The sequence below is a fragment of the Hordeum vulgare genome, chromosome 3H (genome assembly GCF_904849725.1).
Source record: "Hordeum vulgare subsp. vulgare chromosome 3H, MorexV3_pseudomolecules_assembly, whole genome shotgun sequence".
Lineage (NCBI taxonomy): Eukaryota > Viridiplantae > Streptophyta > Magnoliopsida > Poales > Poaceae > Hordeum > Hordeum vulgare.
This window is the reverse complement of record NC_058520.1, coordinates 534,964,124-535,034,070: the sequence shown is the minus strand read 5'-3', so window position 1 is coordinate 535,034,070 and position 69,947 is coordinate 534,964,124. Positions and strand designations below refer to the sequence as shown.

The 69,947-nt window shown below is 44.6% G+C and overlaps 7 protein-coding genes across 10 annotated transcripts; 3 read left to right on the top strand and 4 right to left on the bottom strand.

The window, feature by feature from the left end:
• Positions 1-18,526: 18,526 nt before the first annotated feature.
• LOC123444771 (protein NRT1/ PTR FAMILY 5.10-like) lies at positions 18,527-23,759 on the top strand. Its single transcript, XM_045121609.1, has 4 exons — positions 18,527-18,677; positions 18,760-18,980; positions 21,822-22,312; positions 22,428-23,759. The coding sequence occupies exons 1-4, from the start codon at positions 18,563-18,565 to the stop codon at positions 23,248-23,250; spliced, it is 1,650 nt and encodes a 549-aa protein (XP_044977544.1). The 5' UTR covers positions 18,527-18,562; the 3' UTR covers positions 23,251-23,759.
• Positions 23,760-24,994: 1,235 nt separating this feature from the next.
• LOC123444772 lies at positions 24,995-26,572 on the bottom strand. Its single transcript, XM_045121610.1, has 4 exons — positions 26,209-26,572; positions 25,891-26,086; positions 25,575-25,781; positions 24,995-25,330 (listed from the first exon to the last, which is right to left on the bottom strand). The coding sequence occupies exons 1-4, from the start codon at positions 26,511-26,513 to the stop codon at positions 25,094-25,096; spliced, it is 945 nt and encodes a 314-aa protein (XP_044977545.1). The 5' UTR covers positions 26,514-26,572; the 3' UTR covers positions 24,995-25,093.
• A 6,284-nt stretch (positions 26,573-32,856) lies between these two features.
• LOC123444773 (protein NRT1/ PTR FAMILY 5.10-like) lies at positions 32,857-36,392 on the top strand. The gene is made up of 4 exons (XM_045121611.1): positions 32,857-33,050; positions 33,129-33,346; positions 34,492-34,982; positions 35,091-36,392. Exons 1-4 carry the CDS (start codon positions 32,936-32,938, stop codon positions 35,911-35,913), a joined length of 1,647 nt encoding a protein of 548 aa, XP_044977546.1. The 5' UTR covers positions 32,857-32,935; the 3' UTR covers positions 35,914-36,392.
• Positions 36,393-38,608: 2,216 nt separating this feature from the next.
• Positions 38,609-40,770, top strand: LOC123440461 (protein NRT1/ PTR FAMILY 5.15-like). 2 transcript variants are annotated; one of them, XM_045117024.1, is made up of 4 exons: positions 38,609-39,016; positions 39,111-39,328; positions 39,417-39,844; positions 39,947-40,770. In XM_045117024.1, the coding sequence occupies exons 1-4, from the start codon at positions 38,884-38,886 to the stop codon at positions 40,734-40,736; spliced, it is 1,569 nt and encodes a 522-aa protein (XP_044972959.1). In that variant the 5' UTR covers positions 38,609-38,883; the 3' UTR covers positions 40,737-40,770. The 2 variants fall into 2 exon arrangements, with proteins under 2 accessions (XP_044972959.1, XP_044972960.1); XM_045117025.1 differs by having other exon boundaries at positions 38,610-38,986.
• A 2,765-nt stretch (positions 40,771-43,535) lies between these two features.
• On the bottom strand, positions 43,536-44,579 carry LOC123440460. The gene is made up of 3 exons (XM_045117023.1): positions 44,163-44,579; positions 43,908-44,070; positions 43,536-43,704 (listed from the first exon to the last, which is right to left on the bottom strand). The coding sequence occupies exons 1-3, from the start codon at positions 44,520-44,522 to the stop codon at positions 43,688-43,690; spliced, it is 540 nt and encodes a 179-aa protein (XP_044972958.1). The 5' UTR covers positions 44,523-44,579; the 3' UTR covers positions 43,536-43,687.
• A 1,103-nt stretch (positions 44,580-45,682) lies between these two features.
• On the bottom strand, positions 45,683-48,078 carry LOC123440457. Its single transcript, XM_045117022.1, has 2 exons — positions 46,798-48,078; positions 45,683-46,193 (listed from the first exon to the last, which is right to left on the bottom strand). The coding sequence occupies exons 1-2, from the start codon at positions 47,954-47,956 to the stop codon at positions 45,907-45,909; spliced, it is 1,446 nt and encodes a 481-aa protein (XP_044972957.1). The 5' UTR covers positions 47,957-48,078; the 3' UTR covers positions 45,683-45,906.
• A 14,456-nt stretch (positions 48,079-62,534) lies between these two features.
• Positions 62,535-66,425, bottom strand: LOC123440456 (wiskott-Aldrich syndrome protein homolog 1-like). 3 transcript variants are annotated; one of them, XR_006630318.1, is made up of 3 exons: positions 65,971-66,425; positions 65,189-65,881; positions 62,535-62,801 (listed from the first exon to the last, which is right to left on the bottom strand). XR_006630318.1 is itself a non-coding variant. In XM_045117020.1 (3 exons), the coding sequence occupies exons 1-3, from the start codon at positions 66,146-66,148 to the stop codon at positions 65,397-65,399; spliced, it is 552 nt and encodes a 183-aa protein (XP_044972955.1). In that variant the 5' UTR covers positions 66,149-66,174; the 3' UTR covers positions 64,856-65,396. The 3 variants fall into 3 exon arrangements, 2 of the variants coding, with proteins under 2 accessions (XP_044972955.1, XP_044972956.1); XM_045117020.1 differs by lacking the exon at positions 62,535-62,801 and having other exon boundaries at positions 64,856-65,519; positions 65,606-65,881; positions 65,996-66,174; XM_045117021.1 differs by lacking the exon at positions 62,535-62,801 and having other exon boundaries at positions 65,383-65,530; positions 65,606-65,881; positions 65,996-66,174.
• Positions 66,426-69,947: the final 3,522 nt, after the last annotated feature.

The window sequence follows — 69,947 nt, the reverse complement described above, 5'->3', positions numbered from 1 at the left end:
TAGTTTTGTAGCAAGATAATTCGTAACAAGTGATAAGTAAAAATAGTAACAAGTATGAAGCAAGATAACCCAATCCTTTTTGTAGCAAAGGACGGGCCAAAAGTACTCTTATATGATAGAAACGCTCACGAGGACACGTGAGAATTTGTATCTAGTCACGTTCACCATGTTGAGTTGATTCACGTTCGTTACTTTGATAATTTGATATGTGGGTGTACCAGTGCTAAGGCGTTGTTCTTACTTGAACAAGCAACCCACTTATGATTACGCCCTCTCAGAAGCATCCGCAACTATGAAAGAAGAATTAATATAAATCTAACCATAGCATGAAACATGTGGATCTAAATCGGCACCTCATGACACAACGCATAAACTGGAGTTTAAGCTTCTGTCACTCTCGCAACCCATCATCTACTTGTTACTACACAATGCCTTCCCTTAGGCCCATAACATGGTGAAGTGTCGTGTAGTCAATGTTCACACGACACCACTAAGAGAAGCAACACCATACACATCATCAAAATATCGAACGAATACCAACTTCACATGATTACTTATAACAAGACTTCTCCCATGCACCCAGGAACACTAGTAACTACTCACACCTCATCAACATGTTCACGACCAGAGGTATAATAATAGTAATTAAGGATTTGAACATAATATCTTCCACCAAGTAAACCAACAAGCATCAACTACGAGATGTAATCAACACTACTAGTAACCCACAGGTACCAATCTAAGGTTTTGAGACAAAGATTGAATACAAGAGATGAACTAGGGTTTGAGATGAGATGGTTCTGGTGAATATGTTGATGAAGATTGCTCCCCCCCAAAGGAGGAAGCATTGGTGATGACGATTGTTTTGATTTCCCCCTCCCAGAGGGAAGTTTCCCCGTCAGAATCTCTTTGTCACAGAGCAAAAGGGCCTCGACACAGTTTTCCGTCTTGAGACGGCGGCGCTTCGTCCTGAAAGTATCCTTATAAATTTTTCTATGTCAAAACACACCATATAGGAGAAGAGGGGGGTCGAGAGACCTGCTGGGCCCCACAAGGCAACATGGAGCATCGAGGGGGTGGGCGCGCCATGTTGACTTGTGGCGAGTAGGTGACCCCTCCCTGGTATATTTTTGGCCCAGTAATTCTTAAATAATCCATAAAAAATCTACGTGAAGTTCAGGTCATTTGGAGTCGAGTGATTTTTCAGCCTTTTTCTTGGTTTTCACATCCAGGATTCCAGTTTCTAGTAATTTCCCTTTTTATGATGTCCCTTGCATATTTAGAGAGAAAATACATAAGAATTGCATCATAATGAGGAATAATGGATAAAAATATCATAAAACTCAATAAGATTTCATGATGCAAAATGGACGTATCACTCACTCTTTCCAAAGCTTCATGGGTCCCAATAGATCCAGAAAAAATCACCAAAATTTTCATCGTGTTTGGATTCCGTTTGGCATTGATTTTCTGAAAAAGTCAAAAACACGCAAAAAACATGAACTAGTACTAGGCACTGGGTTAATAGTTTAGTCCCAAAATTGATATCAAATAACATATTATTGCATATAAAGTATCCAAGATTGATAATATAATAGCATGAAACAATAAAAAATTATAGATACGTTGGAGACGTATCAATTAGCAATATAATGGTTGAAAGGTCATGTATGTGCCTTCTTTGTTGCTTCTTTTTTAATGCAATGATAGACATGGTTGTGTGTACTCTAAAAAAACACTATCCCATCCATGTCGTATCCAGTCTCTAGTGTAAAATTGTGCGCAACGTTTGATGCAGAGATCTAGAATAATCCTTATTTAAAAAATATAGTCTGCAGTGAGCTAAAAAACCTTCTGATGGTGCATTGTGAGTATTTAACAAAAGACTACCACAATTAGGGTTCGCGTTCCACAGAATTACCACTTTTTTAAAAGGGCCAATAACTATCTTTTTCCTAATTTTATGGCAAAAAACTACCAAGTGAAATTGATGATTTTTTCTATGTTTTTACACCTGTTTATAACAGACGTGTCCTACATGTCAGTTGGATGTGCCGGCCAAAGGCGCTGTGAAAGCACATATGCTCCCTTGGTGGTTTGATAATTCATGACAACATACATTGTCTATTGGACTAACACTTCTACCTAGTATATTTCAGGTATAGTCCACACAAGGGTTTGGCTATATGATTGTGTGGAGATGCCCCTTGATGCAAGGAAGGAATAGGATTGGCTCAAGATTCAAGCAAGAAGACTCTACATTTTACATTTGTGAGAAATCACGTTGAGTCCATAGGAAAGCCAATACTATTAAAAGGGGATGAGGTACTATGATGAATTGGTTGCTCAAATGCTTAGAGATAGCCATCGAAAATACTCATTCATTCTCCCACAAAATATATCTGTCCCAAGCCAAATAAGAAAAATCAGTGCCACCAACATTTCCTACTCGGCCATACCGATTTTACACTTAGACAAATCCTATGCCAAACCCACCATCTCGGTACAACCAACATTCCTATTGGTGCAACCGAGATTGGGTGACCAACATTCTTTTGACATAATTTCAAGTTTCAGAATTTCCAAGTTTGAGATTGGTCTCATCGAGTTTTAAAAACCAGTGTAGGTCACCGTATCGGTACCATCGAGATTCCTATATCGGTCTCACAAAGATTCAAAAGTTGCCACATTTAGTGCAACTTGGTACCACCGAGATTCAGATGGGCAATAATGTTGTAACGGTTGGATTTTTGGATATGCCTATATATACCCCTCCACCTACCTCTCATTCATAGACGAAGCACTCAAAACACACATACACTTGCCAGATCCATTTTTCTAAGAGAGAGCGACCTACTCATGTGTTGAGATTGAGTCTCCAATCCAACCATTTGAAACTTGATATCTAGCCTGCCCAAGTTGCTTTCCACAAAATCAATCTCTCCTACCCATGCCAAATCCGTGAGAGACTGATTGAGTGTCGAGGAGACTATCTTTCGAAGCACAAGAATAAGGAGTTCATCGTTCTACCACATCTATTACCTTTTGGAGGGTGGTGCCTCCTAGATTGGTTAGGTGTCGCTTGGAAGCCTCCTACTTTGTGTTGTGGATTTGAACCAAGATGTTTGTAAGGGCAAGGAGATCGCCTACTTCGTGAAGATCTACCGTGAGCGAGGCTAGTCCTGTGTGGACGGAAGCCGTGGTGGAATAGACAAGGCCGCTTCTTCGTGGACCCCTTGTGGGTGGAGCCCTCCATGGACTCTCACACGTGTTACCCTGAGTGGGTTGAAGTATCCACTAACATGGACGTACAATAGCGCCACCTATCGGAACCATGCCAAAAATTGTCGTGTCAACTTCTTTGCGTTTGATCTTCCTAAACTTTACTCCTTACTACATGTGCAAAGTCTTTACTTTCTGCTGCCATACTTGTTGACTATCATGTGTAGGGTGTACTAGACTTGTTAGAATCGCTAAAATCTGCCAACCATTAAATTGGGAAAAGGCTAGGATTTTAATTTATGCAAATAGTCTATTCACCCCCCCCCCCCCTCTAGACACCTCTTCTGTCGACCTCACAATTGGTATCAGAGCAAGGTCTACAAAACCTTGGTTTAATCACCTTTGGAGGAAGATGGATATGCCTAGTTTGGGGAATATTAGTTGTAGAGTGCCTATTCTTGATGGGGGATGTTTTAGACAATGGAAAGATGAAATGCTTGATATATCTGGTAAATTCCATTTGCACAAATATGTTGAATATCCCTATGAGACTCCCATTGATCCTTTTCGTCCTTCTCATGATGAACAACGTGATATGCTTGGTAATCTTAAAACTGCAAATCTAGTCATTAGAGGACTGCCAAGAAATTTGCTTAATCAATTACAGAATTTTGAGTGTGCTCACACTTTTTGGAAAGACTTCGAGAAAATATATTCCGACTATTCACTGAAAAATCTTGAGATCATTTTCCATAAATGCACCGCCTTTCACAAAACGAAGCCAACCGATCCCAATTTAGATGTATGCCTTTTTGAGCTTTCATGATCTCATGCGTGCTAAAGGAGATGTCATTACCATTAACATTGTAATTGTTGAAGCCATCGAGTATGAACATTGTCATAGTCAAAATTCTGATGAAATTCTTGTTTCCTATGACGAGGATATTTCTTTCAACGACCACAATGTGGAGCATGGCTACTACAATGAATATGAAGAGTTTGACATCGAGTATGAGAAGACCATGAGGAACCTTAGTCTTATGGCGAACCTTAGAGACTACATGGCCAGAGGAAGGGAGTGGGTTCTTCACGCTGGATGCACCGATCACATGACCGGAGATAAAGAAAAGTTCCATGATATCATACCAAACCGTGGACCTCAAAGGTATGTGACTTTTGGAGACAACTCCAAGGGCAAGGTACTTGGTCTTGGTAACATGGCCATATCTCATGATAGTTTCATTCAAAATGTCATGCTTGTTGAATCCCTTAGCTACAATCTTCTTTCCGTATCTAGACGAGCAGATTTTGTTTTCAATGTGCTATTTATGAAAGATGACTTCCAATTGTTTCGTAGCGACAATTATAACATGCTCTTTACTGGTTTCCGTAGATGTGATCTATACATTGTCGATTTCACTAAAAAATCCAAACCCCGTACATGTATTATTTTAAAATCTTCTAAAGGTTGGTTGTAGCATAGAAGGTTAGGACATGTAGGTATGTGTAACCTTGCCAGGCTTATCAAAGGTGATCATATTATTGGTGTTAGAGATGTTATCTTTGACAAAGATAGACTTTGTAATGCTTGTCAAGCAGGAAAGCAAGTTGGTGGAAGTCACCCCGTGAAGAACATCATGACTACAAGAAGGCCAGTCGAGCTACTTCACATGGATCTTTTTAGTCCCAATGCTTACAAGAGCCTCGGTGGAAATTCTTATGGTTTAGTCATTGTAGATGATTTTCCAGATTTACGTGGGTATTCTTTCTTGATGATAAGTCGCGGGTACAAAATATCTTCAAGAACTTCGCTGAGAAAGCTCAAAATCAGTTTGAAATGAAGATCAGCAAAGTTCGAAGCGACAACCAAACGGAGTTCAAGAACACAAATGTGGATACTTTTCTTGACAAAGAAGGCATCTCACACGAGTTCTCGGCGACGTATACACCTCAAAGAAATGGAGTTGTTGAGAGGAAGAACCAGACTCTCATAGAGATAGCCAGAATGATGCTTGATGAATACAAGACGCCAAGACACTTTTGGGCAGAAGTCGTGGAAACAACTTGTCACGCCATAAACCGACGCTACTTACACAAGCTTCTCGGTAAAAAAGGCATACGAGATACTCACCGGTAACAAACCCCAAGTTGGATACTTTTGAGTATTCGGCTCTAAGTGCTACATTCTTGATAAGCATCGTCGCACTAAATTTGCTCCTAAATCTCATGAATGTTTCCTACTCGCTTACGGATCGAACTCTCACACTTACATGTCTACAACACCTTCACTCGAAAAGTTGAAGAGACGGTAGATGTGAAGTTTGATGAATCTAATGGTTCGCAAGTCGAACAATTGCCAAATGATGTAGGAGATAAGGAACCTTCAGAAGCTATCCAAGATCGACCTATCAGCAAGATTCGTCCCATGGAGGTGAAGGAAAGTACTTCATCAATTCAAGTGTAATCCCCTACTTCGCATCAAGGCAAACCACAAAATGATATGGGGGCATCCACAAGTAGTACATGGCACGATGAAGAAGAGGAAGAAGTACATCATGAGGATCCACCTCAACCTTCCTCACCACCACCTCAAGGAGATGACACCGTCAACGACAACGTGCAAGATTATGATGATGAAGAAGCTCCACCATCCAAAAAGAAGAAGTTGTCACGAGTACGAGCAAGAGTGGACAAAGATCATTCGCTGAATCAAACCTTCGGTGACATACAAACTAGGAGAATCACTCGCTCTAAATCTTGTTTAGCTAACTTTTGCGAGCATTATTCTTTCATCTCTATCATTGATCCTTTGAAGATAGAAGAAGACCTTCAATACCCGGATTGGGTGAATACCATGCACAAAGAGCTACACAACTTCGCGAGGAATAAAGAGTGGACACTTGTTGAAAAGCCTAAAGGCGAGCAAAACATCATCGGTGCAAGATGGGTGTTTTAGAACAAGCAAGATGAAGATGGACAAGTTGTACGCAACAAGGCGTGTCTCGTAGCCCAAGGATACACGCAAGTCGAGAGTATGGACTATGGTGAGACTTATGCCCCCATTGCTAGACTTGAAGCCATTCATATTCTTCTCGCGTATGCCAATCACCATGGCATTACTCTTTACCAAATGGATATCAAAAGTTCTTTTCTAAATTGTGAAATTGAGGAGGTGGTTTATGTCATACAACCTCCCGGCTGTGGGAACCCCGAGAAACATAATCATGTTAATAAACTTCGTAAAGCTTTATATGGTCTTAAACAAGCCCCTGGAGCTTGGTAAACATGTCTAATGAAGTTTCTCATTGAAAACGGTTTTGAGATTGGTAAAATTGATGCAACCTTATTCGCTAAAAGAGTTAATGGAGAACTATTTGTGTGCCAAATATATATAGATGATATTATCTTTGGTTCTACTAACCCACATTTTGGTGAAAAGTTTGGAAATTTGATGTCAGAGAAATATGAGATGTTAATGATGTGCGAGTTGAAATTCTTCCTTGGATTGCAAATCAAACAATCGAGATAAGGTACATTTATCTCTCAAACCAAGTACACCAAAGACTTAATCAGGAAGTTCAATATGCAAGAGTGCAAAGGTATGAGAACCCCCATGCCTACTAGTGGACATATTGACCTCACTAAGGAGGACAAACCAGTTGATCAAAGAGTTTATCAATCAATGATTGGTTCATTGCTATATCTATGTGCCTCCCGTCTTGACATCATGTTGAGTGTTTGCATGTGTGCCCGATACCAAGCATCACCTAAAGAGTATCATCTATTGGTTGTTAAAAGAATTGTGAGATACCTAATACATACACCAAACTTTGGCATATTTTGTCCCAAGGGATCTTCTTTTAATCTTGTTGGTTATTCCGACTCGTACTATGCCGGAGATAAGGTTGATAAAAAATCCACCTAGGGTACATGTCAATTTCTTGGGAGATATCTTGTGTCTTGATCATCCAAGAAACAAAACTCGGTATCTTTATCTACTTTCGAAGCTGAATATATAGCCATCGGATCATGTTGTGCGCAGTTACTATGAATGACTCAAACTCTTAAGGAGTATGGCATTCATGCTAGAAATGTTCCATTATTGTGTGACAATGAAAGTGTTATTAAAATTGCCTATAATATTTTGCAACATTCTCGAACAAAACATATTCAAGTGCGACATCATTTCATTCGTTATCATGTTGGTAAAGGAGATATAGATCTTAAGCATGTTCATACTGACAAACAATTAGCTGATATCTTTACCAAACCACATGATGAGAAAGTGTTTTTTCATTTGAGAAGTGAGTTGAACATCATTGATGCTTCAAACTTTATCTAGACTCACTCGGATGCATGCAAGGGAATAGGCTTGATTGACTATTACATGCTGTTATTGATATGACACTATCTTATATCTTGGAAAACTATGCTCCCTTGTGTTGCATCTAATCTTTTGTAGGTACTTGGAAGAAATACACTCCACAAGATTGTCATCAACTCTCATAAAAAGTAATCTTGTCATGGCCAAGTATCAACAACCCCTTCTTCGGAGATGAAGGAAGAAGACAACAAAATCATATCCTTGACAATTATATGATAATGAAATTCACTCACGTCATTTGGATATATTATATTCTTCCTTGCATGACTAACCATTGTAGGTGAAAAGTGAACCAAAGCAACAATGATAGCTCCCATCTCAAGATGATCTTCATCAACTTGGAGCATCCACGACAAGTTCACCTACATGCCACGTCATCAACATCATTCGAAGGTATGTACTCATATTCTTGATAAAGCTTTGCACCAAATCATGAGGTAAAGCAACTCAAGTGATATGAAGACATTAAAAAAGATTAATCGAAAAATGGTAACCCATTTTTCTCTTAACGATGATATGACCTATGATCAAGCAATCTTGCTTGACTCCTCAAGTCAAATACTCTAATATGGTGACCTAGTCACCGCCCCACATCTAGATGGATATTCTTGTATGGTTCACATTTGTCATTTCATACATTCTTGGAACCATTCAACTCTCATCTATATGTATGTATATTTCAAAAAAAACTTATTATTTGGTGATATTTTATGTTTTCTTTCACAATTGGTATCTTATAACAATCTTTAGATCATTATCTCCCTACTTTCAGTTTAGGAGTTGATTTTCACTGCAACTCGGTTTCACCGATCTGGGAAACTCGGTCCAACCGATTTCTCCCAGAGGCCTGCTGTCATTCTCGGTTCTACTGAACCATATTGCCTCGGTGACTCCAAAAATTATCATTGCTTTTGATTTTCTGATACTTTTTGGATTTTTTCCTTAGGGGAGAAAGATTATAAATGATTCTAAGTTTCATTACCTTCTAAGATCTTATTGAACATTTTGGGAAATAAAAACTTGTTTCAGCGAAAATTTCCAGGGGGGACTTCTCTAGGGGGAGAAAACCCAGTGATTCCATACAATATAAGAGGGAGAATCATCTAGGATCCCTAACATAGGGGGATATAGTTCAAGGAACTCTTATCTACTCTTAAGGGGGAGAAAAGCCAAATTCAAGGAACCCTTATCAAGAGAGGAGAATCCAGGATCCCTTTCTCTCAATGAGCCCTTACCCTCTGGCCTTTTTGGAAATTAATGCCAAAGGGGGAGAAATATCAAAGCTACCAATAGACCTATATAAATGGGGAGAAATATCACCAATAAGCTTACACAAATGGGGGAGAAATATCAATAGGGGGAGATATATGTTCCTAAAGGAAGATCTACCTAAGGGGGTGTATCAAACCTTACGTATTAAGGGGGAGAGAGATAAAATTGTTTCAGATATCATTGCTATTGGATTGAACTTGTCTTGCCCTACCTACTCCCAATATCTACATGCTATGATTCAGGGGGAGAGGAAATTCTTTCATATTCATTATTAGGGGAGAAAGTTCTAAATTCTCTTGGAGATATATTTATCATCAAATCCTTTTTCAATATGTTCTGCATATCTTGGTACTTTTGAAGCTCTTTGCATCTTTACAATAGAGTACTCTTGTATTATCTAACATTTGTTTTCCCCAGTGTACTTCTACTGCTAAGACGCTCAAGAACCTCGAGGTAAGTATATGCATCATGTCCTTATTCATGATGATCTCTTGTCTCTTGCACATATTGTTTGCAAGAGCGAGTCATGAACATGGAAGTTTTTCATTCACATATGTTTGATGCATATAGCCAAGATTTATATGACTTGTATTGTCCTTTCTACCATGTGTGTGCCCATGCAGTCCAAAGCAACTATCCTTTAAAAGGGATTGCACACATTTAGGGGGAGCATGTACTAGTCATGTTTCTTTAAGAGCTGTCATATTCTAATGCCTATCTTTATTTGAAGCTTTCATTGTATGTTTTCATCAATTACCAAAAAGGGGGAGATTGAAAGCACATATGCTCCCCTGATGGTTTTGATAATTCATGAAAACATACATTGTCCCCAGAGAGAGCTTTGGCTATAGGATTGTGTGGAGATGCCCCTTGATGCAAGGAGGGAATAGGACTGGCTCAAGCTTCAACCAAGAAGACTCTACATTTTTACATTTGTGAGAAATCACTTTGAGTCCATAGGAAAGCCAATACTATTAAAAGGGGGTGAGGTACTATGATGAATTGGTTGCTCAAGTGTTGAGAGATAGCCACCAAAAATACTCAGCCATTCACCCACAAAATATATCTATCCCAAGCCACATAAGGAAAATTGGTGCCACCAACATTTCCTACTCGGCCATACCGATTTTATACTTAGACATATCCTATGCCAAATCCACCATCTCGGTACAACCAGCATTCCTATCGGTGCCGCCGAGATTGGGTGACCAACATTATGTTGAGATAATTTCAAGTTTCGGAATTTTCAAGTTTGAAATCGGTCTCACCGAGTTTTGGAAACCAGTCTAGGTCATCGTATCGGTACCACCGAGATTCCTATATCGGTCTCACCGAGAATTTAAAAGTTGCCACATTTAGTGCAACTCGGTACCATCGAGATTCTTTTTGGTGTCATCGAGTTGGGCAATAATGTTGTAATGGTTGGATTTTGGGAGATGCCTATATATACCCCTCCACCTACCTCTCATTCGTAGAGGAAGCACTCAGAACACACATACACTTGCCAGGTCCATTTTTCTGAGAGAGAGCCACCTACTCATGTGTTGAGATCACGAGATTCCAATCCAACCATTTGAAACTTGATCTCTAGCCTCCCCAAGTTGCTTTCCACAAGATCAATCTCTCCTACCCATGTCGAATCTATGAAAGAGTGATTGCGTGTCGAGGAGACTATCTTTTGAAGCAGAAGAGCAAGGAGTTCATCGTTCTACCACATCGATTACCTTTTGGAGGGTGGTGCCTCCTAGATTGGTTAGGTGTCGCTTGACAGCCTCCTAATTCGTGTTGTGAACTTGAACCAAGACGTTTGTAAGGGCAAGGAGATCACCTACTTTATGAAGATCTACCATGAGAGAAGCTAGTCCTGTGTGAACGGAAGCCGTGGTGGAAAAAACAATGCCGCTTCTTCGTGGACCCTTGTGGGTGGAGCCCTCCATGGACTCTCACAACTGTTACCCTCCGTGGGTTGAAGTCTCCACTAACATGGACGTACAATAATGCCACCTATCGGAACCATGTCAAAAATCGTCGTGTCAACTTCTTCTCGTTTGATCTTCCTAAACTTTACTCCTCACTACATGTGCAAAGTCGTTACTTTCTGCTGCCATACTTGTTGACTAGCATGTGTAGGGTGCATTAGACTTGTTAGAAATGCTAAAATCTGTCAACCATTAAATTGGGAAAATGCTAGGACTTTAATTTATGCAATTAGTCTATTCACCTCCCCTCTAGACACATCTTCTATCGATCTCACACGCTCACCTCGCAGCCATTAATGGCGTTGCTGGGCCATTCCTGGTTTGATTAGGTCAAACGCGCTTGACCGACTCGTCTCTTGCCCTCCATCTCCCACTCTCCGCCCAGGTCACTCTCTTCTCTCCTCCCTAGCCTTAGCCGATGGCGTTCATGGTGGAGGTAGATCCAAACTCTGATGGAGAATCGTTTGGCGACATACCTCTTAACGTGGTCGACGGTGATGTCCTGCATGTGCACATGGTTTAATTGTACCCTTTTAGAACTAAGAGTATCGATCTCACAGGGAACACATGAATCAACCTTTTCTCTCTTGAATGATTTAAATAGCAATGGTGTTCTATCAATATAAACATAACATATTATTTGAAAATATCATTTATACAATATGGATTGAAATCGATCAATATTGCATATATTTGACTGATAACCCGATATAATCTACAATTATTTACCACAAAATAGTAAAATACGATTATGTATTTCATATCCTATCCTATATACCTAAAAAAGTCATGCATCATATAATGAGAAAGCAGCAAAAATACATCACATGCAACCATGCACGAAAAATATTTATTCATATCATTTACTTATATTAAACAAATATTTAATAATTATACATTATATAGCATAGTAAGTTGTGTGTTTAAATTGCAGTTCACGTTATTAATTTTAATATTTATATTCCACACAATCAAATCTCATTGAAATGCATTGTAATTGATTCCCATAGCAACGCACGGGGTATCATCTAGTATGACTAAATAGTTAATCCTCAGTAACTCAATTATCTTGACATGCAACTATGCCAACTCATCATGACATAATGCATGTCCCACTAAATTTAATTGTCTCAACGTCTAATTATGCCAACTCTCTATGCATGAAAAAACACCTTACATGCATCATACATGTTTCTTATGTTAAATACTTTTCTACAACCATGTAATAATATATTAAATTCTATGTGATTGAGTTTCAGTTCTCATATTTTGCTAATCAGAATACTGAAGTTTCATATCCCCAAATCTCATAAAAATTCATGTATCCAATTCCCACTACAACGCGCGAATATCTCTAGTTTTCAAAGTCCTGCATAATGTTTTGTAGAAAAGAATATATAACGTATTGTTTATAATACTAGAGTAATTATTTTGTGAATGTTTCTTAAGGACTTTCTTGATTAAGAAGTTAATAAAAGTATAGTCCAAATTTTTTATGCTAGAGGGTTGCCATCAAACTTTTTTTCATTAAAAAGACATGTTTTGAACAAGAATAATGAAAAGGATTCAAATATATTCTCTTCGATATATACACATTATCCTCTAACATCCGGTACTTTTAGCCAAACCGACAAGAACCCGATATCTGATATTTTAAACCTTGATGCTAGGCCCCGCAGAGAAATATGAGAGGACGGAAGGATTGAGAGAATGGATGGTTAGAGCAAGAACATTGAGGCGTTTACGAGAACCATGCATATCTCATTATCTCGTTCTGGATTTTCCCCGCCCTAACACCCTTAAAAATCCCTGTTGTCTCCGTTTTTTACGGAACAACCATATAATTTTGTAAGGATACATGCGACAAACTTACTTGCTTCACACATATATCCCAACCATGATTCCAACCTTTTCAAAGTCCATCCTTTTGGCTCATGCTTATTCATCCTTTACCTCATATTGTACTTCTACATATTGAAAGTAATTTGTGCCACGCAAGGGCGGGTCATCGACCCCATTTTTCTTTTGTCTTTTGATTTTCAATCTTCATATCTTTTGAACCGGAAGTCCAAATTATTTGTATTTTTCATATTCATGTTTCTTGTGACGTGGGCTTTGAAATAAGACCCATTTTGAATACTTTTTTATGATTTTTAAACTTCTTCAAGTTTAGTTGCTGAAACATGATACGTGGAATCACAAAAATCACAAGTTTTAGAAACTAAAACTTGGTATGCCCTTGTGCAGAATTCAACTACTTATCGGATCGCTAAGTAGTGGTGCGGCTAAGCACGACGGGGTATGTGTCTGCCCTCACACCTATGTGCCCTTGTGAATTTTACTTTTACATGTTTGTCATGACAGGTTACTTTCGTAAGGCTAACTTCTGTATTGTGTTCGAGTCTATCGACTACGTGCAACTTCTATATTTGTATACTACCATGGCACATCAAATTTAATGAGAGTAAGTTACCATGGCACATCAAATTTAATGAGAGTCAGTGTCTCTTTAACACCTTGTTTCCTCTTCTTTAAGTTGGCTTCTTCTTAAATGAAAGATGTAATCCACCGCGCTTCTGCCTTCAAACCTGAAAACAATAGTTATTATGGCAGGAGGTGGAAATAGCAGATTTTCTTCCCTCCTATGCTGATGTTGCGCTCACCCTCATCCCTAAGCTCTATAGTTCCTTCGTTTAGCGCCTAATCTTAATCTATTGCACTGCCTCCAAGAGAAGAAATGCGACAAACTCATACAATGATAGCTAGTTCCACGGAAGCTGCTTCAACCGAAGAAAATTGATATATGCATGATTTTTGAATTCCTAATAGCTCCTTCGAGGAAGGTGATTACATCGCATGACTCGGACATCATCATAAAAGTGCCTGAGTTCATAAACCAAAAAAATGAGGAGTTGGGACGAAGTGTTAGTGCGGAGTATATTTTATAGCATTGATGTAACGAGAATTTTCAATACCGCGCTAGCTCATGGAGAACTTTACCGCTTAGAATTATACAATGATGGGTCTATTTTTTATGAGGTCTGCTTATTATACGGAATGGGATTGCCAACGCGAAGCGGAATTAATTTGCACAAGTGGTCAGGGTACTTTTGCGATGAATCCATCTGGGTAATGGTTTGGTTTCTAAAAGTCTCCACGCAAGTAAGATTTATGCTTGCAGGTTACTACGTGACACTATTCGCTGAAATAGTGCACTAGCCCACATGCATATCCAAAACGGTAGCATGTGCAAGCACTGTAATTTACTCCCTTCATTCTTAAATATAAGTCTTTTAAAACATTTCACTAATAGTCTATATACAAAACAAAATAAATGAATTTACACTATAAAATATGTTTATATACATTCATATGTGGTCCTTTAGTGGAACCTCTACAAAGATTTAGGAACGGGGAGTACAGGACACCCTTCAGGCTGCGCTTGGTTCGCCGTTTTGCAGCAGTTTACAAACGGAAAAAAAACCTCTCTAACCGAAATCGGAGGATCTACTTGAAATGACGTTTTTGCATTGTAAACTTTACACCTGGTTTTGCATTACAGTTATAATCTGCTTGCAATCCGCATGTTTTCGAAACACTCCTCCACCCATCGTTTTTTCTCTGTATCATGTACCCAGAGCCGGATATCTGCTTGTCGCTTGCCCACCGCCACCGCCACCTCCTTACATTGCGACCGTCGTGGTTCTCATCGCACTCCTCGCCCCCGTCCGAGCCTCCGACGTCTCCTCGTTCCCGCTCACGCAGACGCAATCCCTGTCCAACTCCTCCGCGGCGCCCTCCTCCCCGCCCTGCCGCATCGACCTCTCCGCGGAGCCCTTCGGCGGCGTGGCCGCGGCATGCGGCCGGCGGCGGTCCGGGCTCTCTCGACCGCGGGCGCTGCTGCCCCGTCCTCGCGGCGCACGCGCGCACGACGTTGTTCGTCCCAGCGCCGACGCCCGCGGGCGAGTGCCTGGACAGGGACGGGGACGAGAAATAAGACGAACCAAGCGCACCCGAGACCTCACTTTAATATCGGATTGTATTTTACCGATCTTCAGTAACATACAGTGGTAATCAATGTACGGTTGTAAAATTTTACTGGGATTTCAAGTGGGGCCTCATTGTTTCTTTCAATGTGCTAGAGTCTATGGAATCTAGGAAGCGTTGGATCTTAGAAATCTCATTGACACACTAGTTGATTTTGTGCACTCTGGAAGCTAAGGTACTACAGCGGCTCTTATTGTTGTGGATTTGGTTGAACTTATTGTTATAACGTGTTTGGTATATATGGTGGGTGTGACGCCAAGTTGTTTCAAGGAACTGATTCAACGACCTTTGGAAAAAAAAAAGGACGATTTTGGCTTTGACTATGAACTATTCCCCTTGTTTCTAAATATAAGTCTTTCTACAGGTTTTACTAATGGACTACATATGGATGCATATAGACATACTTTAGAGTATTGATTCATTCACTTTGCTTCATATGTAGACGTCTAATGAATTTTTTTAAAAGACTTATATTTAAAAACAAATGGAGTACTATTTAACTCTCACACCGAGAGCGAGGTCCGATAGACATGGATAGCAAAAACCTCAAGAAGGCTATGTAAAGATAAATATAGATATTGCGTTCTTTTTGGATAGGGGCACAAGAGCTACCAGAACGATAATTTATGATGATAAGGAGGCCATAGCTGCAAGTTCTTGTGGTCTTGAATTGTTGGGATGCGTCAAATACGGAAGCTCTTGCACTTTGCAATGGTCTAATCTTAGCGGGACAGGTGAGATACAACATAGTCATTATTAATCGTGACCTGTATAGAGATCGTTAGCATGATGCATGCGGGGAGGAACTCAACAAGTCTAGCAACAACTACTATGAGGAATCTACTTTTTAGCTCGGGGTTTTGATCATGTAATCTTTGAGATTAGTCCTAGTGAGAGTAATATGGTGGTGGACACCTTCGCTAGTCATGCCGCCGGAGAGCTATCAGTTGTCCCGCAATCTGACACCCCCCCCCTCCCCCCCCCCCCCCTAAATTTTACCCTTATGTTCTTGCAAACGGTTTAACCATATTTAGAATCAATAAAGTGTGCCCCGAGACTTCCCCTAAGAACATGAATATCAAACAATGTTTAGAATTGATAATGTAGTTTGATTTTTCTCTCTCTAGAAAACACAATGCAAATGCCCTTAAATTTTGGAAGTCTCTGTATGAATGATTTTTTCTACTAGATCCATATAAAGTTCAATACTTTTATAAAAATATTAAAGTGTTGTTCAATTAAAAATCAAGGAATCAATAAAGCAACATACATTGCAGAACCAACTTCCTTCCCTTCCCATCATAAGCCACATCTAGGGAAAACTCTTCCCCTCAAGGCTCTACCGATGCCTCGATTGGGGGCGGGGGGATTCTGGTGCCTCGACTCTGGCTAGTAGTTTGAGAGTTTTTTAGTCCTCGCAAGGATGACGCTCGAACATATGAGACGCTTCTTCTTTAAGTTGGTCTTTGGGGCACCGATCCTCCTCGAATTCGTGTGTCTACACGAAGTCAATGGAGCCCCAACATATATTTATGCCATCTCCTTGAACAATAAGTTTAGAATATTTCGTCATGTATACGTGATGACGAGATCTGGTGCTAGACGGTGAACGACGATGACGACTAGGACCACATGACACTAGTCATTAGGAACACGTACATGAAGACATTTCAGTTTTCATCAGTAAGGCTAGGCTGACTCCAATAGGGGAGCGACAACAAACGTCAATGACGATAGTGATCATTTGATGGTCCAAGCACCTCAATTTAGTTTTTACTCACTTTGTCTCGAAGACATAGGGGTAGGATGTGTGTAAGTGCAGTCATAGGGATTAGGAATGAATGTATGTGCGTGTATATAAGTATTTGTTTTATATTGCATTAAAAAATATCACTTAGTATTATTATTGCGTCTTTGTATGGAAATTGGGGGAAAGATTATCATTTCGCCCAGTGTGCCCTCGTACCAAAGTGTAGTCAACAGTTTTCCAGAAAAAGAAAGAGGTTAAAGCAACCGACGACCTCGGCCAGTGGAGAGGGGACTGGGATCAGGTGACATGCCTACAACATGTCACGCTGCAACATGCGACCACCCATCCGCCCTTCAATCTCCATCCAACGTCCCACAGCGATCCAAGAGGCTTGGACCAAATCGCCCCGGTCGCCGCGGGAACCAGCTCACCGAGCCCCCGCAGGGTCGCGCCGCCGCCGCCCCAGTCACCGCGGGAACCAGCTCCGCCGAGCCCCCACAGGGTCGCATCGCCGCCGCCCCAGTCACCGCGGGAACCAGCTTCGCTGAGCCCCCGCAGGGTCGCGTCGTCGCCGCCCGAGTCGCCGCGGGAACCAGCTCCGTCAAGCCGCCGCCCGAGTCGCTGCGGGAACCAGCTCCGCCAAGCCGCCGCCCGAGTCGCCGTGGGAACCAGCTCCGCCGAGCCGCCCCTTGAGTCACCGCGGGAACCAGCGCCACCCTCACCGCCACATTCGGTTCCCAGGTCGCCTCTCCTCTTCCTGCACTAATTTATATACCTGTGCAGTTTGGGTTCAGAGTTAGCATGGTTTGGGTTTATTTGGGTTCAGAGATTGCAGTGCACTAATTTATATACTTTGTTTTTGTTTGGCAGAATTGAATGTTGTGCAATGGCAGAAATTGGAAGGACAACCAAAGTAGGTATGAGGTTCAGAGATTCGGAAAGAGGCTTGGGAGTTTTGGGTAGATTATGGGGTCACATCGGCTTTGATGTGAGGAAAAGATCCACAATCAAAAGCAGATGTGATGGTGTGATTACTTCACACGCTGGTTTGTTTGTTCCAATGAAGACCATCGGAGAAAAAAAATCAAACAGATCATGACCCAAAGCGTATTAGAGCTAAAACAAGAACCAATTATAAGGCTCATGTGATTGTTACATATGATCGAGTTGCCAACAGTTTTGAAGTCACCGAAGTTGTTTTGGAGCACAATCACCGCCTTCAATTGGCACAAACCCGCCACTTGTTAGCATCACAAAGGAAGATTTCACAAGTGCAAGCTTTCGAGATAGAAACAGCCGATGATTCTGAAATTATGCCAAAAGCTTCACATGAGTATGCTTGTCGTCTAGTTGGTGGTACTAACAACCTTAGTTACACGTGTCGTGACCAAAAGAACCATTTGCGAAGAAAGCGGCAGCGGGAGTTGGCTTATGGACATGCTGGAAGTATGTTGAATTATTTTCGTGACAAGCAAGCTGAGAATGCAGCATTCAAATACCATTTGCAGTTGGATAGTGAGGGCATATAGCCAACATATTTCTGGATCGATGCTAAAATTCTACTTGACTATGCACATTTTGACGATGTTGTCACATTTGACACTACATTTAGCACAAACAAAGAGTATAGGTCATTTGGTATTTTTCTTGGGCTGAACCAGTTCAGAAAAACAACCATTGTAGTCTGATGCATTTCACCTGTGTAGTTTGATGATTCTATTAAACAAACTCTGAAAACAGTAGTCTGATGCATTTCACCAGTGTAATTTATTGTTTGGAAATATCTTTTTTGCCTTCGATTGCTGTGGGACGTTGGATGAAGATTGAAGGGCGGACGGGAGGCCGCATGTTGCAGCGTGACATGCTCTGATCCCAGTCCGTGGAGAGGAGGGGAACAGGTGGACGTCCATGGACGCCACGGCGGATCCCCTGCTGCCCCAACCGGCAGCCGCCGTGGACCACCTCGGCCGCCCAGTCTCCCGCCTCACCTCCGGCAGTTGGCCTGCCGCGTTCTTCATCATCGGTACCGCGAAGCAACAGCAAGGCACTCGGCCGTGCTCCCGAAGCCTCGATCCTCTTTGACCCGCTTGCCGTCGGTATCGCAGGCGTGGAGATCTCGGAGCGGTTCGCCTACACCGGCATCTCAGGGAACCTCATCACCTACCTCACCGGCCCGCTGGGGCAGTCCACGGCGTCCGCCGCCGCGACCATCAACGCGTGGAGCGGCGTCGCGCTCCTGCTGCCGCTGCTCGGCGTGGCCGCCGTCGCCGATTCCTGGCTCGGCCGTTACCGCACCGTAGTCTGCGCCTCTCTGCTCTACATCCTGGTATGTACGCCGTGCCGCTCTGCTCTCACGTGGTCGCAGCGAGTAGCATGCAGTCTGGGTCATCGCATGCTGCTAACTGATGTCGAGCACCTGCTACCTGTACTTTTGGATTGTTTAAAATCTGGAAAGTTAAAGCTATACTACTCGTAGTTGACATTGACTTTGCCAATTGTAAGTCGAACCTTTTTGTCGATGCTAATTTGCCATATATAGAATCAGTTTTGCTAAAGCACATCTAGACGTGCCATAAGTATCGCACATGTAAGTCCTATGTTACTAAGAATTCGTGCATAATCTCAGAAAACATAGGAGCACATTCTAGCGAGCGTGTTACTGAGAGTGGGGATCTTGTGGTCTGTGGAGTCAGCCCTTGATGGAGTTCTGGAGTTCATTTAGCCTTTATGTCTGTCTTTTTGCAGTCAGCGGTGATGATCCGACTCCGATAACCCATTGCGTTAACCGTGGCACGACATTTTTATCTGTTGATTGCAAATTCAGGTAGGACTATTGCCCTTCTGTAAAATACACAATCGAAGATACGCTTTTTTTACTACGTACTTCCTGAAATCCAACTGACTGTTGAACTTTGGAGTGGATTTTGATTTCCAAACTACATTGTACAAAACTCGGCCCTTGCTTCAGTGGATCTGGGTACAAGTACTAACGTCCCTGTTTTAGTAATAACCGAATTATGCAATATAAGTACACCAGAAGATACATATTTCAGCGAACAATTCAGCTAAATAACCCAGCAACTCAGGGCTGTAGCCTCTCCTTGACCTGTCAAGCAACTCACGGCTGTAGCTTCTCTACTCCAGAGGCTCCCAGGCATCTTTCTGTGGAAGAAATATCCCACTATACCACTTCTGTACTTCACCTTCAAAGGAGACAAGGAAAAACCCCTCCTGTGATTTCAGAAGTTAGAACAAGTGACAGAATCAAAGCTCTGGTTCAGGGGTATAAACCTAAAACTTGTTTTGACAGAAATTATCTAGCTCGTGTTGCATCATATGCACCCCACCTGAAGAGCAAGGTATTGCAGAATCTTTGCAACAGATTTGGGATGTCAAAGACTGAAGGTGAAGATAAGCCTGCTTCGCAAACAAGCAAGAAGAAGGCCTCCAAGAAGGGTGTCGATGAATCAGCTAAGAAGAAATCTAAGAAGTGATAAAATGCAGGGAAAAAGTTGGAATTATTAGTTTTGGAATTACAAGCAAAGTAGTAGAAGGCCTCCTAAAAAGCTGTTAATTAACCAGCTGAGAAGATTTCCAAGAAGTAATAAAGTGCAGAGCTCATGATCAAGTTCAGACTATGTTGTTACCAGTCTCTAGCAAATCTTGTTTTTGGTGTATGGCCTTTTATCTTTGTACTGGATTCCCCAGTGATATAATAAGTGGCATGAAGAACTCTCTCATGGCCTGGCTTCCTTTATGTTGCTCTTTTTCTTACCTGCCATCATTGAGCTGGCTTGGTGTCTCTCAAGCCTCCACTTTATTGATCCAGCACGTTTTTTCCTGATCCCCAGCGTACGATTTGGGTGGTTTAGTACCTCCTCCTTTCCGCCCATGGCCAAATAGCATTGGAATATCTTAAATTGGAACATTGGAGGTCTGAATTGCTGTGGTTAATGGATGCATATTTACAATAATATTTAGGAGTGTGATTGCTCCATTATTTGGGACTGAAAGGCTTTGCTTTTGTTTCCAGGAAGCTAAGAAAAAGTTTATGGAACCAGAATTCCTTAGGAATTTCTGTACTAGAATTTTTTTTCCGGCAACTTGACCGAGTTAATTATGCCAAATCCAATCTCATTCCCATCAATATATCTGGTGACAGGGTGCACCTATTTAATGAAGCCCTACAATGTCAGCAAGGATCCTTGCCACTCAATTACCTTGGCCTCCCCTTGAGCACCACCAAACCCAGAAGTAGTTCTTATGCCTCCTATTATTTGCAGAGCCCAAAAGAGGCTCCTTAGTTGTGCTCACCATCTAAGCTATGGAAGTAGACTTCGAGTTGTGAACTCTGTGCTTTCATCTCTACCTATATTTTATCTCAGCTCCCTAAAAAACTCTACCAGTGGGTTATTGATGCGCTGGATAAGTACATAGACATTGCTTATGGAGGAATAAGCATCTCCCAAAGAAATATCAACCTCTTGCTGCCTGGGATCTTGTTTGTGAGCCAAAAAGCCAAGGAGGACTAGGTGTCCTGAACCTGAGGGTGCAAAATGATTTTCTACGGATCAAACGTTTTCACAAATTCATTGACAGAAGGGACTCCTCAAAATATGGATAATCAGATCATAATTGCAGACCTAAGGCAGATAGTTCAGCTACCATTGCCCATGGAAATCATCATGTTGGTCAGTTGTGCAATCTAGACTACTAACTACTTTGCTTTCAACGGAATTTCACCAATCCTTTACAGATGAAGGTCCAAGTTCAAAGCAGAAATATCCCTGTTAGTACATAGAGCCAAGAAGAAATCCCTTTCAGGTCCTCAATTTTGGGTTGAAGTCTTTTGTAATCTGTGTTTTTAGAAGCCTTGGGACTTAAACTAGGATCTTCTCCCTTTCTTTTCCCTCTATATATCCTGTAAATTTTGGATATTTTAAAAGTATAAAAATACATGCAGTAGGCAAACCTACTATTCTTACTCAAAGAAAAATCCTGCAATACTTGCTCAGGCATCATACTAGCTGCTTGACGATTTTTTTCCTCCATGTAATAGCCTGGAAAATTTCCCCTTTTTGTAGTCTACTTGGAAAATTATTTAATTCACACACTATGCATCACTGTGCTAAAATACTTCTTTCACTCAATTAAATCCGCCATCCAGGGCCTGGGCATGCTCACACTGTCATCAATTCTTGCGACACAACTACCAGCAAAATTTGGAGACCGCATGGATTCCGCTCTATACTCGACTTCGGCTGCTCATTTACCCTTCTTCTACATCTCCCTGTATATGGTGGCCTTTGCTCAAGGTGGGCACAAACCTTGTGTGCAAGCATTTGGGGCAGACCAATTTGATGAGAACGACCCTCAAGAATATGCCTCGAGGAGTTCCTTCTTCAACTGGTGGTATTTTGGGACTTATGGAGGCACTCTTGTTACAGTTTCAATCTTGAATTACATTCAAGATAACATAAGCTGGCAGTATGGGTTTGGAATCCCTTGTGTCGTCATGTCTCTTTCTCTTGCAGTTTTCTGGCTTGGGACCAGGACTTACCGCTTTTACCCTGTAAGAAGTGACGGAAGTTTATTGGGACAGATTCGCAAATACCTTTTATCATTAATTAGGACCTGGCATGCATCATGGTGTGGGAGGTAAGATTATTCTAACTTCTGAAACTTTGTATCACACATCATGGAGTTCGAAATGCTGACTATATATGTTCTCTGTTTGGTGTGTGTGTGTGTGCACTGTGTTTTTGATTGGCAGATCGCCTGATGATTCTCACTGCATGCCAACATCGACATCCAGGGAAGCCAAGGATAATGCAGAAATGACATGTTTCCCTGATGAAGCCAAGTCAGTGCTTAAGTTGTTTCCGATAGGGGCAACCTGCCTAATCTATGCAGTTGTTTTTGCCCAGTGGATGACGCTGTTCACTAAACAAGCAAGTACACTAGATAGGTGGATAGGTAGCCTACAGATACCAGCTGCTGCCCTACAAAGCCTGATCAGCGTGTCAATCGTCATCTCAATTCCTATATATGACCAGATACTCGTTCCGCTAGCCAGAAAGTACTCAAAGAACCCCTGTGGTATCACACCCTTGCAAAGGATTGGAACCGGACTAGCCATCTCAGTGATCTTGATGGTTGTCGCGGCCCTCGTGGAGATGAGAAGGCTCAGGGTAGCGAGAGAATATGGCCTAGTGGACAAACCTGAAGCAACGATTCCGATGAGCTTTTGGTGGGTGGTACCTCAGTTCGTCCTGACCGGCCTGGCGGACATGTTCACAGTGGTGGGCTTGCAAGAATTCTTCTACGACCAAGTGCCGGAGGATCTGCGCAGTATGGGCCTTGCCTTATACCTGAGCATATTCGGGGCCGGGAGCTTCGGCAGTAGCATTCTGGTGTATGCGATTGACTGGGTAACCAGCAACGGCGGAGATAGTTGGTTCTCGGACAATCTAAACCGAGGCCATCTCGATTACTTCTACTGGCTTCTGGCCGTGCTCAGCGTTCTTGGGCTGGCTGCTTTTCTTTACTTTTCACAAGTGTATATCCACAAGAAGAAGGGCATTTCCGAACAATGACTGGCAGCTGAGATGCCTGAAGTCCATGGGTTACCGCCCATAGCCTTTTCAAAGTCCATGGATCTGGAAGATGGGCTGAAGCTTTGCTTTAGGCTGTCGTACATATAGGACATTCTTCGTAAATAGGTAAAGTCACCACCGTAAGCTGAGGCGGATGATCGGGCCTGCTTGGACGCTGCTGCTTCAGCCGGCCGAACAAGATCGGTGCTAGATCCCTCAACAATCACACTGCCGGATCAAATGAGAATTTCTGCTGGGAAGTTCATCAATGTCCTGAGTTGAGATGTCGGTTTGCATTCGGTTCATGAAGTTTCTCCCAATTGTTGTACTAAGCGTCTGTCGATTCGATTTCTGAGGTGTGCAGTATACAACGAGTTTTTGCATTGGAACTTTTGAAAATACAGTTTCTTCAATGTCGCACGGTGCTCTGTAAATACGTTAAAATGGTGTATCAACTCTTCTGTTCAGTACAGTGGTAAATGCTAAGCTCAAAGGGTGCTTGGATCCAAGGGACTTATTTTAGTCTAACTAAAAATAGTCTTTTTAAGAGGCTAAAATTCCAAACACCCCTGACTAAAGATGGGCTAAAACTAGTCTTGAGACTAAAAAAATTTAGTCAGGGATACCCCTACTAAAATATGGATTAGTCCTCTCTTCTCATTTAACTCTTCTCCTTTAACACGTGCAAGTTCTGAATTGGAGGGTTTGGAGGATAATAAATGCTCATTAACTTGATTTTAGTCTCTTTAGTATTTAGATCCAAGCATGGTTGAGGTTAGCAAGTTTTAGTCCCACTACTTTTAGTCATGGGACTAAAACGTATTCAAGCACCCTCTTAGTACTCAACTGTGAGTTCAGAGAATCATAGGTAGGAACCTGGGTTTTCTAGCTGTTCGACTAAACGGCAGTGAATGAGCGAAACAGAAGGCAACAACGAATGGGCATGATCGGCAAGAGCATTGCATCGGACGGCCACAAATCTTATGGCTGAGAGGAGCCTCCCTTTCCCGTACCAATTATGAAGAGAGATTGAGATGGTGCTTGGATTCAAGGGACTTATTTTAGTCTGACTAAAAGTAATTTTTTTAAGAGGCTAAAGTTCCAAACACCCCTGACTAAAGAAAGGCTAAAACTAGTCTTGAGATTAAAATCTTTTAGTCAGGGGTACCCCTACTAAAATGTGGATTAGTCCTCTCTCTCCTCATTTAACTCCTCTCTTTTGACACAGACGAGTTCTAGATTGAAGGGTTTGGAGGATAATAAATGCTCATTAACTTGATTTTAGCCTCTTTAGTATTTGGATACAAGCATGGTTGAGGCTAGCAAGTTTTAGTCCCACTACTTTTAGTCATGGAACTAAAACGTATCCAAGCACCCTGTGAGAGGACACCATTATTTTTCTTTATTTTCAGAATTGAATCTTCCTTAAATTGTGTAGACTAATTGTAAAGATGGCCGGGATTCAATCCCACACTTGTAATCCAAATGGTGTTTTGGGTTTGAAGAAAACAAAAGTGATACAACCCTTGATGATTCCTTAACTTCAGCGGATGGTATATGATGCTTCCTTCAATCAATCTGATTTTAATTGGAAAAATCAAGCCTCTGTTTTCTTAGAGACTTGAGAACACTCAGCTGATTGAGCGAAAGGGGAGCACACTTATATATTGAAGAAAATGTTTGATTACAACGAAAGTACGAACTCAAAGTCTCAAAAGGAAAACAATAGAAGTATACATGTGGTGATGACAACGTGTGTCCATTTTATTTGTGGAATAGTTGAAATGAAAGTGGGAGGCTTCACCTAGACCCACGATTATATTCTTCGGAAAAGGAACTTGTCCTAATTTGCGATGTAAACACCAATTGCGTCGACATATGATCCAGCGCGACCAAAGAAGCCCACAACACTAGCGTTCTTCTCGGGTATGCTGAAAGTAGTACCTCCTGTTCCTTTTCCGAAAGTTGGATATATCTTAATATTGGTGACAAAGGTAAGCGAGGTAACGACAGTGTGTCCTCCAATGGTACCGACTACTCCAAAAACTTTCTTCAGAGTCTCTGTAGGAGCAAACGTGATCTGCAGACGAAATGGCATCACCAAGTAAACACATGTTTGTTCGTATAAATAGATAGAAGAGAGCATATATATGTAGGTTCGCGTGTTACAAGTTTATATATATATTTGCAGATTTTGTTTTGCCTTGCCTCGCGGGAAAGGCGCACACTAACAAAGTGGGTGTAAGAGAGAGATTTCAAAATGCAAACCGAAAAAACGTGTAAATGACATTGGAATGATGTAATGTGATCTGGTATCCACTCACCGTTTCCTCGAGCCCGCCATTACCACCCCATGGACCAGCGGTTTGCTTCTTCCCAGCTTGGTCTATGTAGGAGAACGCAAGTGAATCAATGATGTCGCCACTTCGAATTGTCACACTCTCCAGGCGTTGAGGATGACCTAGGATGTCAAAAGCTTCCCCTCCTTTGCCACCCAACGGCCCCTCCTTGTCGTTGGGAGGAGTCGGCACCTGTGTGATGCAGTAGCGCGGTTATCTTACAAACGCTGATACGTAAATTTGGATATTTCCAAATTATAAGAAAGATAGTAAGCTAGCAGGAGTATGCCCTTCAACTCACCGGTGGTATTTGCAAAGTGGGGCAGCGAACACGAATATTGAACTCCCTCATGTTCCCATTGCCCATCTCCTTATATTTTCTGAAGGTGCCAACACCATGTGCAAATCCAAACTCTCCGGTCCCACCGACGATTGCCCATTCATCTACAGGCAGTCCTCCATAGTTTCCGACCACCTTCAGGGTAGACCCCCGAAACCTAGACCAAATGTCGAAAGATATATACATGATAGATCACAATGAAACAATTGAAAATTTTGAAATCTTCAAATGGAACACATACGAAAACCACCCTAACTGGAGGATTGAAGTGAGTCAAACCTTTGATCGACGAATACAATGTTGAGACAGACAAGCCATGAGTCCCCTAGGTTCATGTCACTACCGGTATGCACGCCCTGAGCACGTGCGACAAGGTTCGCATTGGGACCAGGACCATCATACATGGTCCAGTCATTGGCGTAAATGGCTCCAAACCCCGTGGGATGCGCTATATTCACCACTTGTTTCTCATTAACCTGTGCTGACCCTTCGACCCACTGATACATGTACAAGTGGAAGTTGAGCTCATTCTGGTGGATCTCTTGGGTAACCGGAGCGCTAGTAAAATAGCTAGGGTTTACCATGGCTGGCTAGGGTATAGTAGCTACAGGAGATGTGTGGCTGGTTGTTGAGCTGAACCGTAAGTGTGTTGGCTGTTGGAAATGGATGTGGGTTAAGGGTGCAAATTTATAGAGCTGATCTATGCCTAGATGCCCAGGACAATTCCTCATGAGAATGTGAGACCGATGGATTGATTAGGTGCTCCGCCGATCTCACGAATAGTTATTTCGTGGTCAGCTTCATGAGTGCACATCCTCCTATTACTTATCTACAAAAAAGATGATGTTCAAAATGACCGCACCGGCTGGTAGCAAGTCAAGCAAAGAAATACCAGCATCGTCTACTTGTGCTGTGTACGTCGATGTGCCAATCTGGATCCTTCTATTTATATTTTCAAATTAACAACACATACTCTACTGTTTGATAATATATTTTGATGTGCGGACCGATTGAACACTCTACTGTTTTTAATCCAGCGTCTACTTGTGCCAATCTAGGTCCTTCTATTTATATTTCCAAATTATCAACACATAGATGATAAGATATTTTGGGGTGCAGGCCGATTGAACACTTAATTGTTTTTAATCCATTGTCTACTTGTGCAATGCGCCAATCTGGAGCAGATGATAAGATATTTTGACTTGCAAGTCGATTGAACAAATTTTCTATTTTTAAGTATTGTCTACTTGACTTTCCTGCCATGCCAATGCTGACAAGTGGGTCTCGCCTGTCATAAACATGTTTAAATCGGACACTATCCGAAAGTGGTAATTTTTTGTTGACATATTGAAAGTGGTAGTTCTGTGGAATCGAACCCCCAACTGTGATAGCTTTTTGTTAAATACTCATATTATTACATTCATGCGCTAAGATCTTAGTAAGTTTTTGTATGCAAGCACCATGGGGCAGAGATCATCTCCAGGATATTAGAAGAAGTTCCCCATGATGCTTGTCCATCAGTAAGATACAACGTCGTAGGAGCTCCGCATGTGTGTTGTCGCAGAGTGCCATCCAACGATGAAGGACACCCCTCAGCTTGAGTAGAACACGGTTCAAACATTTCCATGAGCATCCGTGAAAATAGAAATCGTTTCTCAGTCTCCATATACTCCACAAGGATGCATCAACCACCAGGTTAAGTGCAAGTTTACTTTTATGCAAAGGCCAAACAACACAAACATCATCAAAACATGTCATTGTTTGAAGATTGAAAAAATCTGAAACTAGGGACCAAATGCACTTGGCTACCACACATCCAAAAAAAGATGTTGAATGGACTCATTTTCATTGCAGAATGAACATGATATGTCACCTACTTGTCTTCTTTTAACCAAATTATCTCTAGTCAGCGCTTTATTATATACACAAAGCCACATGAAAACATGTATATTTTGAGGGCAAAGAACTTTTCAAAGGTCATCTCCAATAGAACAAACCACACCTCCAAAGTTAATGGTATTATATACAGATTTGACGAAATATTTTCCTTTAGATTCCAACACCCAGACGGGCAGGGTCACGTGAGGTAGATAGAGGGAACTTCATCATGTGTTCAATCATCTATAACCATCTCCGCACCCACCCACCCCCCCCCCCCCCCCCCTAAACTGCACATCGCGTAAAAGAGAGTTCCAAAGTAATGTCATCCCACAGCTGGGCAACCGAGCAATCATGTTGATTACAAATATCAAATGAATTCCAAAACATAGTTTCCATGGAACAATCACAACCCATGTGTCATGTCAAAAGTTGAAATTCTCGCCCTTCTCAATCTTCCAAGTATAAAAAAGTTTTTGAAGCATGCAGAGCCCATGTCACACTCTTCCAGAAGGGGGAACAAACACCTTGTTTGACCCACAAAATATTTGGTGAGTGCACATTGTATTTATAGGCAACTATTTTTGTTCACTCATTATCATTAGTCTCAAAGAAACGTTTACCCCAAGAGGCCAAAAGAGCCATATTAAAATCTCTCAAATTAGGAACTCCAAGGCCACTATTTTTCTTCTTCTTAGTAACTAGACCCGTATTGGCCAAATGGTATTTATGTTAATCATCTATATTACCTGAAAAGAAATGGGCCATATGTGAATTGATGGCATTAATTTCCCACTTGAGAAATTTTACCATAGCCATTAAGTAAGCAGGAATGCTGACTATGCAACCACAAAGCAAGATCAACTTCCCTCTGCATGTAAGGTATCTACCTAATCAAGCAGATATATTTGTAACAATCCTATTGATGATAGGCTATAAATCCTCTGTCCTTAATTTATCATAGTACAGAGGCACTCCTAAATACTTGATGGGAAAAGATCCCAATTTGCAAGAGAAGATTTTTGCAAAGATCTTAGATCTCCCCTTCTTAATATTAATGGTCAAGAAATCACTTTTATGAAAAACAATTTTCATTCCAGAGAGATTTTCAAAACAAAAAAGAATCCATTTGAAATTTCTAGCTTTGTCACATGAGTCGTTCAGAAAAAGAAGTGTGTCATCCGCATATTATGAACTAATCACACCATCAAAAGTAGCATGGGAAGGAGCCCACAAATCAGCCCATGTTTTGAAGCTTTAATGAACATTAAAGTCGAGGAGAGAGGGGTTCCATTTGTTTGAGACCATTTCCCCATGGAGTACGGGCCAATAGTATCATTAATCCTACATTAAAAATACTTTGTAGGATAGTTTGTTTAATCCAGGAAATTCATTTTTGTCCAAAGTCTCTAAAATTAAGCATTTTAAAGAGAAAATCCCAGCCTATTTTATCATAGGCTTTTTCATACTCCAATTTAAGCGGAATCCCTTGAGGGCAACTCCAACGCGCGACCTCAAATGGACGTCTGATTCGTCCGCTTTTCGTCCGTTTGGGGCAGGAAAATGGACACATCCATCTCGGTGCACCCACCGGGTCGACTGCACCCCAAACGGTCCGTTTGTTTGGACTTGAAAATAAACCCCCGAACCCTAAATTAAACATTAAAACAACCTAAAAATATTAAACATGTGCATTAAAACGTCCACATTACCTAAGTTCGACATTAATATAAACAAGATAATAAAAAAAAATAGAAAGGGTCGTCGCCGCCGCCCTGGCAGTCGTTGCCTACTCTGGCCGCCGTCTACTTCTCGTCGTCGTCCTCGTCGCCGGTGAGGTCAACGTATGGAGGTGGCTGCCAGAGGTGGGCTGGCGGAGCCGCCTGCTGTGCCGGTTGCGGTGGCGCGTGCACCACCTCTTCGCGTGGCGGGGATGGTGACTAGTGGTCGGCGTCCCCCTCGGGCGTGCACGACACGGTCTCCATCCACGTCCAGGACTGCCCGACCAATGTCGGGTTCCATCCCGTCGCCTCCTCAATCGCCACCTCTGGCCGCACCTACTCCTTCACGTATGCGTCGAGCTCGGGGAAGGCAACGTCGCCGGCCGCAGAGAGGGCCAGCATCTGCTCGAGGCCCTCCCATTGGCGCTCGTCGTGGGTGTGGAGGGACTCCTCCAACACCATCGTCTCGAGCTCCTCCTGCTCGGCGATCGACATTGGCTCGGGGGGTGGGGAGGGAGATGGCGACGTCGATGGGGTAAGGCCGCGAACCTGCGTGCGACCGCGCACCTGGGCACGCTAGGAGTGGGCGTGCGGCGGTCAGCGCGCATGAGACGCAGGCTTGCCGGACGGCCTGCAAAATAGGACCGTCGTCGGACGTCGTGCTCCTCGCAGAGCCACCTATCCCAGAGCGGCGAGTCCACGGCGTATCTCCAGTCGTGGATGAGGTCCGAGGGCACGCGGGCGCGACGACGATGGATCTCCTCCCGACGGGCGAACGCTCACCAGCACCGGCAGGACATGCACGTAGTTCGGGGAAAGGTGCGAGTTGTTTGGGAGGTGCGCGTCGCCCCACGGCAACAGCGTAGCGTGTCTTCCAGTACCGCCGGCACACCTCCGCCTTGACGTACGGTCGTCGACGAGGTTGGGTGTCGCCCGACGCGATATGGAAGGCGGGCGGGAGAGGTGGAGGTGGGGTGTGGGAGCGGCGACCGCGATTGGACGACGAGTCGGCCTCGTGCTCGTCCCTCGTCTTGCGGCCGTGGAACCATCGCCCCACCATTGTCACTGACGGAGAGGGGCGGAGAGGGGGAGGGCTAGGGTTTGCTTGTCGGGGTTTTAGGAGGCAGCCGGTGGGGAACTGGAAGTTGTGGACTGGCCGGTCCACGGCTTCCAATTTAAGAAGGACGACGATTGCGTGCTGTGTGACTGACGGCCGGGGCCCGCCGCACGTGCGCATTTAAATTGGGCGGTGGAAGTAGTTGGGCAGCCGCCACGCGTCCCGAGGCGGACGACCCGCAAGCGCGTGGTCGTCCGTTCAGCATCCACGTGAACGCAAACCGATCGCATGTTTGCGTCGGAAATGGGATGGGCCGAACACCAAACGGACATAATTTGATGATGCGGCTGCACGTTGGGCCGTGTCACCTGTCCGTTTTGATCTAAATGAACGCATGCAGATAGGATGGGATCGCGCGTTGGAATTGACCGAAGACACAGACTTTTTAACCTCATGGGCCAGCACAACACTCTCAAGAATGTATATGTTCTTGATGTCTGGTTTGAGGAAAATCATTTCTATTGCTAATAGGAAAAACCTACTAATCATAGCTTTCATAAAGATTTTTGGGAAAAATCTAAGTTATACAGTACGCACCCCTGTCTTCGGGTGCGGCGGCTTCGCGTCCGTCCGATGATGCGCGGGGGTGTGAGCCGTTTAGGAGGGTCTGTAGCTAGCTATGCATAGGAGCTTGACCGAGAGGAGATGGATGATCTCTCGCTGTCGTGCATGCGTGGTTTATTTTTTTTGCTTCTGGGAAATGCATGCATGCCGAGTACTAGGCACAAGCTTGTAGCATGCATGTATGCATGGTCTATCTTTTTATATGACAAAGCATATAACATGCATGTTTGGTTTATTTTTCTTCACTACATAGAATACTCGTGGTAATGAGGTGGTGGGGTGCATGAACCTTATAAAATAACTGGCCACTAGTTATAGTTTAAGTGGCAAGCGTTGCAAAATAATACGACAACTATAGTGTTTATGACAAATGACAAGCTTATATAAGATTTGAGTAGAATTTAACTGACCGACACAACAAAACACTACCACAACTACGTTTCAGAACAATCAAATGTCCTTTTATTTAGACACAACATAACAATCGATGATAGAATTCAACAGATAAATACAACAAACACCGTGACGACTATTTTTTTTACAATGACTCACAAGTTGTATGAGACAATATGATAACGAGGTAGGATTAAAATGACAAGCACAAAAAATATATGTGGCAACTGTGATTTTATAAGCACCTACAAGCTTTGTGAGACCACATGACAACTTAGTAGAATAAAAATGACAAGCACATCAAAACATTTTGAGGACTGCATTTATAAGCATCGACAATCTTTACACGAAACAACATAAAAAATCGCAATTAAGTTATTTATTGGGCAAGTAAGTGGTTACTAATATAGCAAGTGAGTGAAACAATGTGGCAATTACGGAAGGAAAAAAAGTTTGTCGAAACATGTCGACATGGGATCTAGTTTTGGAGATCTTGTCACGACAAAGCCAACAGTGAAAACAGATCATCGATTGAATTAACGGTTTTAAAGATAAAAAAATTTAAATTTCAAGCATTGAAGAGAATCTTTACGTCTATTTTAGATACATGTGCATGTGAGCCGCCGCATGAAAGCACCAACCATACTTGACCAAACGGGTCGTGCCTGACGGGCCGGCACGGCTGCCCGCAGACCACGCACGAGACGGGCCCGGGCCGGCACGGCCTAATCGTGTCCGGGCTAGGCACGAGCACGCCATGGGCCGTGCCTGGGCCGCCACCCCCAGCCCGCGTGCCAGCCCGACACGGCACGATTAGGAGGCGCGAGAGCGAGCGAGTCAGCGACCAGCGATATTTCACAGGCGGGGGGGGGGCGGGAGACGCGGGAGATTTGAGGGAGACGCGGGAGATTTCACAGGCGGGAGCGGGCGGGAGGCACGGAAGACGAGACACGGGCTGGAGTTTTTTTCAGCTTTTTTTCATGACGGATGATTAGCGTGTCGCGGACCTAAACGTGTTACGGGCCGGCCCGATTAGGCACGACCCGTATATTAATTGCCGCGGACCTAAACGTGTTACGGGCCGGCCCGATTAGGCACGGCCCGTAATCGGGCCCAGACGGGTCGTGCCGTGCCTGGCACGATTATTGGCAGGTCGGGCCGTGCCGGGTCGGCCCCGTTTGGCTAGGTATGGCAACAGCATCCGGCGCCGCTACATGGTTGAATTCAAGATTTTTATAGCACAGTTACTTATCTTGAGTCGAGACACGAGCGAGACTTTTTTTCCCGTTTCTTGAGCGAGACTACTGTAGAGGAAGGGAACAAGTGGGCGCCCATGGACGCCGCGGCGGAGCCCCTGCTGCCGAAACCGGCAACCACCGTGGACCACCTCGGCCGTCCGGTCTCGCGCCAAACCTCCGGCCGGTGGCCCGCCGCGCTCTTCATCATCGGTACAGCACGGCAACGGCAAGGCAATCCGCCGTAGACTCGCTCGATCCTCTTTGACCCGCGTGTCGTCGGTACCGCAGGGGTTGAGATCTCAGAGCGGTTCGCCTACGGCGGCATCTCAGGGAACCTCATCACCTACCTCACCGGCCCGCTAGGGCAGTCCACGGCGTCAGCAGCCGCGGCCATCAACGCCTGGAGCGGCGTCGCGCTTCTGCTGCCGCTGCTCGGAGCCGCCGTCGCCGATTCCTGGCTCGGCCGTTACCGCACTGTAGTATGCGCCTCCCTACTCTATATCCTGGTAAGTACTACGCCATGCTGTTCTGGTCTTGCTTGCTCGTAGCGAGTAGTAGCATGCAGTCTGAATCTAGGCTACCCAACTGCTACCTTGATTCTGAACATCTAACAGCTACTCGTATTTTCGGATTGGTTCAAATCTGCAAGTTAAAACTACACTCTTTACTGACTTTAGCAATTGGAAGTCGGACCTTGCCCTGTATTGTACTCCCACCGTCCAGAATTAACTGATGCTGAAATGAGTGTATCTACACACTGAAACGCGTTTAGATACACTCATTTCAGCGACAGTTAATTCCGGACGGAGGTTGTACATCAATATCCATGAATTCTGAGTTCTCAGCCTCCTAGGCATTAGTTAGTGATACATTTTCGTTTTCTATCAAGTTGGTGTTATGTACTGTATTTTTATAAAAGGGAGTAGCTCCGATTTCAGTAAGATACCATACAATACATAGCTTCGAGAGCAAATAAAGCGCGCAAATTGGACTGGAGTACTTGGTACAAGAATGGATCCCTTCGGACTCTACACCCCCTTGAAGAATCTGTGTATAATATTAGGAAGCATAGGTTTATATTCTAGCGAGCCCTTGATGGAGTACTGGACTTCATTTAGCCTTCTCAGTCAGTGTTTTGGGTTCAACTTTGAGGATCCCACTGCATTAAACCCTTGTATTAACTGTGACATTATTTTTTATCAGTTGATTGCAAGTTCAGGCAGGACTGTGCTACCCTATATAAGATATGTTTTGCTTACTACTAGTTCCTGAACTCCAACCAACTGCTAGACTCTGCATTGGATTTTGATTACCGAAATACATCATATAAAACTTGGTCCTGGCTTCAATGAATCTTGATACAAGTACTAAAATTTCTCTTTTAGTAATGACCAAACTATGCAAGATACATCCAAAGATGCATGTGTGGCATGTTGAGGTTTGAAGTAAAAGGATTTCAGCGATTAATTCAGCTAATATTTTTGTGTGTGTGCAATACTTCGGCATCGTCCTACCTACTTGACGACTTTTGTCCTGCATGTATATAAGCTGCAATTTTTCTTTCTTTCTTTTCAATCTGCATCGAAAATAATTGAATTGACACACTATGCATCACTGTGCTTAAGTACTTCTTTCACTAAATTGCATCCAGGGCCTGGGCATGCTCACACTATCATCAATTCTTGCGCCACAACAACCAGCACAATTCAGAGACCACGTCGATTCCTCTGTATCCTCGACTTCGATGATTCATTTAGCTTTCTTCTACGTGTCCCTGTATGTTGTGGCCTTTGCTCAAGGTGGTCACAAACCTTGTGTGCAAGCATTTGGGGCAGACCAATTTGATGAGAACGATCCTGAAGAATCTGCCTCGAGAAGTTCCTTCTTCAATTGGTGGTATTTTGGGACGTATGGAGGCAGTGTTGTTACAGTTTCAATCTTGAATTACATTCAAGATAACATAAGCTGGCAATTTGGGTTTGGAATCCCTTGCATCGTTATGTCTCTTTCTCTTGCAGTTTTCTGGCTTGGGACCAGGACTTATCGCTTTTATCCTGTAAGAAGTGATGGAAGCCTAATTGGACAGGTTGTCAAACACATTTTATCATCGATTAGAACCTGGCATGAATCATGGAGTTCGGGGTAAGCTCATTCTAAGTTCTGAAAGTTTGATGGAGTCATTCTTCAGAAACACTAACTTCATATGTTCTCTGTTTGCGTGTGTGCGCACACTATGTATTTGTTTGGCAGGTCATCTGATGATTCTCACCGCATGCCAACACCATCGTCCAGCAGTGTCAAGGATATTATAGGAATGACATGTTTCCCTGATGAAGCCAAGTCTGTGCTTAAGTTGTTTCCAATAGGGGCAACATGCCTGATCTATGCAGTTGTTTTTGCCCAGTGGATGACGCTGTTCACTAAACAAGCAAGTACACTAGATAGACGGATAGGTAGCCTAGAGGTACCAGCTGCTGCGCTACAAAGCCTTATCAGCGTGTCAATTGTCATCTCGATTCCTATATATGATTGGATACTTGTTCCGCTAGCCAGAAAATACTCGAAGAACCCTTGTGGTATCACAACCTTGCAAAGGATTGGAACTGGACTAGTCATCTCGGTGATCTTGATGGTTGTCGCGGCCCTCGTGGAGATGAGAAGGCTCAGGATAGCGAGAGAACATGGCCTAGTGGACAAACCTGAAGCGACAATTCCTATGAGCTTTTGGTGGGTGGTACCTCAGTTCATCCTGACTGGCTTGGCGGACATGTTCACGATGGTCGGCTTGCAAGAGTTCTTCTACGACCAAGTGCCGGACAGTCTGCGCAGTTTGGGCCTTGCCTTGTACTTGAGCATATTTGGGATTGGGAGCTTCATCAGTAGCTTTCTGGTGTATGCGATCGACCGGGTAACCAGTGACGGTGGAGATAGTTGGTTCTCGGACAATCTAAATCGAGGCCATCTGGATTACTTTTACTGGCTTCTGGCTGCGCTCAGCGTTCTCGGGCTGGCTGCTTACCTCCACTTTTCACAAGTTTATGTCCCCAAGAAAAAGGGCATCCCAGCAGGATGATGGTATGCGAAGTGACTGTCAACTGAGACGCCTGAAATTCATGAATCTGCAAGATGTGCTGAAGCTTGTTTTAGGCAGTTTTACATATAGGCCATACTTCGTAAATAGTTAAAGTCACCATCGTAAGCTGAAGCGAACGATCAAGATCGGCGCTAGATCCCTCAACAACCACATTTCTGGATTCAACGAGTCTGCTGGTTTTCCCTATGCGCCAATGTCCTGAGGTGAGATGTCGGGTTTGCATAGTGGCGGTGCCAGAATAATAAACCTATGATGTCAACTATAATTCCTCTCTAAATCTTACGGTATTTGTGAACTTATGGACAAATTTTACTTGTATATTTAGAAGGTTTTGATCAAAAGTTGTGTAGTCAATTGACTACACAGCCATAGTGTGGCTCCGCCACTTTGCAAGCCCAACTGTGTTGTACTAAGCGGCTGTGAAATCAATTTATAAGGTGTGTACCTAAAACGAAAAATTTACAAGGTGTGTGCAACTGCACGGCGCTGTCTTAACGCGTCGATGTGCTGTGTTCACTGTCTTCAGTGAAGTGGTACTTGTAAATGCAGACATTGCACTCAGTGCTTGCAGTGGAGGTTCACAGGCAGGAGTAGGATCTGCCGTTTCCTCCTGGTCGACTGGATGACCGAAGAGCCTCAGATAGTTGCGTGGGGTACGGTGCTGTACCCACCGTGACTTTGGCGCTTTACACGTTTTGTCTAGAATGTTTGCTGATTATTCTTTTTTTTTTTAAGAAAGGGGTCCCCCCCCCCCCCCACGCCCCATTTTATTGAAGCGGAGCACAGTAGAAAACAACACCGCATCTAAACGATACGTCCTCCAAGCCTGAAAAATCATCCTCCTATCACCTTTTTAATCTAAAAGGAGATAAGAACTCATCACCCAGTTACACTTTTAAGCCATCGAAACAACTCTTATATATTACAGACCAGAAGAAGAACTAGTTCCGATCCCTACTCCAGGCGATCCTCAGAAGCTCTTCCCGACGCCTGTCCAGCACTGCGAGGAAATTCTTCAGGATAGTCACTTGAGCAGCGTCACAGAGAGCCGACCATTGTTGCAAAATCCCTCTTAACTTGACAAGGATGCAGCCTAGACCTCTCCAAGTGCGCCCCTGGAAGCAAAATTCATTTCTTAATGTCCAAACACTCCACAAGGAGGCAGCAATAGTCATATTGAGCAATTTTTCCTTCTTATTCAGCTTCCAAAGGGAAGCTATATCATGAAAACAAAGCATCCTACTGCAATGAAAAAAATCAGCTATAGTTGTCCAAATAACATCAACATTAATGCACTCAAAGAAAATGTGTTGTATGGACTCTGGTTCATTGCAAAACAAACAAGTCAGATCATCAAGGTGTTTCCTTTTAGCCACATTGTCTCTTGTTAAGATTTTATTATACAAACATAGCCAAAGGAACACATGAATATTCTGAGGGCATAAAGTTTTCCACAAGCTATCTCCAAAAGGAGAAACCACACCACCAAAGTTTATAAACCTGTAGAAGGAACGTACAGAGTAGATCCCATTGGATTCCAGCTCCCAGATTGGTGTATCATGCACATTAGTTATGCAAAAAAATTTAATAAAGTCAGTGAGATTATTCCATTCATCCATACCATTATTGTCTACACACCTTCTAAAAGACAATCTAAGAGATGTCCCATTCCAAACCTGAGATACTGTACAATCTTGTTGATTACAAATGTCAAATAGGTTCCAAAATCTGACTTTCAAAGAACAATTTCCAGCCCAAATGTCATGCCAAAAACTAATATGATCACCATTACCAATCTTCCATCTATATAAGGTTTTAGTGGCATTCAAAGCCCAAGTTACACTCTTCCAAAAGGGAGAGCCTCCTTGCTGCCTAGACCAAAGTATGTTTGGGTTAGCCACATTGTATTTATATCTCAGGATCTTTTTCCAGTCACTGTCCATATCATTAAAAAATCTCTTCCCCCATGAAGCTAACAAGGCCATATTAAATTCCCTAATGTTGGGTATCCCCAAACCACCAAACTCTTTCCTTCTAGAAACCAGGCCCCAATGGGCTAGGTGATACTTGTGTTGTTCCCCCATGTTTCCCCATAAGAAGTGAGACATCTGGGAGTTAATAGCTTTAATAGCCCATTTTGGAAATTTCATGACTGCCATAAGGTAGGCTGGAATACTCACAATACAAGCACACAACAGGATAATCTTACCTCTGTATGTTAAGTATCTACCTAACCAGCCAGATATACCTTTAATAATTCTGTCAATCAAAGGTTGGAGGTCCTCTTTCCTCAACTTATCATAATGCAAAGGGACTCCCAGGTATTTAATAGGAAAAGATCCCAAATTACAACAGAAAATCTGGACAAAAACCCTAGCTCTATCCTCAGCCACGTTAATAGTAATAAGATCACTTTTATGAAAATTGATTTTCATTCCCGACAAATTTTCAAAACAGGACAAGATCCATTTAAAGTTTCTAGCTTTATCATAAGAATCCTCTAAAAAGAGGAGAGTATCATCTGCATATTGGAGACTAACAACTCCCCCGGGAATGATATTATCTAATAGGCCCGAGATCAATCCACACGAGGAAGCTTTAATAAGCATTTTGGAAAATACATCAGCAACCAGATTGAATAGTACAGGGGAGATAGGATCACCTTGTTTAAGACCTTTAGCTCCAACAAAGTAAGGACCAGTAGTATCATTGATCCGCACACTGAAGGTGCTCTGTAATAGCGGGCATTTAATCCAAGAGATCCACTTAGCCCCAAAACCACGGGATTCCAGCATCTTAAACAGAAATTTCCAACTAACTCTATCATATGCTTTTGCTGATTATTCTATCTGTTTTGATAATGGAGGAGCAGGTAATCAGTGATGTGGTAGCTGTTGGCAGAGTAGAAAATTGGGCAACAGGTAGGCGGCAAGGGGAAAGGAGCAGGCAATGGAGGCGGAGGCGGAGGCGGAGACGCTCCTCCCGCGGGCGGAGCCGCCGCCGCTGTCCGCCGTCGACCACCTCGGCCGCCCCGCCTGCCGCGACAGCTCCGGTGGGTGGCCGGCCGCGCTCTTCATCATCGGTGCGCCTCGGACAGAGACATGAGTGTAGCAGCACATCCTCGCCCTTATCTGTGACTCTGAAGTCTGAACATGTATGGTTTTTCCCGGGCGTAGGGGTGGAGGTCGCGGAGCGGTTCGCCTTCTGCGGCATCATGGGCAACCTGATGATCTACCTCACCGGCCCTCTGGGGCAGTCCACGGCGGCCGCCGCGTCGGCCGTCAACGCGTGGCTCGCTGCCGCCATGCTGCTGCCGCTGCTCGGCTCCGCCGTGGCCGACTCCTGGCTTGGTCGCTACCGCACCGTCATCTGCGCGTCCCTCCTCTACATCCTGGTACGACGGCAAAGCATGCTTTGGCTCACAGCCTCACGTTACTTGCACTGTGCACCATCATCAGTCTGGCTCCTCGGCTGTCCTGCAGGGGCTAGCCATGCTCACCCTATCAACGGTGCTCGCGCCGGGAGAGCGACCAGGGTGCGCCGGCAAGCCGGTCGATTCAGCCGGATGCTCCACGAGCTCGTCGGCGCAGGTGGCTCTCTTCTTCTTCTCCCTCTACCTGGTGGCGTTTGCCCAAGGCGGCCACAAGCCGTGCGTCCAGGCGTTCGGCGCCGACCAGTTCGACGAGAACGACCCCGACGAGCTGGCCTCCAGGAGCTCCTTCTTCAACTGGTGGTACTTCGCCTCCTACGGAGGCAACACCATCACCGTGTCCGTGCTGAACTACGTGCAGGAGAGCGTAAGCTGGCAGCTCGGGTTCGCGATCCCGTGCGCCGCCATGGCCCTCGCTCTAGCCGTCTTCTGCCAAGGAACCAAGACGTACCGCTTCCATCCGTTACGAAGTGCTAACAAGTAATCCCGCTGGTTCTGAAATCTGAAGAGCTCCTGTTAAGGGTAGTCCACTCTTCTGAAACTTTGAAACCTTATTTGCATATCATCTTTCTCGGCATGCAGATTGCCCGATGATTCCGAGAATTTGCCGGAGCCGCCGAAGGGGGGTCATGGAGCCACCGCATTGCTCAAGCTGTTCCCCATATGGGCATCATGCCTGATCTACGCCGTCGTCCTCTCGCAATCGTTCACTTTCTTCACCAAGCAGGCAAGCACACTGGACAGGAGAATTGGCACCCTGGTGGTACCAGCTGCCTCCCTGCAGAACCTGATAAACGCGGCCCTCATGATCTTCCTGCCGATCTACGAGCGGGTCGTCGTTCCGCTTGCCCGGAAGCACACGAAGAACCCTTCCGGCATCACGCCGCCACAAAGGATCGGCGTCGGGTTGGCGATTTCGGTCGTCATGATGGTCGTTGCCGCTCTTGTGGAGACGAGGAGGCTCCGGGTGGCAACGGACCATGGCCTGCTGGATAAACCTGAAGTTACCATCCCCATGAGCGTGCTGTGGATGGTCCCCCAGTACCTGCTGATCGGGCTGTCCGACACGTTCGCCATTGTTGGCTTGCAGGAGTTCTTCTATGACCAGGTGCCCCACGGTTTGCGCAGCTTGGGCCTGGCTCTGTTCCTGAGCATAGCCGGAGCCGGGAACTTCATCAGTAGCTTCGTCGTGTATGCCATTGACAGGATGACCACTAGCGACGGGGGAAGCTGGTTCTCCAACAACCTGAACCGAGGGCACCTCGATTATTTTTACAGGCTTCTCACCGTGCTCAGTGCTCTAGGCATGTTTGCTTACATGTACTTTGCGCGGGTGTATGTGCCTAAGAGAAAGGGTGTTTCAGTGCAGTGATTTTCTGCGGTATAACAATTGGCTAATAATCTTATAATTTGGTGGCCTAAATCAACATAGCGGAGTCTCCTGATTGGCTGACATTTATACATGATGACAAAAATAAAGGAAGGCCCGTTTCTCTAAGGGTATGATATGACACATCTTGATGTGACATAGTTATTCCACATTTATAAATAACTAAATCAATCATAAAAAAAAATACCCACACGAATCTCCATGCAAGATTAATGAAAAAAATACCCACACGAATCTCCATGCAAGATTAATGGTATAAAACTTAGATGTGCAATACTTATTTTACATCTACATGTGTTCTAGCAAAACCGTTTCTTCAATATCCAGAATTATTTTCTTTCGTACATATCTAAGTCTAAGTCTAAGGTGGTACTAAAATTTTGTCCTTCCACATGTAAATAAATTTCTTAAGTCACTTGGCCAGGAAATTTCTCTCGTAGGCTGCAAGCCATGAACTTCCTAGGAGCAAAAAGAAGTGCGTGTGGATGCGGATCAAACTCAATACCTCATGTTGCACCCTTAAACCTGCCGCCAACTGAACTAGCTTAGGGTATTTCAAACTGCCCACATATGTCCAAAGACCGGTTGCTGGGAATAGCGGCAGAATACCAGACGGAATTGACGATGATGTCGTGGACGGGTTTGTAGAGGGTCATAGCAGAGACCGGCGATAGTGGCAACGAATCTAGACATTCAGGCACCGCGGTTCCTCTTTGGGTGTCCATTGGGTCAACTTGGAGAGAGATTTTGCGCTAGACGACGAGATCCAAAGATGGTCCAAAGGAGCCAGACAGAGGGGAGGCCTTTTGTGGCGAGTCGGCGGCAGTTTCAAGTGGATCCACATTCCACATGGTCAGATAAAACATCAGTTGCCCTTTCGCTTCCCTAGAAAGATGCTTGAGGCTGGTCATAGTGGAGAGTAACAAAGACTAGTATCCTACTCGTATATACTAGTTTTTGTTACTATCTTTATAGTGGATAGTATCATAAGTATGATAACATAGTGTGTTTCATTTATTGTTTTGTGGGATTTACAGTACTACTTCAACTTTGTGATCTATTTATGGCAAGTATCGATATAAAATATTGTATGAAGGTGCACATGGATAAATACATAGCCATAAAATTGAATGGATCCATAATAAATAATAAAGTGCCAATTTTTTATAAAATATATAAACCATATTGAGCATTACATGGATCAAGACTCAAAAGTAATCAACCGTCGCCCAATTTTTTTTTTCAAATATGCTCAATCAAATCATTTTTCAGAGCCCTATGCGACGGACTATCACGAATTCTAGCATCTCTTTCAAGTACCTCAGCAAATTCTGGCATGTCACCGTGAGTAAATACGGATGGAAGGACAATCGATGAGCCTGCTTCCTCATTCAAATCAACAATATTGTATGCCTCTTCTTTCTCATCCTCGACTATCATGTTGTGCATAATGATGCAAGCTAACATCACATGATGGAGATCTCCCTGGTCATATAGACGTGTCGAACGCCGTAAAATAGACCATCGTGCTTGGAGCACACCAAATGCGTGTTCCATGTCCTTCCTTGCTCCTTCTTGATGTTCAGCGAACAATTTGTGCTTTGCTGTTTGAGCCGTCGGTATAGACTTCACGAATGCTGCTCACTCGGGGTATATTCCATCTACAAGGTAATAACCAAGTTGATATTCCTTCTCATTGACACTATAGTTCCCTCAAGGAGCTTGCCCTTTTAGTTGCTCAATGAACAATATCGATTGATTAAGCACGTTAATGTCATTGCTGGATCCGGCAACATCAAAAAAAACATGCCATATCCAGAAATCCTGAGAAGCAACCGTCTCAAGAATAAGAGAAGGACCGCCTTTATACCCGCTGGTGAATTGTCCCCTCCATGACGTGGGACATTTCTTCCAACGCCAGTGCATACAGTCGAGGCTTCCGCACATGCCAGGAAACCTACGCCTCTCTCCAATATCAAGTAAACGCTGCACATCGTCGGCATTTTGTCTTCACAAATATTCATCACTGAATATATGAATCACGCCTTCGACAAACAGCTGTAAGCACTTAATCGAAGTGCACTCGACAATCTTAAGGTACTCACCGAGAGCATCTGTCGTAGTACTATACGCCAGTTGGCGAATAGCCGATGTGCATTTCTGCAATGGAGAGAGTCCATCGCGGTCAAGAGCATCTTTCCTTTGTGTGAACTTCGGAGACCACTCGCCTAGTGCATGAACGATACGCTCGAAGAGGGGTCTTCTCATCCGGAATCTTCTACGAAATACTTTGCTGGAATAGAGAGGATTATCACAGAAATAGTCTCGTACCAACTGCTCAGCGGCTTCTTCACGTGGCCACTTCTGCTTGATCTTCCAGGCTTTCCTTCACTTCCATTGCGATCTCCTTGGAGGAGTCTAGCATGTCCTTATGGAGAAGGTAGTCATCCAGTGTGTACAGGGAGGAAGGATCGATGATGGTTGCTTCAGCTTCCATGTCGACTGGTTCACCATCCGAAGCATCAGCTTGTTGATTGCTCGCCATCTTGTAGAAGAGGGGAAGAAGTGGAGAACCGTGAAGGAGTGAGGAAAGGAGATGGCATAGCCTGTATATATATCACAGTCCACTCAAACGATTCATGTGAAACCAGAAACTGAAACGATTCAGCTTCACCCACTGTACAAAAAAATGGGAAACTGACAGAGAAACCAAAGCATCACGTCCACATAATTGACATGCAAATTATAATAGCTGGCTGGCACACCAAACCATCACGTTCACACAGTATCATCACGTTCACACAGTACAAAAAAAAAGTAACTGACCGAGACAACAAACCATCAGGTTCACACAATTAACATATCTGACCGAGGTAACAAACACCAGGTTCTTAGGCAAACCATCATGTAGGATGCTCTCGTATGCTCTATTGCTATTCCCCTGAATCACCTTGTCAAAATTAGACAAACAAAGTAGTCAGTAGCTGAATCGATGAGTCATCTACTCCCTCTGTACCGTAATATAGGTCGCTGGAGTAGCCAGCGACCTATATTACGGTATAGAGGGAGTACTACGGAAAATCAAAGTAAAAAACTTGAGGTGAGGTCTAACTATTCTGTAACTTCTGTTTATAAAGTAAATTTTGCTCATACCTAAATCTCCTTCAGGAAATAGCGTAGATTCCATACTCTTCAAAGCTTTAGCCCACCCAGCTTTTGCAGAATCATCCATACGAGACGTGTCAGCTAAGAACTTCTCACTCTTCTTACCATTCCCATCAATGAGATCAGTAGAACACTCCAACCAAGCACTTGCCTACATTGTGAACATTTAATTTAGTTTAGCCTAACAAGCTACACGAATTTAAATCATATAGAAAATATTTGAGCAAGTAATATTGACACTACCAATCGTTCATGTTTCTCGGGTGTATAGGACAGACGATATGCGGTCATTTCGCTTGGTTCCTCATCAGCATCAATATTGATGATCTTCCTTTTCCTTTTGGAAGACTTTGAATTCACTTTGGCAGGACCAGACTGAGATGCAGCTTTAGGGTGCGGCGGCGGTGGTGGTGTTGAGAACGAATCATGTGGGGAAGTACCAGCAAAGTGCTGATTCTCCATCATTTGGTCTCCTGTTTCATGATAGCGCATTGACGGTTGTTGGAAATTATACGGATGCATTGGCGGCAATCGTCCAAACCTAAGCAAACCTTCAGGTGCAGGGGTATACCATGGCCTCCTAATACACGTATCATAATTCATGAGTAAAACATCTGACAATGGAGGTAAAATGTAAAGTGAAATAATAGCAACTTTGGAAGATCATGACAATCTGAAGAAAAATACAAGGTAAGCATATCATGAAAATCTGAAACCAAATTATTCACAAGCTAACTTATTTCTTAGCAGCAATCTGAAGCAAAATACAAGGTAAGCATATCATGAAAATCTGAAACCAAATTATTCACATGCTAACTTATTTCTTAGCAGCAATCTGAAGCAAAATACAAGGTAAGCATATCATGCAAAATCTATTTACTAGCCTCTATTTGTAACTGATTTCTTAGCAGCAAAATCTGCCATGAAATCTGTTATGAAACCTGAAATCATGGAACCTGAAGCAAAATCGGTATCAATTACACAGGGCAAAACCTGAAACAACTAATTGCACAGGGCATGTATCAATTGCACAGGGCAAAATCTGCCATGAAACCTGAAACCTGAAACCATGAAACCTGAAGCAAAATCTGTTATGACTTGCCTGAAAAAAAATCAGTTGGCTAGAAACCCACATACACAGGGCATGTATCAATTGCCTCTCTCCCAATAATTTTGTTATACTTATCTAGCAAAACCAGGAAGAGCATGTACCATTGACTCAAAGAGGGCTTTGCCGACGAGCACGTCGAGGCACCGGGGTAGAAGTGCGGCGGCGTAGAGGGGGTGGCGGAGGAGCTCGCGAGAGCACCATGGTAAAAGTGTGGAGGTGGAGAAGGATTGGAACAGGAGCTCATCGGGGCGCCGGGGAACTGCTGCAGCTGCGAGGTTGCTGACGGCCGGACCGGGGTCATCTCCTTGCTGGCGCCAGATCTCGCCATGATGGGTGGTGCCGTCGCCCGGTGGGAGGGATGAAGAGCTGACTTCAGGGATGGGGATGGAGGTGGGATAGTGGGGGAGGAGAAGTTCTGGAGAAGAAAGAAGCCCGGGGATAGCAACGACGCGCAGCTCGCACGGAATCAGGTTGCATTATTTTTTTCTTGTAGCATGTGCTTTGTTACGGTATCTACCTATGATACTACCACCTTCTTTCTCTTCTTTAATTTGGTGTCACATCAGCATTTTTTATAGTTCCAAGTATACCATACTGCTTATGTTACCCCCACTATGGCCAGCCTGAAACTAATTTGATCATAATTACGACATAAGAAAGAGCATTCCTCATATTGCCTCCGCCAGACCAATTGAATTCCCCACTTGCTACATTACATTGACGACCTCCGTGCAATCAGATTTGACCATAATTCTATTGCATTCAACTTTGTCTCGCTAGAATAAGCCCATTCAAGAGAACACATGCTTCAGCTGTAATGGCATCATTGATAGCTAACGGCAATGTAGAAGAGCAACAAAAGGCAACCATAACGGATCAAATAATCCCAGTGCAATAATCCGAGATAGCTAAATCTATCTGTTTTTTATAGCGGCGATGCCAGGGCGAAGATGACATGTAATTGACAAAATCTTGATTCAAGCACTCGACGAAACCAATGTCTCTGACAGGGTCAAAACATCTATAGTCAACATCAGTCATGATGGGGCAGTCCAGGTCTTCGCCTATTCCGTCCATATGGTAGTACTGTCCACCACCAAAGTTCTTGGAATCATCCGGGTGGTCAATTTGAAAGTTTTCAGCAAGACATGTATGGCATCTATCTGCAGTTGGTAGATGCAGGATCAGAAAAATTATTCACTGAAGGAATTTGAAAAGGCAAAAGATTGTGAACATGTCAAGAGTATGTCTGCTAGGCCAGAGGCAAACTGGTATGGAAGTTAAAATGCAACCGTCTGCAGCAGGAGCAGGCAACCCATTCATGGCTGCAACTAATACAGGTTTTCAGTTTACCTACCACGAGAATAGTTATGGAACGGAGGGAGTACATACCAGCCAGATAGATCCCCACTAAACACTGAATGAAGTCAATGAGCTTATGGTAACTATCAGCATTATTGCAGATGCAGGATCAGGAAGATGATTCATTGAAGGATAAAAACAAGTGAACATAACAAGATTTTGCTAGACCAGAGGCAACTGATCTGCAAATTTATATGCAACATTGGGCAGGAGGGTCAGGCAACCTATTCACTTTCAGTTTAGCTATCATGTACGCCACAGGCAAACAAACCCCCCAATAAGCTAGTGAATGAAGGGGCTAGTGATAAGACCTTACTTGTGTTTCAAATACCAAATGACCAAATGACTAGCACCTAATAATTTCAGTACTGGAAAAACAAAATTGATTGGAGGTCAAGATCATACCAACTTCAACAGGTGACGGTTGTACTGTACAGCACAAGGTGATGTCCTCTTCACAAAAGCCGGAGACAGACGGAAGAAGTGCTTTAGCAAAGAAAAACACCGGAGCTTCTCTAGCACAAGGATTCTTTGGCCACGCCATGAAATTGATATGGTAAGATCTCACCATATGAAATTCATCCCGCAGGGCACCATAGCCATAGATGATATGAAGCAGGTAATGCTCCGCAGTTTGCCGGGCATACTTGCGCAACGCTGTGTCCGCTATTTCAACCCATTCAGTATACCATCTTGTGAGATGGCTCCTTTTTCTAGCGATTAGCTTAAATGCCGCCGTGAACCGCTCTTCTAGAGGAGGGTCTGGCAATTCATCTGGTAGCGGGGAAGGCAGCAGCGTAGTGGAGAGGCACAGAATGTCAGCCGAGGAAAGCCGGCGTTTGTTGTTGAGCAGTGAGACAACATCACGCTCCACAGAAAGTAGAACGGACGAAGCGAAGAGCGCAAGGGCCACAGGTTTCACATGTCCCGCCGCCTTGGCAGCCGCTTCAAAGGCGGCTTCCAGCTCCGACGCCGTCAGACGGAACCCACGTGCGGAGGCAACGGCGGCACGGAGGTCGGCGCGGGAGAGGCTGAGGTGCCAAAGGGCATCGTCATCGGAGAGGCCGGGGCAGAGATGGCGAAGTGAGGCGACCAATCCATCAAGCGAGCGCTGAACCAGGCGGCTTATGGTCCTGCAGCTGATGACGGGGGCATCGATCCGGTCGCTGGCGCGCATGGGGAAAGCGGCCGAGTGCCAGACGGAGTTGACGATGATGTTGTGGACGGGGTGCAGAGGGCCGTAGCAGTGACCGGCGATGAGGAGGCCGCGCGCCAGGGTGGTGGCGAGCTCGGTGGTGGGCAGGCGGGAGATGGCGTCGAGGTAGTGGCCGCGGATCTGGCCAATCAGGCTCCGCCGCCGCAGCTCCTCTTTGGTTGCCGATTGGCTCAACTTGGAGAGAGGGATTTTGCGCTGGACGACGCGATCGGCAGCAGTTACAACCTCCCCGTCGACCTCTGGCACCCTCGCCGCCCCCTCCGCCTCCGCCTCCGCCTCAACCTCCGAAACCAACCTAGCCTTGGCGCGCTGACGGCGGATGCGGTTACGGTTACGCTGGCCAGCCATGTGAGCGGATCCCTCTTCTGATTGCGGCCGAACGAGCTAGGGTTTCAGGCGCTGTTTGGGACCTGAGAGAACGAGAGCGGAGCCTGGGGAGGGGAACAGAGGGGAGTTTCTTTTCTTTTCTTTTCTTTCCAATAGTACCAACTACCAACCCCAATCGGAGAAAAAAAAATTAAATAACAAATCATAGAATATACTCCCTCCGTTCCTAAATATAAGTCTTTAAAGAGGTTCCACAAATGGACTATATATGGATGTATATAGACATACCTTAGAGTATAGATTCATTCATTTTGTTCCGTATGTAAACTTTTAATGAAATATCTTAAAAGACTTATATTTAAGAACGGAGGGAGTAGTTTTAAAAAAATCGTAAAACATTTCCCGCATGCATGTACTCGCGTGACTAGTCTTGTCCGCGGCGCAAGCGTTTTTCTTACCTGAGTCGGGTAAAACGAACAAATCTACGTACACATGCAACAAATTTACAAAATGAATCATCTTCGGAAAAAAAAATATGGCGTCTTTGTCTTAAAACTCACACGACATTGTATGACATCTAACATTATGTTGTATGACGTCTGAGACCTGGTGTGACGTCTAAGACAAAGACGTTAACTACATTGTATGACGCCTAAGACAAAAATGTCATACAGTATAGTGTGGCGCCTTGCTGTTAGGCGCCACACAAAAGGGTTACGCGAGTGGATTTTTTTGAAAAACAGTTCATTTTGTAAATTTATTGTGTGTTTAGATCAGATTTGTTCATTTTATTTCTGAAGCGTACGATTCAACGACGGAAATTCCGCTCGCTCCCTCCGGTCCATCGATTCACCCTCCCACCTCATCAACCGCCCCTTCTCCTCATGTTAGGTGTCTCGCTAACTCCAACAGATCGACGCATTTTATCCGTAAGAGTTACTCACAGCATGATCGATTTTTCATCACAGCCAGTTCATTCTGCTCTCTTGACCCAATCAAATGTGAGGAGTGGGTGAGACTTGCGGTCCTGTTACAAAATGATCATCTTTCTAACGAGGTCGGCACAGTTCCTTTGAAAGCTTGAACCGTCCATATAGTTCTCTATGAGTTTTTTATATATTTTTTTTAAATCCATCTTGCAACTGTCTTTTCATTGACTTAGCACAAGAAGAATACAAGAAATAATCCGACGAGGTCATCATGATAGGGCCGCGGATTCACCAACAGACTGGTGCTCCCATCAAAACAAGGCTGACGAACTAATTTCTCACGTTGGATCCCAAAAGGGGTCGTTGTGCATTTTGCTCCGGCCAGACGCCATTGCTTCAGATCGCTACGAACTCGATCGATCACTCGCCGAGCGCATGGTATGTGTCCATGGAAAGTGCACCCATTTCTTTCTAACCAAATGTGCCAAGGCATCGCGATCCGAATGGACCGCAGCCCCTTGTATGTCCACAGCGCTGCTCCAATCAGCTTGCCCTTGATGATCTGCATGGTCGTGCACCCCGACACGCCCCCGTCAGGCCGCAAAGCGCTGCACCCCTTCCATGTCGCCGCCTGGGACCAGATTGCCTTGGCAAAAGAGCATTCCCAAAAGAGGTTAAGGGAGGACTCAAGATTTCTATTGCAGAGCGCGCAGAAGTACCGGTTCTCCCATCCCCGTCGTTGCAGTCTGTCATTGCATCAAAGCCAATTGTGATGTATCATCCAACACAACATCTTCATCTTCCCTGATGCCCAGGACCTCCAGATGAGAGTTTTGTGATCAGTCTGGGGGCGGTGGGAGAATTGCATGTCATCAGCCGAGCGCGCCGAGTAGTCCCCCCCCCCCCCCTCCAGCAGTCCATTTGATCTCATCGGGTGTTCCCTCCTCGAAAACGATGTGCGCATCCGGATTGCACGCAGCAAGAGCATGAACTGCGGCAGGATATTGTTGAGGCTGACATGTCGTAGGTCTTGGGTCCACTTGTCACCATGCAGCGCAGCTTTGACTGTCCTGTTCTTCCGCGACGAGTGGTTGAACAGGTCCGGGTACTCCAGGCAAAGAGGTTGCTCGCCAAAAAAGTGTCGACTCGCGCGTTCTGAATGGTGACTGTCGTGGCCGAGGCGAAGAGCGCGCGATCCTTGTCGTCGCATGGCGTGCCTAGCCAAACACAGGGCCTGTCCGAGTGCTTCTAGACAAGCCAAAGCCAGCGCAGTCGGAGCGCTCGGGTGAAGCGCTCAAGATCGGGGATGCCGAGCCCGTCACAGCTCATCGGCGACGCGACGACCTACCAGCTGACTTTGCATTTGCCTCCAGAGAGCTTATCATCCTGTGCCATAAGAACTTTCTACGCGCCTTTTCGACCTTCTTGAGGAATTTTCGCGGGGTGCATGATACGTCTCCAACGTATCTATATTTTTTTATGGTTCCATGCTATTATCTTGTCAACTTTGAGTGTTTTATATGCATGAATATGCTATTTTATATCTTTTTTGAGACTAACCTATTAACTCAGTGCCAAGTGCGAGTTTCTGTTTTTTCCGTGTTTTGACCCTTTTTCAGACGGGATCCAAATGGAATGAAACTTTACAATGATTTTTTTGGACCAAAAGAGACCCCCGAAGCTTTGGAAGAAGGCTAGAAGAGCCATGAGGGAGTCACAAGACCTAACGCCGCGGCCACCCCCTAGGCCGCACCATGCAGGCTTGTGACCTCCTCGTTGGTCCAACTGACGCAATTCCACCGCCATAAATTTCTATTAATTCAGAAACCCCCAGAAAGAAACCTAGATCGGGAGTTTCGCCGCCGCAAGCCTGTGTAGCCACCAAAAAACCAATCTGGAGCCCGTTCCGGCACCCTGCCGGAGGGGGAATCCATCTCCGGTGGCCATCTTCATCATCCCGGCGATCTCCATGACGAGGAGGGAGTAGTTCTCCCTCGGGGCTGAGGGTATGTACCAGTAGCTATGTGTTTGATCTCTCTCTCTCGTGTTCTTGAGATGTCTTGATCTCGATGTACCATGGGCTTTGCTACTATAGTTGGATCTTATGATGTTCTTCCCCCTCTCCCTTCTTGTAATGAATTGAGTTTCCCCTTTGGAGTTATCTTATCGGATTGAGTCTTTGAGAACACTTGATGTATGTCTTGCACGTGTCTATCTGTTGTGATCAACTTGCGGGTTCGTGACATTGGGAACCTATGCATATGGGTTGGCACACGTGGATTCATGTGAGTACTTGATGTATGTTTTGGTGATCAACTTGCGGGTTCGTGACACTGGGAACCTATGCACAGGGGTTGGCACACGTTTTGACTCTCTGGTAGAAACTTTGGGGCACTCTTTGAAGTTCTATGTGTTGGTTGAATAGATGATTCTGAGATTGTGTGATGCATATCGTATAATCATATCCACGGATACTTGAGGTGACAATGGAGTGTCTAGGTGACATGAGGGTCTTGGTTGATAAGTATCTTAAGGTGTTATTCTAGTACGAACTCTATGAAAGATTGAACGGAAAGAATAGCTTCGTGCTATTTTACTACGGACTCTTGAATAGATCGATCAGAAAGAATAACTTTGTGGTGGTTTCGTACCCGACAATAATCTCTTCGTTTGTTCTTCGCTATTAGTGACTTTGGAGTGACTCTTTGTTGCATGTTGAGGGCTAGTTATATGATCCAATTATGTTATCATTGTTGAGAGAACTTCACTAGAGAAAGTATGAACCCTAGGCCTTGTTTCCACGCATTGCATTACCGTTCGTGCTCACTTTTGTTACTAGTTACCTTGCTGTTTTTGTAATTTCAGATTACAAAAACCTATATCTACCATCCTTATTGCACTTGTATCACCATCTCTTCGTCGAACTAGTGCACCTATACAATTTACCATTGTATTGGGTGTGTTGGGGACACAAGAGACTCTTTGTTATTTGGTTACAGGGTTGCTTGAGAGAGACCATCTTCATCCTACGCCTCACACGGATTGACAAAACTTAGGTCACCCACTTGAGGGAAAATTGCTACTGTCCTACAAACCTCTGCGCTTGGAGGCCCAACAACGTCTACAAGGAGAAGGTTGCGTAGTAGACATCAGTGCGCAGCAGGACGAGCGCGAAAGCACGGAGCGCCGAGAGCACGCACCTGACAAGCACCCGTCTCCCCGATATTGGTAAGAGGCGCCCCTTCCAGCCAGGTAGCCTAGCTCTGGTCCTATCTAAAATGAATTAGAGATGCACGAGCCTGGTTCTACCAAGCATGATTGAAATGCCGAGGTAGCGGATGGGGAAGATAACTGTCTGCCCACCAAAATTATGCAGGGCATGCTGCAGGTCGATGTCGTTGCACGGGATGGCCGTCATTGAAGACTTTGGAGGGTTGAGCAAGGGTCCCGAGTTCTTTATATTTAGTTTTGCATCAATGGGTAGCAGGTCATGGATATTTGGGAAGCCAAGATTCCAACAAAGATTAAAAAAAATGGCAACTTGTGTGTGAACGTCTTCCTTCGGCAGTGCAGGTCCAAAATAGACATGGGCCTGGGAAGATATTGCTAAGTGCAATTGGGCACCAACTTCGTTTGTCAATTTTCACAATTTAAGCTTGGGGCCTTCCGCGAGGCGCGGATTGCTTTTGCTGCCATGGCTTGGTCTTTTGGGCAGATTTGTAACAAAGCTCTTATTGAAAAACATCTGGCTGATGCGCTTTACAAAATGCCTACTTCCTTCGTTTCGAAATATAAGACATTTTAGGGGTTTCACTAGCGGACTATATTCGGATATTATATAAACATATTTTAAAGTATAGATTCAATGATCTTGCTTTGTATGTAGTCTATAGCGGAATCTCTAGAAGATCTTATATTTAGGAACGGAGGGAGTATATTTTAACAGCTTTGGAAATTCCTCGGTAAGAATCGGGATGCCGCTGCTATTGCAACTCCCTGCACACGCCATCAGGGAGGAGCTCAATGACGATTGATGGTGGTGTTTCTTGCTGCTTTTTGCTGCTTTTCTAGTCCTAGCTCAGTTGGTTTCTTTCGGCCTAGTGCCATGGACCCCGAGGGGTTTGTACCGAACCTGCTACTAGTGTGTGGGTGGGTGCGTGTGTTCTTGCATTTGGACCTGTTTTTTTTGTAAAAACTGCAAGGGCTTCGGTTCGCTGAAGCTGTGCAAGTGTCTCCTTTTTTTTTTGAGGGGAAGTGTCTCCTTTTCTAAAACAACGGAGATTACAGCACAACCACCTGTCAAACAAACAAGGCCTTCATTTGCAACAGTAGTACATACTTCAACACTGAATTGACACAAATATCTGAAAAAAGAAGTAAATTTTAAAACAGACTGAGTTCCAACTCTCAACTTTCAAAACAGTGCAACTTTCAACCCCAACTCTTTTCAAACCGGTGCCGTCGGTTTGACTCGTTTCAAACCATCTAGTCACCTGCAACGTCACCAGCCAACCTTTTGGTCAAAAACTCAAACCGTGCAGAAAATTTTGGAAAAATTCTGTCAAATTAATACTACCATGCTAATAAATCTGGGGAAGTTTCACACTTTTTTTACTAACATATTTAAAATACAGTAGAAATCTAATTTCGGCCCTTTTTTGTCAAAAAAGTTACCAAATATTGTGTCTAGAAAAAATAAAAATATGACATAAAATTCATACTACCATGCTGACTAATCTGGGAAAGTTTCATACTTTTTTGACAATTACTCCCTCTATAAACAAATATAAGACGTTTTAGGTCACTACTTTAGTGAATTAAAGCGTCTTACATTTGTTGACAGAGGGAGTAGATTTTAAGAATACAGTATAAATTCAATTTCAACCCCTTTTTGTTAAATTGACAAAAAAACAAAGTGTCCATAAAAATTCTATAAAATCAAAAATACTATGATGACCAATCTGGGGAAGTCCCACACTTTTTTTACAAACATATTTAAAAATATATTAGAAATTCAATTTCAGCCCCTATTTGTCAAATTTTGACCAAAATGTCCAGACTTTTCTATAAAAGAAACTGTAAAATCAGCACCATTCTAACCAATCTGGGAATTTTTCACATTTTGTTGACGGGCATATTTAAAAATACAGCAGAGATTCAATTCCGTAAAAAAATCGATTTGAATTTCTACTGCATTTTTAATTCTTTTCGTCAACTGATCTGGAAGCTTAAATGCAACGGAACTTCATCAGTAGCTTGGTTGTGTATGCCATTGACATGGTGATCACTAGCGCCAGAGGAGTCTGGTTCTCCAGTGACCTGAACCGAGGGCATCTTGACTACTTTCAGCGGTGTCTGCTGAGCTCAGTGAATCACTGATTCAGTACTGCTAACCGAGCTAGATGAAACGACAGCTACTCCCAGTGCTTATGTGCTCGTCTCTCATTTTCCTCAGATTTTCCTGTAACTAATTTGACACAGCAGAGTTTATCAGCTAAAAAAAAACTTTTCTAATGTAACTGTGATAGCTGATGCAATGCTGAAAGAACCCAGCAAAATTCTGCTGTGTTGTGAAGAGTTTACCTGAAGTAATGCATCGATTCGTCTGATGCGTTACTTTATGTCCACTCACAACATATAACCCAACCCACGAACGGTTATAGCAAATTCACAGGTCAAACAAACGGGACCTTCAATTTGACAACCTGAAGAACACTAACCGAAGTTGGGGTCATCTCTCGTCCGCAGCCCGGAGCCTCTCATTGTGTTGCTTCAGTCAGTCGGTCAGTTTCATGTCGTTTTCAGCTATCTGAATCCGCAACCTCTTTGTACCTCCGTTCCTAAATATAAGTCTCTTTAGAGATTCCACTATGGATTACATAGTGAGCAAAATAATTGAATCTACACTTTAAAATATGTCTATATACATCCGTATGTAGTTTGTAGGGGAATCTCTAAAAAGACTTATATAATACTCCCTCCGTTCAAAAACAACTGTCGTGGAACTAAAACCACGACACTAATTACTTTGGAACGGAAGGAGTATAAGATGTTTTGGATATTTCAATGTGGACTACATACGAACCAAAATGCCTGAGCAAACGCACAAACGTGTATATATACATCCGATTCACAAAAAAGTTAGAACATCTTATATTTGTGAAGAGAGAGAGTATCTGTGTGGGCTGCTGCACAACAAATGCAAGCCACTACCCAATCCTCAGAACACGCTATCATTATTTTTCCAACCTAAAAACAAGTACTAACCTTAGGTTAGGAGGCAGAAAGGGGTGACCATGGAAGGGATTTGCTATGGCACCACATTTGCTCAACATGACAAAAAAGCAGAACTGGATGCTACTAAAGTGCTACACCTGATTGTTTTCTACATCTATTAATAGCAACACCATTCACGTTTCAAGCAAAAAATGACACAACCGGCAAGCGACGCACTGTAAGCGTCTCTCGGTTTGATAACATGTATACATGAGGACGGGACAGGCCAAGAACAACACCATTCACATAACAGATCACATAATTCTGCTGCAGTAGCCCAAGATAGCTTCATCGATGTTTTCTCTATAAAAACGACGACGTCTGGAGGGACAAGAGGATATGTAACTGGTTAACTCTTGATCCAGGTACTCCACGAGACCAATGTCTCTGACAGGGTGGAAACACCTGTAGTCAGCATCACTTTTGATGGGGCAATCCAGGTCTTTGACTGTTCCATCCAAAGTGTAGTACTGCCCACCAGAAAATTTCTCAGAATCATCCGGGTGGTCAATTTGGAAGTTTCCGGTAACACATTCATGGCACCTATCTGGATTTTTGCAGATGGAGAGGATCAGAAAGATGATTCATGGCACCTATTACGTATGCCCCAGGCAAACAAATCCCTAACAAACTAGTGAATGAAGTCATAAGCATCTTAGTTTCGTTTCAAATACTACCAAAGAACCAACCATGCATGAGATGATCAGATGTCATGAGTAGCACTAAATAATTTCAGTACTGAAAAGACAAAACTGATTGGAGGTCAAGAGAATACCAACTTCACTTGGTGATGGTTCTACTGTACAGCACAAGGTGATGTCCTCTTCACAAAAGTCGTAGCCAGATAGACGTGCTTCAGCAAAGAAAAAAACAGGAGCTTCTCTAGCACAGGAAGGATCCTTAGGCCGCGCCATAAAACTAATGTGGAAAGAATCATCCATACTGAACTCGTCATGTACAGAACCAATGCCATAGATGACATGAAGCTGATAATGTGCTGCAGTTTGCCGGGCATACTTGCGCAACGCTGCATCTGCTAGTTCAACCCACCGTTTGTACCATCCTGTGAGAAGGTTCCTCTTTCTGGTGATGAGTTTAAAGGCCGCCGTGAACCGCTCTTGTTCAAGAGGAGGGTGTGGCAGCTCATCTGGTAGTGGGGAAGGCAGCAACATGGTGGAGAGGCGCAGAATGTCAGCCGAGGAAAGCGTGCGCTTGTTGTTGAGCAGAGAGACAGCGTCACGTTCCACGGAAAGCACAGTGGAAGAAGCAAAGAGTGCAAGGGCTGCAGGTTTGAAGTGTCGCGCCGCCTTGTCAGCCGCTTGAAAGGCGGCTTCCAGCTCCGATGCCGTCAGACGGAACGACGACGGTGCAGCACCGCGTGCGGAGGCAACAGCGGCACGGAGGTCAGCGCGGGAGAGACTGAGGTGCCAAAGGGCATCGTCATCGGAGAGGGCAGGACAGAGATGGAGAAGCGAGGCAACCAATCCATCAAGCGAGCGCAGAACTAGGCGGCGTATGGTACAGTTGCTGATGAAGGCGGCGTCGATCCGGTCGCTGGAGCGCACGGGAAAAGCGGCCGAATACCAGACAGAATTGACGATGATGTTGTGGACGGGGTGTAGAGGGCCGTAGCAGAGACCGGCGATGAGGAGGCCGCGCGCTAGGGTACTGTTGAGCTCGGTGGTGGGCAGGCGGGAGATGGCATCGAGGTAGTGGCCGCGGATCCGGCTAATCAGGCGCCGCCGCCGCAGAGCCCGGATATCTACTGTCCCCCGCAGTTCCTCCCCGTCGACCTCTGGCACCCTCGCCGCCCCCTCCGCCTCCGCCTCAACCTCCGAATCCAACCTAGCCTTGGCGCGCTGACGACGGATGCGGTTACGGTTACGCTGGCCAGCCATGTGAGCGGATCCCTCTTCTGATTGCGGCGGAACAAGCTAGGGTTTCAGGCGAGCGTGAGAGAGGGCAAAATTGACAAAAATGACCACTCAGGGAAAGAACTCACAGAGTGAACCCTCGGGGAAAAATATTTCACCCGTCTGACCATTTTGTGTGGCGCCCGACACCTAGGCGCCACACTACACTGTGTGATGCCTAGCCGTTCGGCACCACACCCCCCGACCACCTGGCAGGGAGGGCCCACCCCCCAGGCCGTGTGACGCCTAGCGCCGAACACTTAGGCGCCACACATTGACTTAAACAGGCACGGGCCAACCCCTCTCCCACCCCCTCCTCATTCCCCTCCCCCAGCCCCCTCTCCCAACCACGGGCCCCTCTTCAAATCCTTCTCCAAATCACCAAATCTGAAGGTTTGGACCGGACATTTGTTGTCCAATCACTCCCCTAAGGTAATCCCCACCTCTCCCCTCATTCTCATCCAAAGAAAAATCTCTTGTGGTCTTTTTTTGCAAATTTGAGGAAAACCCTAGTTTTTCATGAAATGTGGGATGTATATGATATTGTTGTATTTGTTTGTATGTTATGATAAGGGGTATGATGGTGTGAGGATTAGGGTTGTTTGGATGTTTGCATTATGGTTGTTTTAGGGTTAGGCTAGGGTTAGGCTATGGTTAGGCTATGGTTAGGCTAGGGTTAGGGATGTTTGGTTGTGTTAGATTTATGATGGGGTTAGGGTTATGGATGTTTGGAAGTTAGTAAGTAGATATTGTAGTTGTATGATTGCTTATAAAAAAAGTTCTATGTTTTGTTGTTTAGGGATGGGAAGAACATGTGTTTATGTTCATCACGTGGACAAGGATGCCTTTTTAAAAGGCAATATTGATCTGGACCCGGGTGAGCTTGACATGGTGTTTGATTTGTGTCCTAGCTATGGTGAATTGTTGGAACAAGTCCGAAAGGATTTGAATTGGATGGACCCTAGTGATGTAGTTGAGTTTGATGGTAGGCATAATGTGGGATTCGGAATGCACATTCGTTGGAAGACCATGCGTGTCAACTCCGAGCAACGTTGGCTTGCATACAAGGATACGGTGGCCGAATCACTAGACAAGGCTCTAGAGTTATTTGCCATCAAAACAAATGTTCCTAACTTGTTGGATTTGAACCGGGTTGCCTCTCCGATTGTTGAAGCTATTCCTGCACCCATCAACGAAGAGGCCAACATTGAACCTCTTTCTTGTGTCGATGAGGCCAACGAAGAGGCCAACATTGAACATGAACCATTGCTAGAGGCTAATGATGAGCACCATGATGATGAGAATGATGGTAATGTTCTTCATGACAACAATCTTGGTGATTTGTGTTGGAAATATGCCCTAGAGGCAATAATAAATTAGTTATTATTATATTTCTTTATTCATGATAATCGTTTATTATCCATGCTATAATTGTATTGATTGGAAACACGGTGCATGTGTGGATACATAGACAAAACACTGTCCCTAGTAAGCCTCTAGTTGAATAGCTCGTTGATCAAAGATGGTCAAGGTTTCCTGACCATAGGCAAGTGTTGTCACTTGATAATGGGGTCACATCATTAGGAGAATCATGTGATACACGAGACCCAAACTAATAGACGTAGCATGTTGATCGTGTCATTTTGTTGCTACTGTTTTCTACGTGTCAAGTATTTGTTCCTATGACCATGAGATCATATAACTCACTGACACCGGAGGAATGCTTTGTGTGTATCAAACGTCGCAACGTAACTGGGTGACTATAAAGATGCTCTACAGGTATCTCCGAAGGTGTTCGTTGAGTTAGTATGGATCGAGACTGGGATTTGTCACTCCGTATGATGGAGAGGTATCTCGGGGCCCACTCGGTAATACAACATCACACACAAGCCTTGCAAGCAATGTGAATTAGTGTAAGTTGCGGGATCTTGTATTACGGAACGAGTAAAGAGACTTGCCGGTAAACGAGATTGAAATAGGTATGCGGATACTGACGATCGAATCTCGGGCAAGTAACATACCGAAGGACAAAGGGAATGACATACGGGATTATATGAATCCTTGGCACTAAGGTTCAAACGATAAGATCTTCGTAGAATATGTAGGATCCAATATGGGCATCCAGGTCCCGCTATTGGATATTGACCGAGGAGTCACTCGGGTCATGTCTACATAGTTCTCGAGCCCACACGGTCTGCACACTTAAGGTTCGACATTGTTTTATGCGTATTTGAGTTGTATGGTTGGTTACCGAATGTTGTTCGGAGTCCCGGATGAGATCACGGACGTCACGAGAGTTTCCGGAATGGTCCGGAAACGAAGATTGATATATAGGATGACTTCATTTGGTTACCGGAAGGTTTTCGGGCATTACCGGTAATGTATCGGGAATGACGTATGGGTTCCGGATCTTCATCGGGAGGGGGGACCACCCACCCGGGAGGGCCCAAGGACCTTGGGGGTGGCGCACCAAGTAGGTGGGGTCAGCCCAAGGCTGTCTTGCGCAAGAGAGAAAGAAAAACCAAAAGAAGAGAAAAAAAAAGGAAATGTGGGAAAGAAGAGAAGGAGTCCACCTTCCAATCCTAGTTGGACTAGGATTGGAGGAGGACTCCTCCTCACCTTGGTGGAGCAGCCCTTGGGGCTCCTTGAGCCTCAAGGCAAGCCTCCCCTCCCCTCCTCCTATATATATGGAGCTATTAGGGCTGATTTGAGACAACTTTTTCAAGGCAGCCCGACCACATACCTCCACGGTTTTACCTCTAGATCGCATTTTTGCGGAGCTCGGGCGGAGCCCTGCTGAGATTAGATCACCACCAACCTCCGAAGCGCCGTCACGCTGTCGGAGAACTCATCTACCTCTCCGTCTCTCTTGCTGGATCAAGAAGGCCGAGATCATCGTCGAGCTGTACGTGTGCTGAACGCGGAGGTGCCGTCCGTTCGGCACTAGATCGTGGGACGGATCGTGGGACGGTTCGCGGGGCGGATCGAGGGACGTGAGGACGTTCCACTACATCAACCGCGTTCACTAACGCTTCTGCTGTGCGATCTACAAGGGTATGTAGATCGGAAATCCCCTCTCGTAGATGGACATCACCATGATAGGTCTTCGTGCGCGTAGGAAAAATTTTGTTTCCCATGCGACGTTCCCCATCAGTGGCATCATGAGCTAGGTTCATGCGTAGATGTCTTCTCGAGTAGAACACAAAAGTTTTTGTGGGCGGTGATGTGCGTTTTGCTGCCCTCCTTAGTCTTTTCTTGATTCCGTGGTATTGTTGGATCGAAGCGGCTCGGACCGACATTACTCCTACGCTTACGAGAGACTGGTTTCATCGCTACGAGTAACTCCGTTGCTCAAAGATGACCGGCGAGTGTCGGTTTCTCCAACTTTAGTTGAATCGGATTTGACCGAGGAGGTCCTTGGATGAGGTTAAATAGCAATTCATATATCTCCGTTGTGGTGTTTGCGTAAGTAAGATGCGATCCTACTAGATACCCATGGTCACCACGTAAAACATGCAACAACAATTAGAGGATGTCTAACTTGTTTTTGCAGGGTATGCTTGTGATGTGATATGGCCAACGATGTGATGTGATATATTGGATGTATGAGATGATCATGTTGTAATAGTTAATATCGACTTGCACGTCGATGGTACGGCAACCGGCAGGAGCCATAGGGTTGTCTTTAAACTAACGTTTGTGCTTGCAGATGCGTTTACTATATTGCTAGGACGTAGCTTTAGTTGTAATAGCATGAGTAGCACGACAACCCCGATGGTGACACGTTGATGGAGATCATGGTGTGACGCCGGTGACAAGAAGATCGTGCCGGTGCTTTGGTGATGGAGATCAAGAAGCACATGATGATGGCCATATCATGTCACTTATGAATTGCATGTGATGTTAATCCTTTATGCACCTTATCTTGCTTAGAACGACGGTAGCATTATGAGGTGATCTCTCACTAAAATTTCAAGACGAAATTGTGTTCTCCCCGACTGTGCACCGTTGCGACAGTTCTTCATTTCAAGACACCACATGATGATCGGGTGTGATAGACTCAACGTTCACATACAACGGGTGCAAAACAGTTGCACACGCGGAACACTCGGATTAAGCTTGACGAGCCTAGCATGTGCAGACATGGCCTCGGAACACATGAGACCGAAAGGTCGAGCATGAATCGTATAGTTGATATGATTAGCATAGAGATGCTTACCACTGAAACTATTCTCGACTCACGTGATGATCGGACTTGAGATAGTGGATTTGGATCATGTACCACTCAAATGACTAGAGAGATGTACTTTTTGAGTGGGAGTTCTTAAGTAATATGATTAAATTGAACTAATTGTCATGAATATAGTCCAATGGTCTTTGCGAATTACGATGTAGCTTGCGCTATAGCTCTACTGTTTTTATATGTTCCTAGAGAAAATTTAGTTGAAAGTTGATAGTAGCAAACTTTACAGACTGAGTGTGTAAAGCCGAGGATTGTCCTCGTTGTTGCGCAGAAGGCTTATGTCCTTAATGCACCACTCGGTGTGCTGCACCTCGATCGACGTCTGTAGATGTTGTGAACATCTGACATACACATTTCTGATGACTACACGATAGTTCAGTACAAAATACTTAATGGCTTAGAAGCAAGGCGCCGAAGACATTTTGAAGCGTCACGGAACTTAAGAGATGTTCTAAAGAGATGAAAATGTGATTTCATGCTTGTGCCCTTATTAAAAGGTATGAGACCTCCGACAAGATTCTTTGTCCACGAAGTAGAGGAGAAAAGCTCAATCATTGAGCGTGTGCTCAGATTATGTGAGTACGACAATCGCTTGAATCGAGTGGGAGTTGATCTTCCAGATAAGATAGTGATGGTTCTCCAAAGTCACTGCCACCAAGCTGCGAGAGCTTCGTGATGAACTATAACATATCAAGGATAGATACAATGATCCTTGAGCGATTCGCGATGTTTGACACTGCGAAAGTAGAAATCAAGAAGGAGCATCAATAGTTGATGGTTAGTAAAACCACTAAGTTTCGATAAAGGCAAGGGCTAGAAGGGATACTTCGTGAAACGGCAAAGCAGTTGCTGTACTAATGAAGAGACCCCAGATTAAACCCAAGCCCGGGACTAAGTGCTTCTGTTATGAGGGGAACGGTCACTGAGGCGGAGCAACTCTAGATACTTGGTAGATAAGAAGGCTGGCAAAAGTCGAAAGAAGTATATTTGATATACATGATGTTGATGTGTACTTTACTAGTACTCCTAGTAGCACGAGGGTATTGGATACCGGTTCGGTTGCTAAGTGATTATTAACACGAAATGAAAGCTACGACATAAACGGAGACTAGCTAAAGGCGAGGTGACGTGTCACGCCCAAGATGCGACCCTATCCTCAATTTGGCACGAAGGCCTCGTCAGGGATAGAAGCGCATCTCGTCGTGTCGCAAGAATGGATATCGTTACAAGTACATATACTGAAAAGGAGAGATATATAAAGGGTTGGCTTACACTCGCCACAAGCTACATCAGAGTCACATCAGTACATTACATAAACAACAAGAGTAAGAGCAGGGTCCGACTACGGACGAAAACAAACGACAAAAGAAGAACGACGTCCATCCTTGCTATCCCGGGCTGCCGGCCTGGAACCCATCCTAGATCGATGAAGAAGAAGAAGAAGAAGCAACCCCAAATGAACAATCAACGCGCTCGCGTCAAGTAACCTTTACCTGTACCTGCAACTGGTGTTGTAGTAATCTGTGAGCCACAGGGGACTCAGCAATCTCATTTCCAAAGGTATCAAGACTAGCAAAGCTTAATGGGTGAGGTATGGTTAAGTGGTGAGGTTGCAGCAGCGACTAAGCATATATTTGGTGGCTAACTTACGAGTACAAGAAATAAGAGGGGGGAGATCTACGCATAACGGACGTCACTACAGATGATCAAAAGAATGATCCTGAACACCTACCTACGTCAGACATAACCCCACCGTGTCCTCGATCGGAGAAGGAACTCACGAAGGAGACAGTCACGGTTACGCACACAGTTGGCATGTTTTAATTAAGTTAACTTCAAGTTATCTAGAACCAGTGTTAAACAAAGCTTCCACGTTGCCACATAACCGCGGGCACGGCTTTCCGAAAGATTTAACCCTGCAGGGGTGCTCCAACTAGTCCATCACAAATTACCACAAGCTGCATAGAAATCCTCAATCACGAAGCTCGCGATCTCGTCGGATTCCCTAGTGGAAAACCTCAACTCTGAGATTACCCAAAGCATCACCGGAATCCCGATGCACAAGATATCTCGTCAAAGGTAAAACTAATCCAGCAAGGCCGCCCGACGTGTCGACGATCTCGATAGGAGTCGCGTACCTCGTTCTCAGGACACGGCGGATGAGCTAGACGTCGGGATCGCTAAACCTCCGGGTGACCAGAGGGGCGCCGGACATCGCTCAGGTGGGACCAACACTCATGAGGAGCACTGGCCCGGGGGTTGATTAAATTATCCTCGGGGTCCGGAAAGTCCCTATGCAATTTTATTAGGTGTTTAGGCAAATGTAGTACCAAAGTTGGGCCTTGCCAGACCAGCTTTAATCTAAAACGAATTATCAAGGGGGTCCCCATAACAACCCCGATCGTGTTAGGAGCGCTCCTTTATGGAACATAACACCGGTAGCCGAATCTAAGGGGGCAAAGGTGGAACAAAACACCAGGCTAGAAAGGCCGAGCCTTCCACCTTTTACCAAGTATATAGGTGCATTAAATTAAATAGCATTTAATATGGTGATATAACAAGGAACCCATGTTTTCACATGGAAGCATCTGCATCTGCAACTAGCAACGCTATCAACAGGGTTAAGCAAGCAGTAACATAGCCAATCAGTGGTTTGCTAGGTTGAACAGGTTGAAGGTAATCATGGCATTGTTGAGAGGCTGATATTTAACAGGTGGTAGGCAACGAGACATAAACGATAGAAGCGATAAAACTAGCATGTCAATGATAGTAGTGGTATCTAGGGAAATGATCATCTTGCCTGAGATCCCGCTTGAAAGAAGAATGACTCCGCGAAGCAGACGAACCGACGTAGTCGAACGGCCCTCACATCCGACACGCTTGCGGAACTCTATCGAGACGGAGGAAACCGGAAACAAGCATCAACACACGATATACACCACACGATGCAAGACACACATGATGCATGAACGGTCTAATGCAATGCGTGACAATCACAACAATCAAACACTACACATTAAGTGAAGCTCGATATGCAACGAGTTGCATATCGACGAAACTCCACGTTGAATTATTTAGTCCACTCCCGTTCAGGTATACGGATATATTAAATGTTGTTAAACCTGGCACGAGGGTGAAGCACAAATTAATCTACCTAGCTAGTCATTTTAAATGAGACCGGAAACGACATATAGCATCTCCGAAATGACCCCACGTGTTAAATCTTAATTCTGCCCAGATTTTTCCTAAACACATTTTATATTTGTTAAACGGAGAAACAAAGTGGAACACGTGATTCTACTCGTCGTTCTGGTCCATTTACATATATGGCACATCTCCAACGGAGCTACGGACAAATAGTTACGACCTAAACCGTTTTCAACACGTCGAGATGCAAACCGATGCAAACAACACACTAAACATATCTAATTATGCATGAGAGTTGGTTTTTGAGAAACTACAGAAAATTCTAAGCAACTTACGTGTGGAAAACATTTTAATCCGGTCCACGGCTAAATTTATATGAATTTTACAAACGGGCATTTGAGTCTGTCCAAAATATAAAAAAATGGAATTGCTAGGATTTGAACCCCAGATCCCTTGCATGGACATTAGTAGCCCTACCCCCAGACTAAATAAGTGGTTGTGTCAAAATTGACAAAACAGCATAAAAATAAATAAGGCAGAAGCTGAGCGCATGGAGAGGCACAAATCCTAAAAATATAACATGCATGGGGATTTGATCCCTGGTCTCCTGGGTGGAAACGCAACACACTAACCACCGAGGCTGAGACGCGCTAGTGATAAAAACGAGTCCCTTCGCTAGATGAGTACAAGCACGCTGAACTGAATCTAAACAAAAACTGAATCTGAATCGCGACTAGAACTGCACCTTACTGAAACTGCTCGTCCATGGTTGTTCTAGACGGGGTCAATCGTCGATCCGGAGGGACTTGGAGGCTTCGACGGGGCTGTCCCAGGCCGGGAATGGGCGGGCCTAGCAAGTATCGACCGGATCCATTGGAGAACGACGGCGGATGGGGAGTTGCAGGGCAGCAAGGGCATCCATGGTGGGGCTGCACCAACCTTCGTTCTGTTCCTCAGTGCTGGTCCCCGACGGCGGCGAGGTCTAGGACGACGAGGTGCTCCTGGCCCAGCGACGAGGACCTCGGGGCTAGGTCAATCCGGGGCGGCGACGTGCAGGGGAGGCCACGGGTGAGCTCCTGAGAGAGACCTGCAGAGATTAGAGAGAGCAGAGGTAAAATAGAGGGAGGAGAAGAAAGGGCAAGGGGGGAGGCGCGGCCAGGACCTCGTCGGCTGACGGGGCGGCGCGGCGGCTCCAGCAGCTGCTCGCAGGCACGGCCAGAGGAGAGGTTGGTCTCAGGTGCTGGGCAGCGGCGGCGGGGTCGAGCTTGGGGCGAGCTCGACAGGGGACTGCAGAACTGCTCGAGGGGAGGCTCGGGTGCAGGGGAGCTCGTGGAACACACGTTGGAGGCAGGCGCGGGCGAGGGATCTCGTTCCCGGTGCTGGAGGCGTCCGACGAAGCTCCGGGAGCCACGAGCTTGGGCACCATGACATGGGGACGCTGCAAAAACAGGGAAAAACAGAGAGGAGTTTCAGAGCAAAGGAAAAGGAGGAAGGAGGAAGGAGGAGACAGTGGGCTTAGTCAACGACATGATCCCGGTGAGCTGGTGCCCACTGCTGGTCCCGAAGCTGCAGGGGTGCGGGCTATGGAGATGGTCGGAGGCAAGGCATGCGCACTTGGGGCTGCCTGGTCGTGGTGAAGAACGAGGCGGGAGGAGGTTGAGGTGCTCCTGGATGGCAACGACAGGAGGGGTCGAGCTGGAACCATGCCGGATCTCGCCGGCGGCGCGACGAAGGACTCCAGGCCGACGCGGGCGAAGCTCCCCTCGGGCTACGATGGTGCCTGGGGGAGGTGCTCGCCGACAGCGACACGTTCCCGGTGAGCAGCACGGGGTCGCAGGCCCGGGGCGGCGCCTCAGGCGACCAGCCGACGACGGCGCGGGCAGGAGGAGGCTCTGCCTCGGCTGCAGGGGCGCTACAGCACGCGAACGGGGTGCCTCAGGCTCCTTGCTTGCGGAGGACGCGTCTAGGAGGACATGCACGACGAATCAACTGGACCCCGGATGGCTTGGCGGAGAAAACAAGGTGGGCGGCGGCTGGATCAAGGGGAGAATCGGGGGAGCGCTGCTAGTTGGAGGAAATAGATCCGGGATGATCCCGAGGAGACTGGGTGGAGAGCGGCGGCGATGGGTGGATGGGACAGGGGAAATTGTCCCTGACTTTTAGGGTTTTGGTCTGAGATTTAACAAGGGGCCTTTTAAACAGGAAGAGGGACAAACTTTTGACCATCAGATCATGATCGGGTGGCTGAGATGATTAGTTTAGGGATACCAATGGACAAACTGATGACGGTTTAGGGTAAAACGGGGTCGATCCGGATCCAACGGTCACGACCGCCGGGTTCGGGTTCCGGGAGGTTTCGGACTGGGCTGCGCGTAGGGTCGGTGCACTGTGCAGAGGCGCTAGGCGGAGATGACACGGAAAAACAGGCAACCCGGTGACAGAGTTTAAAATACCAAAACGTCCGACAATCGACCGGCTATAGTGCCGCTATATAATAAACGACACGGGTAACAAACGAGCTCCGATCGCGATGAAATTTGACGGACGGTCTACCTACACTAAATTAATACCGCACGCCAAGTTCGAGCTCAAGCGGAGAAAGTTTAACGCACACTTTAAAACAAGGCTTCGACGATGCCGCGGGCGCGTGCGTGTGCGGTCGGGCTCAGAACAAACAACGACGAGAACCGGCGACTACTAACGAATGCAAGTTTTGAAAACTGGCGGCAACGGAGATGCCGATGCAATGCAGATGATGCGCATGATGCGATGATGATGCGGCAACTGAAAATACCCGCAAGACGAAAACGGAAAGAAAAGGGGAAGCTTCTGGAACGTCGGTCTCGGGCTGTCACAACACTCCTACACTACAAGAGGATCTCGTCCCGAGATCCAAGAATGAAAGGTGGAGAGGATGAGAAAGCAAGAGGTAAAAATTTTAGTCGCTTCTTTGACAAACGAGTGAAACCAACGATCTTTGAAGGTTGCAATGAGATGAAGAATGACATGAGAAAGAAGCCAGAATTCACGGAAAATTTCGGCAACACTTCGGTAGGAAAAAGGGACAAAAGATTCGAAAAGGTGGAAGAAATAGACAATATTCACCACAAACAAGTAAATAGAGCAAGAGAACACCATGATCTTGATAGAACAACATAATAGACCCAAAAGAGCAACATCACAAAGCCTCCGGGACGATAGAATATGAACTAGCTCAAGCGGAAGAAGAGAATGAAGAAACAAATGACAACTATCATCACAATAGAATTGAAGAGCCTTCGGACAGAGAATTGACGTAGTAGCTGGAAAAACCAACAACGACAAGAACAAGATAGTAGTGGGCTTACGAAAATCATCTCAAAAAATATGAGGTGACAACCAACCACTAAAAGGAACAAAGACAGATGAAAGCAAGGATATGAAAACTTCTTACACCGAGAGGATACATTGAGAACTGGGATTAGAGACAAGCACCATGATAGCACAATCCCTAGGAAAAGCTTTAGGTGCAATCCAAACCAAAATAGCTCAATGAAGAAATCATGGGTAGAAAATATCTCATGATCATAGAATTGGTGGGTTTAATTATCTCATTCTTAAAAGGAAAACTCTCTGAGGCTCCTACACTAACAAGAAGGCTATAATACCACCTCAAAGGATCAAGGAAGAACAAATGCACTTGAAAATGCAAGAGAACGGATACTTGAGGTTCTCCACCAAGAGTCTTGAAGAACACTTGAGAAAGAATTGAAACCTTGATGAACCACCATGAAGGACCTCCGTGTAGAATGAATGATGCAAAGATATCAAGGTAGAAAAGACTAAGATTATGACCTTGCAAAGTCTTCGATGAAGCTTCACGAAGAGAAACTTGAGAAAACTTGGCATTCCAGAAAGAAAAGATAAGAACACTTGAGAAAAAAAGGAATTGATATCATGGGCCACTCCGGAAGAAAGATTCAGATTACAATGAACAAGGATAAGAATTATGTTATGCTTATCCTTCATCAAGTTAAATTGACGACAATCAGCGGATTTAGCATATCACTTATTCTACTAGAAATGAATCTTGAAGAGACAGAGAGCTAAGCACCACTTGAAGCAAAATTGAAGGAAGCACCGGTAAGAATTCACAATTTAATGGGAACACCACGAATTAATGAAGATACATGAAAATGAAGAGCTCATGAGCCACCTGAGAGAAAACTTGAACAAAGCACCGGATAATCGAGAGACGAACGAAGGGACAACAATTAAGAAGAATTGAGGATGAAGCTGAAAGCTGAGAACGAAAAAGTCTTCTTAAATGATGGCCTTCGGAGGATCGAGAATGAAAACAACTCAGAAAAGCACCGGATAGCACGAAAGGGATTACTCACGATAGAAACAATTGAGAGATGATAATCTTCACAAGAATGGAGCAAGATTGAGAATGATGACGAGAAACAACCCACGAATAACTGAGACACTCCGGAATAAAGAATAATGAAAGGTTGAGCCAAATAAGAGAATTAATTCAAATCGAACTTGAAGAGGGGATATGACTGATGAAATTCATACTTACGTCATAGTTCAAAAGAATTAATGATCTCTGGGAAACGATTAAAAGAGCCAGGAAAGATCCTGGGAAAGAACCTGTGGGTTATGGGCCCACTCAAAGAAAATCACCGTTAGAAAAGATTGCTAGACCGAGAGATATTGCACCGGTACAAATGAAAACTAGATGAGGTTGAGAACCTCGAAATAATTAAAAGAATTGAAACTCGAAACTCAGAGATATCTTCAGCACTCCGGATGAAAAGAGAGGAATGAATAATCAAGATAGCCTGAAAGAATCTCCAACATGAAAAAGAATTACAAGGATAATTAGGATATGATGAACACGGACAACTGAATTAACTTCACCGGAAAGATAACAAGATTGAACAAATATGAACACGAAGCTCTTGAGAATCTTCACAACGAATCACCGGGTAGGGGAGAAAAGAACAGACAGCGAAAGCACAATGAAATGAATGCACTTGGATGAAAATTGAATCACTGAAGAAAAGGGCGGGAGGGCGGGGAAAAAAAAGACAACATGGGACAGATGAGAGAACTCTGGAAAGAATTGAGGGAATGATCTGCAAAAATTAGAGAGGATTGAATCCACATGGAGAGAAACACGCCGGTTGAAAAGAACAGATATGACAACTCCGGTTGACAAGAATTGATATGACAATGGAACGAACCAAAGAATTAATACTCTCATATAAATATGAGCACACCTCTTAGAAAAGATCTGGAATCACCACTTGACATCGAAGCAACTGAATTACCATATCCAACAAAACAAAGGATGAGGCTTATGAAACAAGCCAGAACAAACTCAAGAGAAAGATTTCCGTTCGATATTTTCGTGGACAGGATCGCACGGGCACGATTTACAGTAGCCACCAAGTGCAAGGCAGTGCACCTGACATACGAAGCGTCCCCGAGTCGTAGCAAGCTACAAGGACTCTTTA

Coding starts and splice junctions, on each gene's coding strand:
- LOC123444771 (XM_045121609.1), top strand. CDS start 18,563: ATGGACGCCACGGCGGATCCCCTGCTGCCCCAACCGGCAGCCGCCGTG. Junction 18,678..18,759: donor TGCCGCGTTCTTCATCATCG/GTACCGCGAAGC, acceptor TCGGTATCGCAG/GCGTGGAGATCTCGGAGCGG. Junction 18,981..21,821: donor CCTCTCTGCTCTACATCCTG/GTATGTACGCCG, acceptor TCCGCCATCCAG/GGCCTGGGCATGCTCACACT.
- LOC123444772 (XM_045121610.1), bottom strand. CDS start 26,513: ATGGTAAACCCTAGCTATTTTACTAGCGCTCCGGTTACCCAAGAGATC. Junction 26,087..26,208: donor ATTGTATTCGTCGATCAAAG/GTTTGACTCACT, acceptor CATTTGGTCTAG/GTTTCGGGGGTCTACCCTGA. Junction 25,331..25,574: donor ATGGCGGGCTCGAGGAAACG/GTGAGTGGATAC, acceptor TTTCGTCTGCAG/ATCACGTTTGCTCCTACAGA.
- LOC123444773 (XM_045121611.1), top strand. CDS start 32,936: ATGGACGCCGCGGCGGAGCCCCTGCTGCCGAAACCGGCAACCACCGTG. Junction 33,051..33,128: donor CGCCGCGCTCTTCATCATCG/GTACAGCACGGC, acceptor TCGGTACCGCAG/GGGTTGAGATCTCAGAGCGG. Junction 34,983..35,090: donor CATGAATCATGGAGTTCGGG/GTAAGCTCATTC, acceptor TTTGTTTGGCAG/GTCATCTGATGATTCTCACC.
- LOC123440461 (XM_045117024.1), top strand. CDS start 38,884: ATGGAGGCGGAGGCGGAGGCGGAGACGCTCCTCCCGCGGGCGGAGCCG. Junction 39,329..39,416: donor CGTCCCTCCTCTACATCCTG/GTACGACGGCAA, acceptor GCTGTCCTGCAG/GGGCTAGCCATGCTCACCCT. Junction 39,845..39,946: donor CCGTTACGAAGTGCTAACAA/GTAATCCCGCTG, acceptor CTCGGCATGCAG/ATTGCCCGATGATTCCGAGA.
- LOC123440460 (XM_045117023.1), bottom strand. CDS start 44,522: ATGAATTATGATACGTGTATTAGGAGGCCATGGTATACCCCTGCACCT. Junction 44,071..44,162: donor CCGAGAAACATGAACGATTG/GTAGTGTCAATA, acceptor TTCACAATGTAG/GCAAGTGCTTGGTTGGAGTG.
- LOC123440457 (XM_045117022.1), bottom strand. CDS start 47,956: ATGGCTGGCCAGCGTAACCGTAACCGCATCCGCCGTCAGCGCGCCAAG. Junction 46,194..46,797: donor ACCGTCACCTGTTGAAGTTG/GTATGATCTTGA, acceptor TACCAACTGCAG/ATAGATGCCATACATGTCTT.
- LOC123440456 (XM_045117020.1), bottom strand. CDS start 66,148: ATGGTTCCAGCTCGACCCCTCCTGTCGTTGCCATCCAGGAGCACCTCA. Junction 65,882..65,995: donor CTGCAGCTTCGGGACCAGCA/GTGGGCACCAGC, acceptor CTGTTTTTGCAG/CGTCCCCATGTCATGGTGCC. Junction 65,520..65,605: donor CCGCCCCGTCAGCCGACGAG/GTCCTGGCCGCG, acceptor GGTCTCTCTCAG/GAGCTCACCCGTGGCCTCCC.